Source organism: Nicotiana tomentosiformis, chromosome 4, assembly GCF_000390325.3.
Source record: "Nicotiana tomentosiformis chromosome 4, ASM39032v3, whole genome shotgun sequence".
In the NCBI taxonomy this organism is placed as follows: Eukaryota; Viridiplantae; Streptophyta; class Magnoliopsida; order Solanales; family Solanaceae; genus Nicotiana; species Nicotiana tomentosiformis.
In genome coordinates, this window is record NC_090815.1 from 127382994 (window position 1) to 127455082 (window position 72089).

At 34.1% G+C, this 72089-nt stretch overlaps 5 protein-coding genes across 12 annotated transcripts in view; 1 reads left to right on the top strand and 4 right to left on the bottom strand.

Annotated features, from left to right (window-relative positions):
- Window positions 1-14160: 14160 nt before the first annotated feature.
- Window positions 14161-20898, bottom strand: LOC104112902 (abscisic acid 8'-hydroxylase 2). Its single transcript, XM_009622944.4, has 10 exons — window positions 20541-20898; window positions 17234-17555; window positions 15929-16078; window positions 15668-15851; window positions 15500-15579; window positions 15218-15304; window positions 15011-15089; window positions 14822-14928; window positions 14559-14677; window positions 14161-14445 (listed from the first exon to the last, which is right to left on the bottom strand). The coding sequence occupies exons 1-10, from the start codon at window positions 20786-20788 to the stop codon at window positions 14316-14318; spliced, it is 1506 nt and encodes a 501-aa protein (XP_009621239.1). The 5' UTR covers window positions 20789-20898; the 3' UTR covers window positions 14161-14315.
- Window positions 20899-27478: 6580 nt separating this feature from the next.
- LOC104112903 (probable jasmonic acid carboxyl methyltransferase 2) lies at window positions 27479-37650 on the bottom strand. The gene is given in 7 exon segments (XM_009622945.4): window positions 27479-27910; window positions 31126-31188; window positions 31291-31345; window positions 31894-32297; window positions 33223-33498; window positions 36571-36975; window positions 37522-37650. Coding segments are annotated over 7 exon segments (1599 nt in total). The 5' UTR covers window positions 37597-37650; the 3' UTR covers window positions 27479-27589.
- A 21366-nt stretch (window positions 37651-59016) lies between these two features.
- Window positions 59017-65264, top strand: LOC104084611 (protein HYPER-SENSITIVITY-RELATED 4-like). 2 transcript variants are annotated; one of them, XM_070200233.1, is made up of 4 exons: window positions 59017-59458; window positions 60119-60755; window positions 61427-61836; window positions 64931-65264. In XM_070200233.1, the coding sequence occupies exons 1-3, from the start codon at window positions 59133-59135 to the stop codon at window positions 61799-61801; spliced, it is 1338 nt and encodes a 445-aa protein (XP_070056334.1). In that variant the 5' UTR covers window positions 59017-59132; the 3' UTR covers window positions 61802-61836; window positions 64931-65264. The 2 variants fall into 2 exon arrangements, with proteins under 2 accessions (XP_070056334.1, XP_009586810.1); XM_009588515.4 differs by lacking the exon at window positions 64931-65264 and having other exon boundaries at window positions 61427-61987.
- LOC104084613 (phosphatidylinositol/phosphatidylcholine transfer protein SFH12-like) lies at window positions 62309-66306 on the bottom strand. 5 transcript variants are annotated; one of them, XM_009588518.4, is made up of 12 exons: window positions 66142-66303; window positions 65976-66061; window positions 65114-65360; window positions 64984-65034; window positions 64748-64847; window positions 63759-64025; window positions 63584-63661; window positions 63383-63484; window positions 63112-63161; window positions 62920-63019; window positions 62762-62840; window positions 62309-62667 (listed from the first exon to the last, which is right to left on the bottom strand). In XM_009588518.4, the coding sequence occupies exons 2-12, from the start codon at window positions 65980-65982 to the stop codon at window positions 62660-62662; spliced, it is 1089 nt and encodes a 362-aa protein (XP_009586813.1). In that variant the 5' UTR covers window positions 65983-66061; window positions 66142-66303; the 3' UTR covers window positions 62309-62659. The 5 variants fall into 5 exon arrangements, 3 of the variants coding, with proteins under 3 accessions (XP_009586813.1, XP_009586812.1, XP_009586814.1); XM_009588517.4 differs by having other exon boundaries at window positions 62309-62663; window positions 66142-66301; XR_011415641.1 differs by having other exon boundaries at window positions 62309-62663; window positions 62762-63019; window positions 63140-63161; window positions 66142-66306.
- A 1310-nt stretch (window positions 66307-67616) lies between these two features.
- LOC104084610 (bifunctional nuclease 2-like) overlaps window positions 67617-72089 on the bottom strand; it is a 5198-nt gene continuing 725 nt past the window's right edge. Inside the window, exons 2-11 of one of the 3 annotated variants that reach the window (XM_009588512.4) lie at window positions 71535-71843; window positions 70877-71047; window positions 70725-70774; window positions 70567-70623; window positions 70426-70491; window positions 70245-70319; window positions 68897-69015; window positions 68455-68546; window positions 67966-68021; window positions 67617-67829 (exon numbers count right to left, since the gene is read on the bottom strand). In XM_009588512.4, the coding sequence (XP_009586807.1) occupies window positions 67969-68021; window positions 68455-68546; window positions 68897-69015; window positions 70245-70319; window positions 70426-70491; window positions 70567-70623; window positions 70725-70774; window positions 70877-71047; window positions 71535-71826 (975 nt within the window). In that variant the 5' untranslated portion in view covers window positions 71827-71843 and the 3' untranslated portion in view covers window positions 67617-67829; window positions 67966-67968. Of the gene's footprint in view, window positions 67870-67965; window positions 68022-68454; window positions 68547-68896; window positions 69016-70244; window positions 70320-70425; window positions 70492-70566; window positions 70624-70724; window positions 70775-70876; window positions 71048-71534; window positions 71844-72089 lie in introns of all 3 variants that reach the window. The other 2 variants (XM_009588514.4, XM_009588513.4) reach the window with 2 other exon arrangements.

Genomic DNA, 72089 nt, shown 5'->3' on the forward strand with positions numbered 1-72089 from the left:
GGGACCAATTAAGTACCGAACTCGAAGTCAATACCGAGCTCGATTTCAAATCAAACTTTGATGTGAGGCGGTGTTATCGAGCTTAAAAGTCAGAGACCAACCAATACCGAGCCAAAGTCAATACCGGGCCCCGAGCCAATATCGAGCTCTAAACCTGGAAATCGACCAATACCAAGTCCGATCAAGATCGAGCCAAGAGCCATTACAGCCGCACTAAGGGAGTGAATCTCGGCGGAAATTAGGAAAAAACTAATCTATCATGGGATCCCCACTATGTATTTTTAATTATATCTAAAGTAGGATCACTCCACTATAAGAGGGATAGTTATACATACACTCTTATATTCAGATATTACTATTGATAAAGAAATACAGTAAAGATTATCCTCTTGTGAGCTTTATACATTGATTCATCTTGCTAGTTCATAAAATCGCTTTCTAATTCAATATTGGTTCGTATTTCATTCTTTACAAGTAAATATTCGATATATTTCTACTTGCTTTCCGATTTGTGCCACGTTGTACCGCGTATCTTTAGAATTACGTATGAATTCAACTCTATCCATTTTTCGGCTAAACACAAATGTATAATTAAGCTGAAAATCTAGGAGGTATACATATAGTAATATACATATAATGGTCACGATCAATGGTCAGAGGCGGACCTACACCAGTCCTTGAGGGGTCACGTAAACCCGTTAACTTCGGCAAAAATTCTGTATATATATTATATGTATAGCTGTATATACTTTGGGGACCCCTTAAATATTTTTATTGGCCCCCTCATTAACGAAATTACGCCTGGAGCAATGGTCCGCCTCTGAGCATAAGCTCTGCTTCTTGTCATACGACGCGGGTTCGAAACCCGCCTTTTACTTTTCTTTTTTAAGCTTCTTTTACTTCTTATAACTGGAATTATATACTAGTACAATAGTACTATTTATTAGTCACTAGTCAACAGTTCACTAATTTATAATTTTTTATTTCACCTTTTCTCAATTCATTTATATTTTAAATTTTTAATAGTTATAAATAATAGTCAATACCCCAATCAAAAGCTCCAAATATCAATTCCCTAAAGACTAAACCCAAAAGTTGGAGCTTGTATTAGCGGGTCAATCGGTGAGTTTGATGAAATCAAAGCGTAAGCTCTTTTTACTTTATAGTAGTTTTTTGCTTAGCAAGTTTATATTATATAGTGGATTATGCTACTTATTTACTGGTCTATCCTAGAGTTTATATGTATTATTTTACTGGCTAATAAAGTTTTGGGTAATTCACTCTAATGATAATGGTGTCCCCGTCATACTCAAATCCCGGGTCCGCCTCTGTCAATGATTCATGTCATGAAGATTTATCAAACGTATGTATAATTCCTAAATATGTTTTTAATTCTTTGTGTGTCGTTCATTCGGTATTTTATATTTATTTTCTGAAAAGGAAAGGAGATATAAAACGAAAATAAAGATGAAGAAACTCGTGCTTTGTACTTTCTCCTTTTCTGAAAAAAATAAACCATACTTCTGTTTTGGTTTATTATTCTTCTTTTTTGGTGCACTGAACAATTAGAATAAGTAAATACAGAATTATAGTTTGGTAGTGGCAACAAAAATAAGTTCCTTTATTTTGGCTTAGAGGTTGTGAGATTGTGGTGAAGTTTATTTAATTTGTATTATTGCAAGTATTGGGGCCTAACCACAGTACAGCGGCTTCCTCTTATCCACTCTTGTTGGAAGCTTTGCAACATTAATTAAATTTTAAAAAAAAGGCATCAATCTTGACTCATATTTTATTTTCCTCTTCTTTTTAGGAAGAAAAGACAGCTATATAAGTCCTAATAAAGTCAATTTCAAGGGGTGAGACTCGTTGGACTTGAGATTAGGCAGAAGTAAAAGCAAAAGAGAGGAATTCTTAAGTCAGATTTGAACTATTTCAATTGTATTTAAAGTTATAAAATTACAACTATTAGACTGTAATTAGCTTTAATATATATTTTTTATTAATAATATACCTACTTCCTATCGAATTTCTTCTTGTTTCTTTTACTATTAAATATTCCATCAATTTCAATTTATGTGAACCTAGTGGACACAGAGATATGAGAAAGCAACTTTTGTCCATACACTTCCTCACACATTGTTTCAATCTAAGGGTCCAAATTATTCGCCGCTAATCCATAATGTCTCATACTTTAATCTAATAATCATTTTGATAATCAAAGTTGTTGACTTTATCCACTATTTTTCCTAATTCTTTCCTCTTCTTTATTTTTCTTCTTTTTTCTGGTGGTATTTTTGGTTGCAATCTTAAAGTGCGTGCTCCTAATTTTGTTTTCCAGTCAAATAATTGTGGCTAGCTAACACTCATCATTCTTATGTTCCAATTAAATATAAAGATGTTTGTCTGTCATATGCTACAATAATTTTTTTTGGTTATCCATTGAGTTTCAACAGCTTTCTTTGCTAATAATTCATTCAAAAAATCTCTCTATTTTTTTCATTTTTGGCAGGGAAGACTGAGGAGAAGTTTAAGGGATAATCTCTTCTACTCTCGAAAACAATTCAGGAAAAAAATGATTAAGTTTCTAAGACCGAAAAAAAAAAAAAAGGTCCAAAGCTTTATTTTTTTACGCCTCACTCAAATTTATATGCTTTACATAACCTAAAACGTATTCGGTGAAATCAAACTAATTAGAGATGGAATTAGGATTTGAATTTTATGGATTCTGAATTCTTCATCGAACTCATAACTCATCTTGGTTACTAGGTTTACAGTTAAATATTTATATAAATTTTATAATTTTTCTAATACAAATATTAGATTTAATCAAAGCTACCGGATTTGTTCGAACTCATAGTTAATCCTCTCCCTCCGCCCCTGAAACTGATCAATATGTTAGAGAGAAAAAAATACATATGTTAATAGTTGTTATTGAGAATTTCGTCAATTGATGTGGTCAAGACCTGAAGAAATTCCTTTAGATAACAGAAAAGAAATAAAACCAAAAAAAAAATTAGAAAACGAAGATTTAAAAAAGAAAGCAGCCAACACTTGAAAAACACAAGAAAGAAAGTTTGCACTAATCAGTACAATAATCTACACTATGAAAATGAATCAACGAACACAATTTAACAAATGTCACTATCTATGAACATAAATAATCCCCTTTTGGTTTGTTATTTCATTTCACTCAGCTGCTAGCTGGCTATAATCGTCGTTTAATGTTTGTCTCATAAAAGAAATCTAATACAAACCTTAATTTAGATTTTCTCTCTCTTTTGTTTTTGTTGTTTCAGATAAGCAGGGGCTAGTCAATATCCTATAGTCTTGAAAATAAAATACTCATTTCATAAATAATTATTAGAAGCCATTAGATTATGCTGTATCTTATCTTAAGTGACAATTTTTGAAAAAGGCAGTTTATATAATGGAAAAAGGGCAAGGTTTAGGAGCTTAGTCAACATCATGACCATAATAAAATGAGATTATTAATCCATGTTGTTACCTAAATTGCAACAAAAGTTCATAATTAGAAATGAAAAAACCATCCCCACTTTCGTTTCCACCTGCCGACTGCCCGAGTATTGGTACTTTTTAATTTTAAATAATAGATTTAGCTTTTTTTAATTAGCTTGAAGTCTTGAACGTATAATTTAATGCGTGTGTTAGATGGTAACGCTTTAGTTTTTTGTTCATTTTCATTCTTTGATGTTACACGTCTTTGAAATAATTAAGAATAAAAACAAGAAAAAAGAAAGAAAATTGACAAGATCGGAAGACTTTGATGACGAGTATTATATATTCTAATCTTAACTAGAAGGGCCATTAGGTAGGGGAGATTCTAGGGCGAAATCATGAGAGATTAATTAAGAAGAATTAATCTAAATAACTGCTTACCCAATCGCTTAAACTAAAAATAAACAGTGAAGGTATAATGTATGCATAATTTATGTATTATAATAAATATATAATTTATGTACATGACTAGAAAAAATAAATAATAAATATAATCGGCTATTTGTGTGAAGATCCCATTAATTAATCAGTATTTATATGTTTATGTGCTAAATTCATAAATTATCAAGAGTATTGGAGGAAGAACTAGATTTCTAATAAAGAAATGGACCCACTGTTTAGTCTCGGCTCAAATAATCTTTCGACGAATTACTGATCTATTTATTTATTAAATCAATTCATTTTGTCCGGTCCAAATACAACTTAACCTGCCCATTTGATACTCTTATTTTTACCATCCCCATTATTGAAAAAACGGAAAAAGGAAAAGGTATGACCAAAAAAAGAGAAAAAGAAAAAAGAAAAAACGAGGCTGAATATGAGGGGAGAAAAGGAAATAGGACAAAGAAAATGAAAAGAAAGAATCTATATATAATAAATTTAAGTGGAATATATTCCTTTTTAACTTAGATGCACCACATGTACCAAATTGTGCAAAGTCCTTGGTTGAAATTCTTCCACAAATACATACGATAACATGAAAGGGACAAAAACTAACTAGGGCATTATAACTTAGCATCAAAGGAAGGTGAAAGGGAGTCTCAGATTAACAGTAAAGTTATATCCGTATGACTTATATGTCACGAGTTCTAGAAGTATGTAGAAGTAGCCACGAATACTTGTATTAGGGTAAGTGTTTTACATCACAACCCTAGGGATACGACAATTTCCCGAACCCTGCATGAATACGAAATATTTTGTGCACCGAACCGCACCTTTGATCAAAGGAAAAAGATGATAGTGTTTGCAAAGGGAAAGTTAAAAATGATTCCGAAAATACACGTCAAATTATAAACATAAAAACTTATCTTTTTTGTTTTCATCTGAAAACCTAACTCATTAGTATAAATGCAATATTTCAACCTATATGTGATGTTCTTAATTAATAATGTGAAAGAAGGTATATACCTAGCCATATACTCTCTACATTTCAATAAATTAAACTTTGTTTGACGTCTGATCTTAAGAAAATTATGTTTAAAAGAAAATTGTTATACTGAGGTTAGCAGCTCGTACGTGTGTCTGCTAATAAATAATTCATTAGTGGATAAAATTTTCTTAGACCAATAAATAAAGCTATCAATTTTATCCAGATGGATGTGTTATAAATCTGTATTGCTGTAATAAACAATTAAATTTTTTGAAATATATAAACAAAACAGAAAGTTAGTAATACTTGTTTAACGAAATAAATTCTGGAAAAACAGTATAGAAATAAATCGAGCCCACTGAATACACAATGTGTCCTTAAGGAAATTATTCCCCTCAAGTACCCGAGGAACTGGAATATATCCTCCCAGGATAGAACGATTTAACTCACCGGAGTGTTGGTACCAAACGCCGGTGAATAGCGAGCCACTCGAAGGCTGTAAAACACACTGGATTTTTTGTGCAGAAGAAGAAGAAGAAGAAGCTTAGAAAATTTCGTAAGGAAAGATTCTGAGATTCAAACTCTATTTATAGAGTTGCTGGCATTGTTTCTGAAAAGGTTTGCAACCTTTCAGAAACAGTCATGGCTGTTGGAATAAGGTTGTTTGAAATATTGCGGGAAAATAGATTTAAAATAATTCAGGAAAGAAAACGGGCCTGACCGGATCGGGTCGCAGGTCATGAGTTATTCCGGATTGAATTTTTCAATCGATCTTTGACCGAAGCCGAAGCCGAGCGAGCGACGAGGACAACGGCGCGAGGCTTGCCTTCTTCTTAACTCTTTAAGAGCTAGAAGAAGAGCAATTATATATATACCCATCAAAGGCCTTTTCTTCCTCCAATATGGGACAATGTCCCTTTGCCAAGGAGGGAAACTCAAATATTTCATTTTTTCCTCCATTTTACATTCACCCTCTTTAAGCTACACAAGCTTAAAATCCCAACAATCCCCCACATGAATGGGGAATGGTTAAAAAATAAAGGAATACACGAACGCGTGTGTGTTTTACATGCAAGAATTAATTGCATCTGGATAAGTAGGTTTCCCTTTAAACTTTTCGTAGTGAACTTATATCGGATATACTCGGTCAATCGGTAGATTTGATATCTTTGAACCCTCGAGCTTTGTTGTATACCTAGACAACATAAGTCACACAATCAATCCTTAACCATCTATGGTTATCACGGTTGTGTTCGTTTCAGCTATGAACACCGCCTGGTTTCATAAGTGCTTAGAGAATGGGCCTTTACTTCCATTCCCCTTGAAGCGGCTTACACTTCACACTCACATAGGTGATTTCTAAACGTGTAATCCTATAGACACACTATCTGGTCATTTCCTACCAGACTTAGCAAATCATTAAAAAACCTTTAAGCTTTGTTGACTCATCAAAAAGCCTTAATGCTTTACCTCGATTTCTGAACATTGTCTTCATCATGAGAGAATGGGTTGAGTTATTTGACAATGTTGAACCGTCATTCATAACTTTGTTTGATCTCTTTGAACCTAGCTCGTGGGATCTCCAGTCTGCTAGGTAGAGTTACCGCCATGATGACTTGTCCTAGACCTTAACCCCATTCCCTTTGATTCCCCCGATGATCTTTCAACTGCCTCTCTAGATAGGTCTTTTGTAAGTGGATCCGATACGTTATCTCTTGACTTTACGTAGTCAATTGTGATAACACCACTAGAGAGTAGTTGTTTAATAGTATTGTGTCTCCGTCGTATATGACAAGATTTTCCGTTATACATAACCTTCCCCGCCCTGCCTATTGCCGCTTGACTATCACAATGTATACAAATAGGTGCCAAAGATTTGGGCCAAAATAGAATATCTTCCAAGAAATTTCAGAGCCATTCAGCTTCTTCACCGGCCTTATCTAAAGTTATGAATTCAGATTCCATTGTAGAACGGGCGATGCATGTTTGTTTGGATGATTTCCAAGACACTGTTCCACCCCCAATTGTGAAAACATATCCACTCGTGGATTTAACTTCAGATGATCCAGTGATCTAATTTGTATCACTATATCCCTCGATCACAGAGGGATATTTGTTATAATGCAAAGCGTAATTTTGGGTATGTTTGAGATACCCCAAAACTCGTTTCATTGCCATCCAATGTATGTGATTGGGATTACTTGTAAACCGACTCAGTTTACTAATAACACATGCTATATCTGGTCGCGTACAATTTATGATATACATCAAATCTAAACCATAAATCATTGATCAACATTAATCTATTAAGTTCATAAACATCAAATTTCAAACCAAGCGTCCGATTCAAGCCTAACCAATCTGGAATGAACCCAAATTTTGCATACAAGTTCAAAATGACATAACCTAATCCAACTCTCAGAATAATAATCCAAACCCGATAACATCAATATTAACTTTCCAAACCTATGAACTTTCCAAACCTTCAAATTGCCATCTTTCGCCAAATAGCGTCGAAACTTTTTAGAAATATCCAAATGCAAATCCGGGCATATGCCCAAGTTCAAAATCACCATACGAAGCTATTGGAATCATCAAAACACCATTCTGGAGTCTTCTATACAAAAGTCAAACTTCAGTCAACTCTTACCGCTTAAGGTTCTAAAACAAGAATTGTTCTTCCAAATCAATCCCGAGTCATCCAAAAACCGAATTTGACCACACACGCAAGTCATAATACATAATATGAAGTTTCTTGAGACCTTAAGCCACATAACAGAATGCTAATTCTCAAAATGACCGATTGATTCGTTAAAATAATAAGTCCAACCACACTAAAATTACTCAATTCCGATCTCAAATCGACCTTCAAATCCTCAAAATATAGTCTATGAAGTTTTCACAACTCTTCCCAATTTGTCCAACTCAAAACACCAATTAAATAGTAAAAACAATGACATATTTATACTCTTGCATAATCCAGTTGTGAGTCACTTTCACCTTCATTCTTTTGAAGTGCATAACTCACGTCAATTGGAGTCTTGGCAATTTTGAAATCCAAATACTTGAACTTGTCAAGTACCTTTTCAATGTAGTGAGACTGTGATAATGTTAGACCTTGTGGAGTCTTGTGAATTCTGATTCCTAAGATCACATCAGCAACTCCTAAGTCTTTCATATCGAATTTTGCTAGCCAACATGCGCTTAGTAGCATTTATATCTGCCATGTTTTTGCTCATTATCAACACGTCATCAACATATAAAAAAATAATGACTTCATGTCCTGAAGTGTTTTTAATGTAAACACATTTTCGCACTCGTTGATTTTAAACCCACTTGCCAACATTGTTTGGTCAAATTTGGCATGCCATTATTTGGGTGATTGTTTAAGTCCATAAAGCGACTTAACAAGTTTGCACACTTTCTTTTCTTTACCAGTTACCACAAAACTCTCAGGTTGTTCCATGTAAATCTCTTCCTCTAATTCTCCATTTTTGAAAGCTGTTTTAACATCCATTTGATGGATTTCAAGACCATACACGGCCGCTAGTGCCACTAACACCCTAATAGATGTTATCCTCGTTACTGGGGAATAAGTGTCAAAGTAATCAAGGCCTTCCTTTTGTCTATAACCTTTGACAGCAAGTCTTGCCTTATATTTGTCAATAGTGCCACCAGCTTTCACTTTTCGTTTAAAGATCCATTTCGAACCTAAAGGCTTATTTCCCGGAGGAAGATCTACCAGTTCCCATGTATGGTTATCCAAAATTGATTGAATCTCACTATTGACTGCCTCTTTCCAAAACGCTGAATCAGAAGATGACATAACTGCTTTAAAAGTTTGAGGCTCATTTTCAAGCAAGAATGTCACAAAATCTGGTCCAAAGGAAGTAGATGTTCTTTTACGTTTGCTATGCCTTGGATCTTCTATACTTGGAGTATTTTCCTTTGGTTCTTCCCGAGGTCGTTTAGGTCTTTCACTTAACGACTCACATTCAGTTTTATACGGATAGATGCTTTCAAAGAATTCAGTATTATCTGATTCCATTACCGTATTAATGTGAATTTCGGGATTATCGGATTTATGAACCAAAAACCGACATGCTTTACTGTTTGCAGCATATACAATAAAAACGCAATCAATAATTTTTGGTCCGATTTTAACCCTTTTAGGTAAAGGAACTTGTACCTTTGCTAGACACACCCACACTTTGAAATATTTCAAGTTTGATTTTCTTCCTTTTCATTTTTCATATGGAATAGATTGCGTTTTGCTGTGGGGTACTCTGTTGAGTATTCGGTTAGCTGTAAGGATAGCTTCGCCCCACAAACTCTGCGGTAATCCGGAACTTATTAATAAAGAATTCATCATTTCTTTTAATGTTCGATTTTTCCTTTCCACAATTCTATTGGATTGAGGTGTGTAAGGTGCAGTAGTTTGATGGATAATTCCATATTCCGAACATATTTCTGCAAACAGAGATTCATACTCTCCACCCCTATCACTTCTAACCATTTTAATCTTTTTATTCAATTGATTCTCCACTTTATTCTTGTATTGCTTAAATACTTCAATCGCTTCATCCTTACTATTAAGCAAATAAACATAACAATATTGAGTGCAATCGTCAATAAAAGTAATAAAATACTTTTTTTCACCTCGTGATGGTATCGACTTCATATCACAAACGTCAGTATGAATTAAGTCTAAAGGATTTGAATTCCTTTCAATAGACTTATAAGGATGTTTTACAAACTTAGACTCAACACATATTTGACATTTTAATTTATTACACTCGAATTTAGGCAATACTTCTAAATTAATTAACTTCCGCAAGGTTTTGTAATTGACATGTCCTAAACGAATATGCCATAAATCATTTGACTCCAATAAATAAGAAGAAGCTGAAATTTTATTCATACTGTCAACAACTATTACATTTAGTTTGAAGAGGCCCTCTGTGAGGTAGCCCTTTCCAACATACATTTCATTCTTGCTTACAACAACTTTATCATAAACAAATACACATTTGAATCCATTCTTAACAAGCAAAGAAGTAGAAACTAAATTCTTCCTAATAGTAGGAACATGAAGAACGGTGTTGAGCGTTAACACCTTGCCGGAAGTCATCTTCAGGAATATCTTCCCATAACCTTCAATCTTGGCTGTTGCAGTATTTCCCATGGAAAGCTCTTCTTCGGGACCAGCAGTAGAGTAAGTCGCAAATGCTTCCTTGACAGCACAAACATGTCGAGTGGCTCCAGAGTCAATCCACCACTCTTTCGGATTTCCAACTAGGTTACATTCCGAAAGCATTGCACACAGATCATCAATGTCATCATTCTTCTCCACTATGTTGGCATGTCCCTTCTTCTTATACTTTTTCGGGAGACGACAATCAGGGGTTTTGTGACCGGATTTTCCACAATTGTAGCAGCTGCCCTTGAATTTCTTTTTGTTCTGCTCCTTAGTCTGTCCAGAAGGCCTATTTCTCTTCTTATTTTTTGGAGCAGTCTCCTCAACGATATTAGCTCCCATGATCGTTGAATTTCCACGAGACTTCTTCTCGGCGGTTTTGTTGTCTTCCTCAATCTTGAGACGAATCACAAGATCTTCCAACTTCATTTCTTTGCGCTTGTACTTAAGATAGTTTTTAAAATCTCTCCACGAAGAAGGTAATTTTTCAATCATTGCAGCTACTTGAAATGCTTCATTTACGACCATACCTTCAGCAATAAGGTCATGAAAAATAAGTTGAAGCTACTGAACTTGGGTTCCAACAGTTTTGCTGTCTATCATTTTATAGTCTAGAAACTTGGCAACCACGAACTTTTTCAAGCATGCATCTTCAGTCTTGTACTTCTTCTCAAGGGCGTTCCATAATTCTTTCGAAGTAGTCATCGTACTGTACACGTTGTACAAGTCATCCTCTAAAGCGCTTAAGATATAGCCTTTGCAAAGAAAATCTGCCTGCTTCCACGCCTCAACAATCATGAATTTTTCGTTATCCGACATGTCCGCAACAGGAACTGGAGGTTCTTTACTAGTGAATTTCTGCATACCAAGTGTGGCAAGCCAGAAGAACACCCTTTGCTGCCATCCTTTGAAGTTGGCTCCGAAAAATTTCTCCGATTTTTCTGCCGATGGAACAACAGTCCGGCTTGAAGAAGCTATCGTCGTTGCCGCAACAGTCGCAGAAGAATTTTCGTTATCAATTGCCATTTCTCACTGTAAATAACAGAAGAATTCAATTAATGACAAAACCAGAACAGTAAACAATACTGTTATTAACAACAAAAAAATAGTATATATAATAAATAAAATCAAAGTTTTTTTATATACTGTTTCACAGAAAACGATGAAATTTTTATGTTCTTCAAATCGTTTTATGAATTTCAATACTTTGATGAAGTTTTTTATATCTTCAAATCAGAATAATAAAATTCAGAAGGAGTAGAAAACCACACAGGTTTTAATCTCCACAAACAACATACAGAATATAATAAAATAATTTCCTTAAGATTGTTATAAATCTGTATTGCTGTAATAAACAATTAAACTTTCTGAAATATATAAACAAAACAGAAAGTTAGTAATACTTGTTTAACGAAATAAATTTTGGAAAAACAGTATAGGAATAAATCGAGCCCACTGAATATACAGTGTATCCGTAAGGAAATTATTCCCCTCAAGTACCTGAGGTGCTGGAATATATCCTCCCAGGATAGAACGATTTAACTCACCGGAGTGTTGGTACTAAACGCCGGTGAACAGCAAGCCACTCGAAGGCTGTAAAACACACTGGATTTTTTGTGCAGAAGAAGAAGAAGAAGAAGCTCAGAAAATTTCGTAAGGAAAGATTCTGGGATTCAAACTCTATTTATAGAGTTGTTGGCATTGTTTCTGAAAAGGTTTGCAATCTTTCAGAAACAACCATGACTGTTGGAACAGGGTTGTTTGAAATATTGCGGAAAAATAGATTTAAAATAATTCGGGAAAGAAAACGGGCCTAATCGGACCGGATCACGGGTCATGGATTATTCCGGATTGAATTTTTCAATCGATCTTTGATCGAAGCCGAAGCCGAGCGAGCGACGACGGCGACGGCGCGATGCTTGTCTTCTTCTTAACTCTTTAAGAGCTAGAAGAAGAGCAATTATATATATACCTATTAAAAGCCTTTTCTTCCTCCAATATGGGACAATGTCCCTTTGCCAAGGAGGGAAACTCAAATATTTTATTTTTCCCTCCATTTCACATTCACCCTCTTTAAACTAAACAAACTTAAAATCCCAACAGCATGGACTATATACTTCTAATACGGACGTCCCTAATTGCTGGATTGCTCAATTATAGCATATAATGATTAAACCCATTATGGTTTAAATCCATTCTGGTATGTTGCTGGTTTTGGGGGTACATAGACTCTGTCAATAGGTGAGTTGGTCACTTGGTCCCAAATTAAAAAAACATAAAGAACTTTTGAACTTCCTCCTCCGTGCAAATAAGTTGTTTCACTTGAGTAAAACTCAAATCATGCACTTGGTTTAGATATAATTTACTAAAGTCAGAAAAAATACAGTTTAATATTTCGGAACGACCTGTATATAAGTGCCAAAAACAAAAACAAATAATGTTAAATATGCATTTCAAAACGTACCCTTAGGAATGGGATTACAAGGTGGAAATTCAAACCGTCACCAATCAGATAAAAGTTCGGGTAAGTAGCCAACGAAATGAGCTACTGAGATTCCCTAAAAGATAGTGCATTGTATTGTAAATAAAAGTCAATAAATTGTGGTGTTCGCTTGTCCAATTGCCCTTAGAACTGGGGCTTATCCAGTCCATAAATGGGAAGCTAGCTGTGCACAAGTTGTTGGGATTGGAGCTTTTCTCTTCATATCTATGCATATGCATGCAGTATATATCCTTATTTTATTGGATTTGACTCTCTCATAAGTTACAAAATTTATTTTATATCTTTTAGGACATATCAAAACAAGAAACAGACATGATTTGAACATCATTTCTAATCTTCATATATATATATATATATATCAGTCCTTGAAGCACATTGGCAAATTGCTACCTTAATTTCTGGTCATGTTTGTTCCAGATAGTTTCTCTTGTGACCTAGGCTTTTGCAAATTGCACTCTTGTTTGAGTAAACATATATTGTTTTATCAAATAAATGAATAGCTGTTGTTGGATTTCTTCTGTCAAGCATGCATTATCATTATGCTTATTATTTTATTGTCCATGAAAATGCATTTTTCGTTCGAATTTGGACTTTATGTTGATTGGTTATATTCTAAAAGGATATTTACTTGACGTAAATTGTAATTAAAGACAAAGCTTCAATCCTAATTATCTGTGTAAACAAGTTAAAATGCTCAATTAACTACTGATCTGTCATGAGCAGATTATCTCCGTACATAATGGTACATCATTCTCCATTTATCAAACGCCTCTTAGTTTTATAATATTGCTCAACCTTCATTAGTTTTTTCCCCTGAATTGCAATTAGATTGGGGGATAAAGGAAGAAGGGGTACGAAAAAAATTGAACTCACTCTTATAGTATGGGTGACTACCACCGGTACCATTATGGGGATGCTTCACAAGTATGTCGCTCAGACTCTTCAAAAAAATGTCAGTGGATGCGTATTCAATCCTCCAAAATTTGTGCAATTTTGGAGACTTCAACACAAATACGGCAGTATTTTGGAGAGTCCGTACAACACAGTTTACAAATAGATTGAAGTGATTCCATAGGGCACACAAGCCAGAAAACCCTACAAAATTGCATGCATGGATAGAATTCGTTGAATCAATGATGGGTTTAGCTTGCATCACTTACATTACATCTTTTGTATTATACTACGCTACTTTTGATATTACATCCTGTAAGATGATGCCATATATGATGTTAATATTAGCGGAAGCCAAAAGAATTCATGGATGCCAGCTTTTCCTAGCTAGTTTTCTCTGATGTCACAGACTTTTATTGAAAAATAAATGGTAGTAGAAGAACTCATATTTGAGTTGGGAAACAGTTGATAAATAAGTGCACTAGCCTAGCCCACTAGTAGTATCTTGTTCAAGCTCAATCTGTAGGAACTATTTAATATTTCTTTCCTTTATAATTCGTTTGAATCTTTTCCGAGTAAGAGGATCAAACTAACTAATATTTGAAGTGAATTCGGATTTCGGACATAAACTTTAAATGTTTGAAATAAAATTTACATATTTAAAAACTACATAAACAATTGTAATAAATCAACGGTTAACAACTTAAAATTTTTAGAGATTATTTACATAAAATATGATCAAACAATTACTTTTATCTACATCTTGTTGGACCCCTAGTGTTCTCTTTGTTGTTGCAAATATATCATAACTACTCTAAATAAATAATAACATTTTGGCTTTATGCTATTAATGCATTAGGGAACTCCCTCTCCTCCTCTAAACACGTAACACGTATGGGACAACCACTTTTTAGTCTTGAGAAAAGTGTCCATTTCTCAATGCTTTCATCAGAATCTATTACCATCCACCTGATACCCAAAAAATACATAAACATTAAACACATTTGTTAATTGTAATTGAATCTAACATAAGATAAAGATGATTAGTTTATAGTTTCAAAATTGATAAAGATAGGCCAAACCTGTAGGATGTGGTCAAACGATGGACAAAAACAAGCATCATTGCTCGAGCCAAATGCAGTCCAAGGCATGTTCTTCCTCCCATTCCAAATGCTAAAAAGCTATATGGTTTTGAATCAACCTGAATAATTCTTTATTCAGTGTTTACACCATACTATATTAGACCATAATTAATGATAAAAATGAGGTCATTGTGTTCAACTTTTTCCCCAATTCTATTGTGTTCCTTTGGTAAACTTATGTTTGATTGTAGAGAATTACTTACATCAAATCTTGAAGGAATGAATTTATTCGGATCATGGAATATCATTGCATCAAAATGTATTGATTTAGCATCCACGTTAATGTTCCATCCTTTTTTGATCGTAAATCCTAAATTCGCATAGAAATTAGAGGGATGTTAATATAATTTGCAGTTAAAATATTTTTCATAATTTTGTGTATAAAAGTAAACCTTCAATTTCACAATCATGGAGTGCCATTCTTGGAAACCAAGGCACAATTGAAGCCATTCGAAGTGATTCCTTAATAACCTGTTGGCACAAAGGTTTAATTATTACTATTTCGAAATGTATTGAGTGCACTGTAAGATTAAATAAAAAAAGGGGCTAAATCGAAAATAAGCATAAAGAAAAAAGTGAAATAAATAAATAAATAATACCTTAGATGCATATGGCATACAATTCAGGTCTTCTAGCGTGAGGTGTGCTTTGCTAGAAACCTTTTGCTGAAGGGCTTTTTGTTCAGCCTATTCCAATCAACTTTCTAATATTAGAATTTTGGCTGTGAATTACTTTCAAAACAATCAAGATATTACTTCATTTAAGTTGTCCTAAATAGTAGGTCTCACATGCTAATTAAGAAAGCGATCAAAGAAAAGGATATGATGAGAATCGAACCTTATAATTCTATCTCTAATTACTTAAAATGTTATTTGTTTTACCTGAAGTTGGTTAAGAGCATCGGGATTTTCATCCAAATACTTGATCATCCATGTAATCGCGCTAGCCGTGGTATCTTGACCTGCCCAAAAAGAAAAATATTTGAGAGTTTAACTAATAACATGATAAATAACTTATGTATAATCCAGGTATATTAAATTAAAACAAACCTGCAATAATCATGGTTAGTATATTATCTTTAATCTCCTGATTTGTTAACTGTGTGGCATTTTCTTGTTCACTCTCCTCACCATCCTTACTCAAAAGATGAGCTAGAAAATCATCAAACTTTTCTTTGGAGTTTCGTCTTTTCTCTATTATCTTGTCCAGCAACCTCATAATTCTTTTTCTGGCCTGCAATTAAATGTCTATGGGCTTTAATTGTTGAGTCCGAACTTTAATGGGCTTTCCATATTGGGCCGGTCAATTACCTGTAGGCCTTTGTAGAATCTGGTCCATGGTAGTTTTATTGGAAATGCTAGCATTGCTTCATAAATCAGCCCAACATCCTTGTGCAACGTCTCTAATTCCTCTTCTCCTTCCAAATTCATTAACATTTTGCAGATTGCTTCAAGGGTTATCTATAACACAAGAAGAAAATGCAATTATGTAAAACAAGGAAGCTCTGTGAACTATAGATTACGGGTTTGAGTCGTGGAAGACACCATTAATGTTTGCATTAGGATCGACTATCTATATCACATCTTTTATGGTGTGGCCCTTCCCCGAACCCTACATGAATGCGAGGTGTTTTGTGTATCGGGTTACCCTTTAATTAAGCGAGCTCTATGAACCAATCAGCTATCCTTAATCTAATGTAGGAGTGTCAAATGGATGGGTTGGGCAAAACTTACGCGGGTTAAATGGTTAAATTAATAAACGAGTTGAATCATAATCCCTCCCTGAATTTGCTTGGTTCAAGGAGGGTAGGTCAGTTGAACTTAATAAAGGGCCATAACTTGACCTTCCCAACTCAATATCATTTTTCATATGTTCATTTATCTTTTATAATTTATTTAATTACCAAATAAAATTGCCAAAGAAGTGTTCTTCTTCTTCTTCTTCTTCTTCTTCTTCTTCTTCTTCTTCTTCTTCTTCTTCTTCTTCTTCTTTTAATATATCATGACATTAATTAACTAATCAAAATCGATATCTTTTTTTTTGATAAATTTTCTTATGGGTCATTGGGCTGTATTGATTGCTCAAATTAGCCAAACCCTTAGACAGGCTAAATGGGGTTATGTTCAAATGTACTTAGCAATGAAAGGGGAAGTGCACAAACCGCCGTTTTAAGGGTTAGTATATAGGGATTAACCGATACTTATTTTGTTACGAATAATTGAACTAAAATCTTAATTTCAGGATAATTCAGGACATTTATATCCCAAAATATTGAACTGAAAAAATACAAGACACATTGGCTAATTCCTAAATAACAGCTCTTTAGAGTGGCTTCCTGGTGTCTTTTCTACAACAATGAATATATGTGCAATCTAATCCACCTGAATTTGGATGGGTTGAAAGAGTTATATTTAGAAGATGTAACCTAAATAGTTCACCCAACAGCTTAATTTAGGAATAGGCGGTGGAGGTGTAATATATATAATACTTGTATAATCATGTATAATTAGTACTATAGTCTAAAAAATTAAACAAAATCCGGCAAACTATTTGTTCAAAGATCCCATAAAAAAAAATACTAAAAGAAGTTGGAATAGACTAATAGGGAAACCAACCTTTAGAGCTTCATGGAGTATAATAACGTCGGATCTGTGTTGCCAAGTGCTAAGATTATTAACAGTCAATTCATCAAATTGTCTAACCATTGACGAAAGAGATGCAGTTGTAAACAAAGTACTAAGATGGCTTCGAATAAGTTTGTGCTGCTCATGTGAAGCACAAAGAAGGCTTTGGTCTCCCACAAGTTTTGCAATTGACTTTATGTATCTCTTTGTGAAATTCGCAGTCTCCTTACTTAGAATTTTCTTTGCTGCCTTTGTGCTTGAGATAAATACATGCGTCTGCCCAAATATATTTGTTTTGAAGCAATTCCCATACCTACAAATAAAGTACGGTCAAATCTATCTATAACAACACTTCACTATAAGTGTCAAGTTTCAAAAAGACCAATTTCACATATTATGTTATAATATATGTTTTCTATAACGTCACTTTTACTATAGTAACAAAAAAATATTAGAATAAATAAGACTGTTATAGAGAGCTTTGATTGTACACCGATGCTCTGAAATGTTAAACTTTGTCACACTCTAATAAATCTAGACAGATACACTAACTATACACAGAGTTCGGCCTACTCCAACTATTCTTATAGCCAGTTTGGTCAAACTGGAAAAAATCAGCTTATTTTGAGAATGTTTTTTTTTAAAGTGCTTTTTTAAAAAAGTACTTTCGAAGAAAAACAGTTTGTGTTTGGCTAATCAATTTGAAAAACACTTTTGAACAATAATTTGTGTTTGGCCAAACTTTTCAAAAAGTACTTTTATGTGTCAAATTACAAACAAGGACATGAAGAGATTTGCTTAATAGTTAATATTATATAAGTAGATAAATAATTATAAATTTTTATTATTAAAATTAATAATTAAGTTTTTTATTTTATTTAAGTAAAATATAAAAATAAAATTGAAAAGTACTTTATTCTTTCAAGATAATATAAATATATCAAAAATCATCCAACAAAAATGAAAGTTCATCCCAAAAGTCATTTTATATTACTTAATAGTTTAAATTAAGTAAGGTTATTTTGGTGTATATAATATTTTGCAAAGGGTATTTTTGGTAGGAAGTAAAGTCAAAACTGCTTCTGATTCTGGAGAGAAGCTACTTTTTTCTGCTTTTTCAAAATTGCTTCTGCTTCTAGCCAAAAGCACTTTTTTTCCAACAAAAAGCTTGGCCAAACACATCAAATTGATGAAAAAGGCACTTTTTTGAAAGAAAAAAAACGCTTTTGGCCTGCTGAGAAGCTTGGCCAAACAAGCTACTCCCTCCGTTTCAATTTAGATGAGGTAGTTTAACTCGGCACGGTGTTTAAGAATAGAAAAAAAGATTTTTGAAACTTGTGGTCTTAAAAACTTAAGGGGTAAAAACTTTGTGAGGCCATGACATTTGTGTGGTTATAAAAGCTTCTCATTAAGGGTAAAATAGGTAAAATAAAGAGTTTAAAATTGAATTATTTCTAAATTCAGAAATGTGTCATTTATTTTGGAACAGACTAAAAAGGAAAGTACCTCATCTAATTTGAAACGGAGGGAGTATTAAATTGTTAACCGGAAGCCTTTTCCAGAAAATAAATCATTTTTTGATGTTCAATTGCCAGGAAATATATAAATATTCAAACAAAAAGATAAAATAACATTCCTCAGTTTTAGGCAGAAGTCTTTTTCTTCAAAATTATCTCAATTTTTTTTACCTTATATCATTGCTTTAACCAACAATTGGACATTATTATCAATGTTTGATACTCAAAAATTTCAACAAAATATTATCCAGTTTGATAAAGTATTATCAATCTTTACTACATGTTCTTTCAGAAAATATTTTTCACTTTCTGAAAAGGTTTCTAAAAAACCTTTTCAGAAAGTGTTTTCCAGAAAATAAGTCATTCTCTTAGAAACAATTCCCGAAAAAATGACTTCCATCATGACAAATACATCTTTAATTGATTAAAGATGTATTTTCGTTATTGCTACGAAAAATGAGAAGAATTAACCCAAATAGTCGTTCACTTAATTTCTTAAACTAAATATTGTTGGCGGATGTATTATATATACAACTATGTATAGTTAATGTATGATTTATGTATACTGGTTAGGAAAAGTAAACATTGAATTTGGCTTGCTACAAATGGTCATATAAATACCGACTTTTTTTTCCAACAAAGTCATATAACTTTATTTTCTCACAAAAATCATATAACTATGACTTTTTTTCACCAAAGTCATGTAACTATGTTTTCTCACACAAAAATCAAATAACTTTTATTAATTCACACAAAAAATATTGTAATCGGTATAAATTTTCAGTAGTATTTTTTTTTTTGTATTATTATTTTTTATTTTCAGTTTGATAAATAATAATTCGCTTAAAATAGGGATGACCCAACTCGACCTGGCCCACCTTACCCTATATATATATATATATATATATATATATATATATATATATATATATATATATATATATAATGAATAGTAAATCCTTCCAAACATCATGCTTCTATCTTCTTCTTCTTCTTTTTTCAAGATATTTATTCAAATTGATATCATTTTTATTTCAAGTGCTCTCTAATTATACCTTTTATTTCTTTATTTTTTGTCAAAATCTCATGCATTCCGAACTAAATTTTTTACGGGGGAAGAATTTATTTTTAGTATTATTTTAACTTACGTATAGGGGTATTGGGTCAGGCTGGGTTGGATCATTCCTATATTAAAGAAAAAATATAAAATTAATCGGTCGGCCGAAACTAATTGCATTTGCTAGCCAATATATATAAAATGTGTATATTATATGAATATAATACACACACACACACACACACACACACACACACACACACACACACACACACATATATATATATATATATATATTATCGGCTTTTATTTTTGGGAGAGGCTAAAAATATACTCATATTTTTTCTATTTTAATTGGATAATTATTTATTAGACAGAAAATAAAAAATAAAAAAAAACTTAAAACAAGAAAATACTACCGATTTTTTTTCCGACCACTATGATTTTTGTGAGTTAGTGAAAATTTTATGATTTTTGTATGAGAAAACAAAATGATATGACTTTAGTGAAAAAAAGTCATAGTTATATGATTTTTGTGTGATAAAAAATAAAGTTACATGACTTTAGTGAAAAAAAGTCATAGTTTTATGACCATTTGTAAAATTTATCTCATATATATATATATATATATATATATATATATATCTATATATATCAGAGCTATCAAAACATATTACTCTATCTTATTCTCGCTAGTCATGATCTAATAATAAATTATTCTTACTTGAGTCGTCGAACTTTGACAAAATCATAGAAACCTTTATTGCTTTTAATGGCAGCCATGAAATTGATGGTTTCTCCGATGAACGGTAATCCTCGGTTGCCCGGCGGAACTTTCGCCGGAGTTTTTGCAGTAGTATTATGCCATAACATCTTTAAAGTTTGCACTAATAAGTATAGCAATCCCAAGTAGAGAACTATGTAACAAAACCAACAAAGTAAACGAGACGTGTGATGGAGAAGTAGCTCCATTTTTTCACCTAGAATTCTAAGTCCTAAATTTCTGCCTCACCTAAAAATGAGAGATGGTTTATCCCTTTGTTAAGTACGTAGTGCATGATCTAAGAGAAAGTTCTTAAAAAGTTTGAAAAGTGAGTTGAAAATTTGATGTAAAGCCAAATGAACGGTTGGAATGTTCATTTTTTTTAAATTTAGTGGACAAGTAATTATGGAATGTGTAAATGGATGTTTCCACTTAAGGGATTAAGTGCCCTTTGACAAGACACATTTTGGGTCTTCAAACTATCCCTATTTAGCCAACTACCTCAAGTCCACTATTGCTTAATTCTTGACTCTTGTTTAGCCAAGTTGTAAGATAATTAGTTATTGATCTGTTGCTTCTTCTTTTTCTTTTTTTCTTCTTTTTTTTTCCTTTTAATTTTGTTGGGTCCATATTTGAGAGGGCACTAGTTAATTACATCATTCGACATTCGTGCAGATTTAATTTGATCTTGCCCCATAGTGATTATTATTTCCCAACCCAAACGAAGACTAACGGGAAAAAAAAAAAATCAGCCTTAGCTCCATGTATTAATATATTATTTTCACGTTTGGCAGGAATACAAAGGCTATATTGGGCTTAACGACATCTTTGCCATCGAGCAATCCCGGGAAGAAGGAGTAAGGGACTTCCTCGCCCAATTCAACAGGGTAAGAATGACCTTACCAAATATATCCTAAGGGATGACCGTCACAGCCTTTTAGAACGGGTTGAGCAGAGAGGGTTCAACAAGATTATTTTTATTGTTCAGAGTCGTCACTTGAAATTGATTTTTGGGTGTTCCAAGTCATATTTTATTTGAATTTCTAGTCAAAGGAAGGTTGACTCTATTTTATTATTGGTCTGCGAAAACAAAGTCCGGGTAAGAAATTTTGCTGACCGGAGAGAAGGTGTAAGACATTCCCCGAATCCTGTGGTTCTAGCACGGTCACTTTTTTGACTAAAAGTGAATTAATTTTGTGTAAACTGTGATTTATAGGATTTTCATGTTTTATCTATCTGTTTTTATTTCTTGATTATTAGAATTATTGAAGGATGATTTGGACAATATTACGTTGTCATTGCCACGCTATGCAAGCGAATGCGTGATCGAAATAAAATTAATTAACTTATCATAATCGCGCCTCGTAAGCGAATCCAAAATCATGACAATCAATTATTTGTAGTATTTTTTTTAGATATTACTACATTTATGCTTGGAGAAATTAATTTTGAAATTTATTAAAAGTTATTACCGCGCTACGCAAACGAAACCACGATCATGGCAAGAGGATTAGAAATTAATTAACGCCATTGTATATGGTGTGAGATTAGTGTGTAGAAGATTGTGTCTTCTCAGTCATGGAGTGAAAGAAATGAGCTCTTTAAGTAGGAAAAATAAGTCATTTTACACAAATTTTGGTTCACCAAAAATCTGAACATTGAGAAGCTCATCAATCATTCTTTATTGTCTGAAAGAATATATACAAATCTTTTCGGGTAACTCACACATTTTTATTTACTTAAATATCATTCATTTTATTCTATTTATTATTATTTAATGATATCCCCTTCTTTTTTGGTCATGAAATATTATTAATGTTGTCAACATTCATTGTCATTCGGATAATATACATGTTATCTTATTATAAAACCAGTTAACATATTTTTTTGAAAATTAATATTGACTAAAATTGACTCTATTTTATTAGATCTAATTGATTAAATCCAAAATTAAATTTTGGTAGGAAGTACAAATGCAATATTCCTAGAAGACGACTATGGGCACTGTGGTTTAGAGTTTAATAAATAAATGACTGAATTATTTCCCTTTTTCTTTTATTCTTTTCGATTTCATTTCTACAAGGTGAAGTGGACGACAAACTAAATTGTCTTCCTTAGACATTAATAAGTGGTGGCGGTCCCGATTGAGAGCCATGTCCGCGCAAAATATAGAGTTAATTTAGTATATGAAAAATGGTCAAAAATGTCTGTCATGTAAAATAATTTAAATTTATCCTTTTTCTACCTATTGACAATTGCCATTGGCGTTAACTCTTGGATTAAAAATACTCCTCTTTTAATCGAATTCTGAAGTGACATATGTGGGTCCTTTAATGAAAAAGGTGGCGTTGATTTATTGGTCTACGTGGCTATTAGACCAACCCATAAATGATCCGGTCAATCCGGGTTAACCCAAAACAACTACAAGCTACATTTGAGTTCAGTAATGGTGGAGTTGATTTTACCAAGCTAAAAATAATTCGAGTTCAATAATTTTACCACTACACTTCGAACAGTAGATATATAGTACCGCTTTCTAACAATCTTATTTAGCACCCAACTAATTTTTAACTGTTCAAAGATTTTCAGCACTGTAAGCTTCGATTACGACAATGGAAGCTTAAAGTTCAATTCGAACAACAAGTGTTGAAAGAAATCAGATTGATAATGGCTTCCCTCAAGAATGAACTAACTTAAAAAAAATTCCACAAACTTAAAATTTGTTCGTACTTCGTTTCTTCGATGTCTGGATTCAGAAGACGTCTTCTTCGTGAAGCTGCGATATTTTGTTAAAAACTAGTGCAAACAAGCTCCAGTCATTTCCATATCTAGGTTCAACTAAGCTTCTTCATCCTATAAAATGGTGGAACCTTTGAAATCCAGCCCCAACAATAGCCAAACTCATATGTATGAACAAATAAATCCACATGGTCGGGTTATTTATCAGTTGGGTAATTTATGGGTTGGGTATAATAGCCACGTGGACCAATAAATTAGCGCCACCAATTTAATTAAAGGACCACATGGCCACATATGCCAATCTCATAATTCTGTTAATTCTGTTAAGGGAGGGGTACTTTTAATCCGAAAGTTAACGTTAAGGGCAATTGTGGCCCAATAGGTAGAAAGAGGGCAATTTAGACTATCTTCAATACGTTACGGGCATTTTTGACCCTTTTCTGTTTATTATAAGTAGATAATGAAGTAAGATATTAAAATAATAATAAAAGATTTTATTAGTTAATTAGGTTTAAATTTAGAAACTTGTGAAAGTGATATTATAATGGTGCTATTAGTAATTAGATAGTGTTACATTTAATCTTAATATGAAAAAGGAAGTACTAAGTTAATTCGGTTTCTTATGTACATAAGAATATCAAAAATATTTATGTCATCCAGCTTGGAGTGGGGTTTAAACGAAACCTGAAGGCTGGCATCGCCTATTATGTTTGCGCAAAATATAAGTAGCATAAATAACATAAGGGAATGTTGGAAATTAATCCAAGATTAATTATTATTCCTAAGTTGTCTAGGATTTGATATTTGGTAGTTTATTTAATTCATGTCTCATTAGGTTTTGTTTACCAATTTTATATTGGAATAGGTTTTTGATTTTGTAATATTATAAATAGGAGTACTACTACATATTTTCTATTGTGGAGAGGTAGCTATGATGTAGAGAGATTCAAGAGTTTATGAGTTATGAAAAAGCCTCCTACCACATTCTCTCCCTAGTTTAATAAATTTCTTCTATATTATCTTTGTTGGTTTTTTGCTTGTGCCTAAATTATTCTTGGGGTATTTCAATACTTCAAATTGGTATCATAGCATGTGTGAGATCATGTCAGAGTCGGTAAAAGATCAAAAACAAATATGGATACTCTCTTACTTGATTGTCCCGCTTTTGTGTTTGATGGCAAAAATAATTTTAAAACTTGATATCAACATATGAAGAATTGTTTAATGTTATTGGATTATGATGAAGGATTTGCGGAACCTGCAGAAAGCACAACATTGACGGGTGATGCAGCTATGCCATTGGAGAAGAAGATACATTTAGATTATAAGGCACGCTACTATCTCGCCATTATGGTCAAATTGTATGTATCTAAAAACTTTTTGCATGCAAAATCATCAAAGAAGGCTTGGACAATCTTGGTGAAGTCATATCGAAGAGTTGATGACTTAAAGAAGGAGAAACTACAAGAGTTTAGGAGTCAATTTGAGCTGCCTTATATGAGACCAACAAAGTCTGTCAAAGAATATTTTACAAGAATTGAAAATATAGTCAATGGTTTAAGGACCAATGGAGAAGTATTGGAAGATGTTAAAATTATTGAAAAAATATTGCAGTATCTCAGTTTAAAGTTTAACAATAAAAAAATTATTCTTGAAGCTACCAAAGATCTTAGCACTCTCAGACTTGGTGGTTTACAAGGGGAATTGGTGACATACGAGAGATCATTGAATCAACAGAAAGATGAGACATTAGATGATGCATCGCAAGAAAAAGATGATCAACCAAAAGAAAAAGAAGACATACCAGATCTGGCAGAAATAAATCAAGAAGGCAAAATTCAGAAATAGAGAAGAAAATAAGAAAAGGTACATGTAATTTTGTTGTGATAGAGATTCCATTGAAAGCGAAGAGAAGTCAAATAATATTTAAATTGATCTGCCAAGAATTTCTGTGATTGTTAAAAAGGACGATTTGGTTGAAAGAGATACCCGTCCAAAAGAGATTGGTGTTTACAAGAAAAATTATTTGATGGTATTGAAAATGAACCTAGTAACGAAAAAAGCAAGATGATTCATCAAGAGAAAATTTATGATAATCTATCCAATATTAAAGCAGAAATAATTTTGGATTCAGAACTACAACACATGATTATAGATATTGAAGATGTAATCAATTTCATATCATTGTTCGAAATTGCATGTTTTAAGGAGCATGACGAAATGTCTATTGGAGGCATTACTCTACAACCTGTAGAATATTCAATTGGAGTTGAATGGGTGTACAAGTTCAACCACAAGGCAACTAGAGAAGTAGATGATTTCAAAGTAAAGAAAAATTATATTGATGATATTTTGAAGGGATTTACCATGAGTAAAGACAAATCATACATGAACAATATTGAAGAGAAATTGAAGTTAACTAAAGATGATACTCGCGACTTTGTTGATGCAACATATTTTAGAAAATTAATAGAGAGCCTAAAGTATGTAACTTTTACAAGGCTTGATGTTACTCATGGCATGGTTAAGCCGGAAGATCTTGGGTTAAGGGAGGCTGTTGAAAATTAAACCAAGATTAATTATTATTCCTAAGTTGTCTAGGATTTGATATTTGATTGTTTATTTAATTTATGTCTAGTTAGGTTTTATTTACCAATGTTATATTTGAATATATTTTTGATTTTGTAGTATTATAAATAGGAGTACTACTATATATTTTCTATTGCGGAGAGGTAGCTATGATGTAGAGAGATTCAAGAGTTTATGAGTTGTGAAAAAACCTCCTACCACGTTCTCTCCCTAGTTTAATAAATTTCTTCTATATAGTCTTTGTTGATTTTTTTAGGATTTCTGGTTAATTGGCCTTAAAATGATTCTTGGTCACGGTGTACTATACCAGCTTATATGATGCCACCTTAAATTGAAGTTAACTAAAGATGATACTCGCGACTTTATTGATGCAACATATTTTAGAAAATTAATAGAGAGCCTAAAGTATGTACGTTCTACAAGGCTTGATGTTACTCATGGCATGCTCAAGTCGGAAGATCTTGGGTTAAGGGAGGCTGTTGAAAATTAAACCAAGATTAATTATTATTCCTAAGTTGTTTATGATTTGATATTTGGTAGTTTATTTAATTCATGTCTAGTTAGGTTTTATTTACCAATTTTATATTGGAATAGGTTTTTGGGTTTGTAGTATTATAAATAGGAGTATTACTATATATTTTTTATTGCGGAGAAGTAGCTATGATGTAGAGATATTCAAGAGTTTATGAGTTGTGAAAAAGCATCATACCACGTTCTCTCTCTAGTTTAATAAATTTCTTCTATATAGTCTTTGTTGATTTTTTTAGGATTTCTGGTTAATTGGCCTTAAAATGATTCTTGGTCATGGTGTACTATACCAGCTTATATGATGTCACCTTAAATTGAAGTTAACTAAAGATGATACTCGCGACTTTGTTGATGCAACATATTTTAGAAAATTAATAGAGAGCCTAAAGTATGTACGTTCTACAAGGCTTGATGTTACTCATGGCATGCTCAAGTCTGAAGATCTTGGTTTAAGGGAGGCTGTTGAAAATTAAACCAAGATTAATTATTATTCCTAAGTTGTTTATGATTTGATATTTGGTAGTTTATTTAATTCATGTCTAGTTAGGTTTTATTTACCAATTTTATATTGGAATAGGTTTTTGGGTTTGTAGTATTATAAATAGGGGTATTACTACATATTTTTTATTGTGGAGAAGTAGCTATGATGTAGAGATATTTAAGAGTTTATAAGTTGTGAAAAAGTATCATACCACGTTCTCTCTCTAGTTTAATAAATTTCTTCTATATAGTCTTTGTTAATTTTTTGTTTGTGCCTAAATTATTTTTGGGATATTTCAATCCTCGAGGGAAACATAAACATTGCTAAAGTTTGGACCCCCACAAAAAAAAAAAAGGAAAGAATGGAAAAAGCAGTCTGAGACCTGTGATAAATATGTGTATGAAAAATATATATTTTATATTTATTAGTTTTGTGTGAATATCAAAGAAGGATGAATTTTTATCATGTTTCAATAATGTACTACTTGATACATTTTGTTTCAATTGAAATTTGTGAAAGAAAAAAAAAAGAATAAGAAATGATTCAACCCCTTATTGACCTGTGGAGTTTACATATTGATCATTTTGTTTAGGCTACTCTAGAAGTCTAGAACATTATCCTTGCGTGTAAGAGAAACAACTAAATTGATGTAAACGGCTCTATTCTTGTAAATCTAATCATCCACAAGATCACTATACACTTTAAACAAGTCATCCATAATTTCATTTCCAAAATGAGATTCCACCATTGATTCAACCACAGCCCTAATTGTTTTAGCAACTTGTTGACCTCTTGATGCTGATTTCATACACAATTGGCCATTTTTGTCTTCGCTATCGCATAGTGTAGAATTCAAAAAAATGGTGGCGTACAACTCAACCTCAAAAGCCACGATTAATTGTAAATAAACCTTCTTAAATGAACCTTCTTTCTCTATCACTTCCTTAGGACATGGTGCATTAAAGGAGTCTACTTTCTCCCCTTCTACTAGGCCCTGTATGGAGGCGTATGTAGTGTTATAGTACCAGATTCAGAATTTGGTACTTTCAATAATGAGTATAAATTTAGTATAAAAATTTGGTTCTCTGTACCAAAACCAATAACATAAACGAGACGTGTGATTGAGTAGTAGCTGCATTTTTTCTCCTAGTTACATAATATATTATGAAGTACAAATACAATATCCCTAGAAGACGACTATGGGCACTGTGGTGAAGAGTTTAATGAATGAATGAATTATTTTCCTTTTTCTTTTATTCTTTCCGATCCCTTTCTAAAAGGGAAAGTGGACGACAAAATTAATTGTACTACTATTCTTTAGTAGACGTTATTAAGTGGTGGCGTGTACCGATAGAGAAAAATAAATATTGCCACCGGCTAGAGCCAAGTCCCCCCTCTCTCTCTCTATATATATATATATAAGTAGATAATGTAGCAAAATATTAAAATTATAATAAAAGATTTTATTACTTGATTAGATTTAAACTTAGAAACTTGTGAAAATGATATTAAAATGATATTTTAGCAAGATAGTCTTACATTTCATGATCTTAATATGAAAAAGGAAGTACTAATTTAATTCTGTCTAATGAACATAAGGATGTCCATAATATTTTTGTCATCCAGCGTGCAATCGGGGCTTTTGTATCTATACCCGATTTTGGGGTTACAATGAACCTATACCCACTTTACAAAAAGGTTTGCGAGCGTACTTAATTTACGATCAACTTCAGACTTATCGGGTCTGGAGTTAAAAAAAATTAGTCTGAAGTGAAAAAATTGCACTTCAAATGCACTTAAGGCCAAAATAGATCGGAAGTGCAACCAATGGTTTCATGCACTTAAGGCTAATAAGTTTGAAGTGAAAAATTACACTTCAGATGCACGTAAGGCCAATAAGTCTGAAGTGCAGCAAATATTTTCATACACTTAAGGCCAATAAGTTTGAAGTGAAAATTTACACTTCAGATGCACTTAAGGCCAAATAGGTCTGAAGTGTAACCAATGGTTTCATGCACTTAAGGCCAATAAGTCTGAAGTGAAAAATTGCACTTCAGATGCACTTAAGGCCAAAAGGTCTTAAGTGCAACAAACGTTTTGCTATACTTAAGGCCAATAAGTCTGAAGTGAAAAATTGCACTTCAGATGCACTTAAGACCATAAGGTCTGCAGTGCAACAAACGTTTTGCTACACTTAAGGCCAATAAGTCTGAAGTCAAAAATTACACTTCATATGCACTTAAGGCCAAAAGGTCTGAAGTGCAACCAACGTTTTTATGCACTTAAGACCAAATAGGCCTGAAGTACAAATTGCCCAAAAATAAAAATTTGTTCTTCGAATTATAACAATTCAATATACGATTTAATACCTAAATCTACTCCAATTGAGCTCAAATTTGAAACATAACCTCCAAATATCATCAGGAACAAACCACAATCATCAATTTGTCAAAACAACAATAAATCTAATGAACCCATTTTGTAATTAAGAAAAAGAAAAGAAAAAACCTTAAACAATAGTAAAAAAATAAAGTGTCATAACAGCTCACCATTGTAAAACATCATAAACTACATTAAAATATGTTCACAACCACCATATAAAATCATTATCACCCGAAGAAAAAGAAGAAGGAGAAGAAAAAGAAGAAGATGAAGAAGTAGTAGTAAAAGAAGAAGAAGAAGAAGAAGAAGAAGAAGAAGAAGAAGAAGAAGAAGGATGAGGAGAAGAAGAAGAAGAAGAAAACAAAGGAGGAGAAGGAGGGGGAGTTGTTTAAAAAGTGGGTACAAGTTAAGGAGGAGGAGAAGCAGAAGAAGGAGGAGAAGGAGAAGGAGGAGAAGAAGAAGAAGGAGGAGAAGAAGAAAATGAAGGAGGAGAAGGAGGAGGAGAAAGAGGCCTGGAGTTGTTTAAAAAGTGGGTACAAGTTAAAAAAAATTTTAAAAGTAGGTATATGTTAAATGGGGGTGACCAAATAGGGTGCCCTGTGTAATTTTTACAACGCAATCCGTAGGTTGGCATCGACCCAATATGTTTTCACAAAATATAAGTACTATAAATAAGAAGAATTTTCAGAAACCACTATTGTTTAGTGGCTATTAACTTTCTATAGCTACTATATACATAATTATTTTCTATAGCTATTATTTAGTTGTTACGCGAGTGTATTCGTTGTATTCGCGCTACAGTATTCGTGAATACAATAGCAGAATTCGCCTAAAGAATATGGGAGTCCAGTTGTGCGACTGTATTCGTTATATTCACGGTACTGTATTCATTAATACAATAGCGGAATTCGCCTAAAAATTAGGGGAGTCCAGCTATTTAATAACGAAAAGAGAATCAATTAGCGTGTATCACTCCTAATTTAACTCAACAAAATTAATTCTACCTAAATTTCGCTGCTACGCTACTATATTCGATGTATTCGCGCTACTGTATTCATGAATAAAGTAGTAGAGGAGTCCAGTTATGCGACTGTATTCGCTGTATTCGTGCTACTATATTCATGAATACAATAACAGAATTCACCTAAAGAATATGTGAGTCCAGCTGTTTAATAATAGAAAGAGGATCAATTAGCGTGTATCACTCATAATTTAACTCAACAAAATCAATTCTACATAAATTTTACTGCTATTGTACTGTATGTCATGTATTCGCGCGATTGTATTTATAAAAAATTGACATAATTAAGAAATAGGGTGTATACCGTTCTATTCAATCCGACTGTATACATTGTATTCAATTCACAGATATTCATTATTCACTATTATACATTGTATTCAATTCATCATATTCAATTCAACTTTATTCAAACAACAAAAAATCACAAAATACAGTAATATTCGGCTGTATTAAAAAAATACAGACCTTCGGAATACATAAATACAGGTGAAAAAATAATATATTTATACAAACATATATTGTATTTGAGTGTATTTGTATAGAATATAATGTATTTGTATCATTGTATGTGACTAAAAAGTAAAGAAGAGAAGAAAGTTCGTCGGAGATGGCTTTTTTTGGCCAAGAAAAATACTGTATACATTGTATTAAAACTGAAAATGGAGACGAACAAACACCCGACCCTCAAATCTTCTCCGGCGTAGCCATGGCCAGATCTGTTCGCCTAATAGGTTGAGCCAATAGTGGATGATGACGTCAACGATTCTGATGCCGACGATTAAAATTACGTGCTTTAGCGGGTATACCTCGTTCTTCGAAGTTGTTGAATCAGCCATTGAAAACGAAATTTGAAGTTTCTTTCTCAAAACCTAATAATGGCAAAAATTTTAAAAAAGAGTGAAGAGAGAAAAAGAAGAATGGCAGAGTAATTTAGCGTGAACCGGCCAAAAGCTTTATCAATTACCACAAACTTTTGGAGCAAAAATGTTGAAGATCAATTCTGAGAAATTTGTTCCTACAATCTTTCTATGAGAGGGAGATCGCGGAGAGAGAAAGAAGAAAATTCTTGTTGTGACTTGAGAGAGAACGGGTGTTAACTGAAAGAAAGAGAAAAAAAACATAAATAGCGTATCTCGCATTTATATGGTAGTGTATACAATAAATACCTATTTTGTTATAAAATATAAAAAGTAGCTATAGATATTAATATTTTAAAATAATTTTGGTGTACAATAAATAAAATGTAATAGTTTGATATAAGAGGTAAAATTTTCTATAAATAACAGAATGGAAACATAAAGATTGCTAAAGTTTGGACCAAAACAAACGAGGAAAGAAGGAAAAAGCCATTCAAGACACGGTAATAAATGTGCATAGGAAAGATACATATTTGATATTTATTGATTTAGTGTAAACATTAAGCGTGATAAGTTTTTATTGTGTTAGAATAACGCACTCGATACATTTTAATTCAGTTGAAATTCGTGAAAGAAAAAAAGAGAATAAGAAATGATCCAACCCCTTATTGACATGTGGAGTTTACATATTGATCATTTTGCTTGTGCTACTACTACAAGTCTAGAACATTATCCTTGCGTGTAAGAGAAACAGCTAAATTGATGTAAACGGCTCTATTCTTGTAAATGTAATCATCCACAAGATCACTATACACTTTAAACAAGTCTTCCATAATTTCATTTCCAAAATGAGATTCCACCATTGATTCAACCACAGCCCTAATTGTTTTAGCAACTTGTTGACCTCTTGATGCTGATTTCATACACAATTGGTCATTTTTGTCTTCGCTATCGCATGGTGTTGAATTTAAAGAAATACTGGCGTCTCACTCAACCTCAAAAGTCTGGAGACGATTAATCACAAAAGAATCTTCTTTTTCTACTGCGATTGTCACTTCCTCGGGGCATGGTGCATAGTATGGTGCATTAAAGGAGTCTACTTTCTCCTCTTCTACTAAACCCTGCATAGATGAATTACTATGTTTAGGGCAGAGAAATTTTGAGTGAGTGTGGGCTTCACTCAGAAGGGTGGTATGAATAAATATTAATATGGTCCCAAAGCTAACAATAACAAATTGGTGATAGTATTGGTATAGACTCCTAGTTATACCAAATCTAAAATTTTAAGTAGGTGTGCCACATAGTATTGAATATAAGACTTATTATGAGTAATTTTCCGGAAATTTGCTCTTTTAATCCCTCAAATATAGACAAATATTATTCTAGCCCTTATAATATCTAAGTAAGCACATTTAATCTTCAATTAGTTAAAATATGATATTTTTAACCCCCTGTCTTTGAATTTTCACAAATTTAATTAATTAATAACAGTTACACCATTTGTTATGTTAAGTTTTTATAATAACTCCATATTTGAGGGTAATACATTTCTTAAAAAAGTCTAAATACAACTTCTTTTACATAGATGGAACAAAAACACATTTTAATAGAGCTTAGTTCAACATATATCATAAGACCCGAAATCAGAATTTATCAATAACTTATGATAGCCGAGGGTCTACCAGAAACAATATTTCTGCCCTTTCAGAATATGAGTAAGATTTGCGTACACCCTACCCTCCCGACCCCATATGTGAATATTCATTGGGTTTATTATTATTGTTATTATACCAATAACTAATGGACCGACTGTGCTATTCTACCCTACCTTGACTTTTTTATTTATTTATTTAAAAAAGAACGTAAAATCTTAGTTAAAAGTTGTAGTCGCATCCTGGACAATATGAATAGTACATATGCGACACTGGCTTTAACTTTAGGAAAAATCGAAAAATCTGATCAAATTGAATTTTGACTTCTTCTTTTTTCAACAGAAATGAGTAACCAAATACAAAGAGATCATAAGATAGGTTTTAGGAGAATAACCTTAGATACCAAAATAGAAAGTGCTAGTGCAAGGAGCTCCCACTGGTAGTAACAACCATCTTCCGCCGTGGGATCAATAGAGCTCCTCCCCATGAGAGACAACAACATCCGCCCGCCGGCAACCATCTCCGGCGAACGTGATTGAAGGAATAAAAAGAAGTCTTTCTGAAACTGTGACATGTATTTATTGATTACTTCACTTGGACTAGTACTTGATATGTATAATTTCCCTTTGTTTAGGGTTGTCCTTGCATTGGTACCCAAACCAGGTGGAACCTGTTTGATGGTTTTTCACATTTAGAATAAATGAGTTTGACATGTGTAATTGAATTCGAGTGAAAATGCTACTGACCCAAAAAAAGGTACATAAAAATGGCGGAATACTCGTACCGTAAAGTCATTGAAAAAGGACAAGATTAAACATTTCATGACAAAAATGGTCATCTACCTACTAGTAGCCAGTAGGTAGAGTAGATCTCTATTACTCTCTTTTGTTTTTGCCTTTTTGGTGACATATAGGGTGTGTTTGGTAGGAATAACAATTTTTCCAAGGAAAATGTTTTTCCGAAAGTGAATGGTTTTATCACAAATTATTCCTTATTTGATTGGTGAGCGAAAAAAAAAATTTCGGAAAACATTTTCTAGTGTTTTGTTTAAAGAGCAGAAAATATTTTTTAGAAAAATAACTTTTTATGCTACTTTCCTTACTTCCCCCTTCCCCGAAATCCTCATGTTTCCTATATCCCAGCCCCCTCACCCCCAAACCCCAATGGTGGGGGCTGGGGATGTGGAATAGGGTGGGGAAAGTTGAAAAAGAGTTTTGAAAAACATTTTCACTTCTTTTGATAGGGAAAATATTTTACTTCAATGTGAGTAAAATGAGTTCATGATGAAAATGTTTTTCAAAACATTTAAGCCAGCCAAACATAGAAAAATTAAAAAATATTTTTCAGAAAATGTTTTCCTTCGTACCAAATACACCCATAGTGTAAAATTTAGTACTACAAAAATAACAACAAACTCAGTGTAATTTTATAAGTGGAGTGTGTGTATGCAGTTTTTACCCCTATCTTATAAAGATAAAAAGATTGTTCCATGATAGACTCTCGACTCAAGAAACAGTAAAATTAAAACAACCAAGCAACAAACAATAGTAACAACAATGTAATATGATAACCGACGTGAATGCAGCATTTATGTAATAATAAAGAACAGTGTAAAATTCAGTACGAGTCAAAAGTAACAGTTCATTTGCACCAATGTGCATAAACTTTTTCGTACTAGTTAACAATAACTCTATTGTTCAAAAGAAATCTTCTGTTTAAACTTTAACGTTGAAAGCATAATTTATTCCAATCCAAATTATCTAAAGCTAAGGCAGGTAGATGCATAATGTGTCCTCTTTTATCCAAGCGAAAAGTTTCAATCACATGAAAGTGTTTTTGGAAAATGTTTCCTTTTTGGGGAGGGGGGGGGGGAAGAATATTGAACGGAGAAAAATGACTTCAGCGAAAAATATTTTTCAAATTATTTAAGTAATTTTTTTTTCTTCGTACCAAAACACCCTTGGTAAGAAAAAAGATACATAGTATTAAAATAGGGTGCCTAAAATTATGGGTGTCAATAAATATTTAAAAATCAACTAAACCGACCGAAACGTATCGCACCGAACCGAACCGATTTTTAGGTTTCTTTTAATAAAACCGTAAATTTTTATATAAATCTATAATCGTACCGATAATTAGGGTAGGTTTTTTATTTTATGAAAATAAACCGAAAAAAATACCGAACCGTACCGAATAAATTTACATTGAAAAATATATTTATATATTAAGTTTAAAAATAATAAAGTATTAACATTTTTCTTGGGCCTTGAAATTATGAAAACGATTACAAGTCAACAAGTAATTAAACTTAAAATCCTTATTCCCAAACCTATTATACTACTATTGAAACTAAATTATTTCCAACATATTCACTAGCAAGACACAAGGTATTCTAGCAATTATGAGTAGCAAACTACAATGTATTAAATATTTTTTCTTTCGTATGATTTAAATTTATATTTTCGAATATTTAATCTTCTATAGACTTTATTTTTGAGTCCCAACTTACTTAATATCTTTCCACTCGTGTGATTTATATTTTCTTTGTCTTTGCATAGTTTCTTTTACGCTGTTGTAGAATAGTTGATGGATTTATACTCTCGCTATCTTTCATGTTTTCTTAATTCATCACTCTTTAAATAGTAAAAATATCTAGAGAGTTTTGCTAAGTTCTATAAAAGTATGTATGTTGTTGCATTCTACTTCTACTAGTGACTTTTAAGTGACATTTAAAAAAATACCAAAAATTAACCGAACCGTACCGATACCGAAGAAAAACCGACATTATCGATACGATTTCTAAAAGTCTAATTTTGATTATACATAATAAAATAACCAAAAAATTGATATGATATAAATTTTATAAAATAATCGACCGAGCTTAACCATTGACCCCTAGCTAAAATAACTGATTCGCATGAAAATGGTAGGGTAGATATAGTAGTTATGAAGTCAATTCCTTAGTTTGTCCTCGACCTATTGCAATTAATTAAAGTGCCCCTACTTCTTGTTTCATTTTGATTGTGAGAGAAAAACAAACATAGAAAACTGACAAGAAGATATATAGTGTTAAGAATAACTTATGTCCTGATAAGATATAGTTCTAGTTTTCAAATTTTTTTAATTTTTTAATTTTTTTTTATAAAATCGACCAACTTGATCGTTTTTTTGGCATAAAAATACGAAAAATTATTTTTGCATCTTGCGAAATTTAATTTTTAAGAAGTCGACCGAAATCGATTGATTTTTCATATAACAGACTAACTTCGGTCGGTAATTTTATACTTTTAATAATATTTTCGTGCGAAAATGCAACGAAAGAATATAAATAAAATAAAAAAAAGTCTTAGACCAAAATGTACCAATGGTCTAGTGGTAGAATACTATCCTGTCGGTTTTTTCGGTAAATTTTTACTTTTTCAGTCGTTTGTGAAATTTAATTGAACGATCGACATCGTTCGGAAATTGCGACCGACTTCGGTCGCTATTTATTACCGACAACCTAATTTTGACCGATAAAAGTCTGTCGAAATCGGTATTTCTAGTAGTGGGAGTAATCACTCAAACTACTATAAATTTTCAACGAAATTCGAACATAACAACTTCAAATTGAAATAAAACTTTCACATATTCGAAAACTACATTAAAACAGTATTATTCCAAGTCATAATAGTCATAGTTAAAGAAAAATCTGTTTAACAACTCGAATAGTAATAGTGTCAAATTGACAATTAATACTGACCTGCGAGAGCCAATGGAGACTAGAGGAAGAGTGAATAAAGTGCATGCTTTTTAGTGGAAAAAGCCTTCCATAAAATGAACCAGGCACCCCTGCAACATAGCAATTTTCTGAACCTTTCTCTTCTTTTACTTTGTGAAAGAATTCTGGCAAAGACCTAAATATGTCATTGAAATCATTCCCCGGAAGATCATTAAGATAAATTCTCAACTCCGGCAACGATCTGCCCGATTTTCGACACGTTGCGTCTATGATATTTATAACTTCTGTGACGACTATCAAAGCGTTCGGTCCCGAGGAGCAACCTAAATCAGCAATGCCAATGCTTTCTGCCATTTTTTTGTTCTTTCTCAAAATGCTTATCACTGCTTCTTTAAGCCTTGAATTTGTTGCTGATATTATCTTCCTCTACAAATTCATCAAACCAAATTTCAATAACACTGGTCTAATATTTCTTTTTTAAATGAAAATTCATGGGATGAAAACTAGAATTTGATTAGATTTTAAGAACCGGTTAAAAGAAGAATTTTCGGAAGAATATAGTTTTTCAGCTGGATCAGGACCTTGATAATCCAACTTTAGAGATAAAGATAATATATTATATAGCTTAGAAAGTAGGCCAAGTTGATAGCTTTTTCTTTCACTCTTGGGAAAATGGTCTTCTTTCCTAAATTACTTTCTTGAGTTTTTTTAAATATTTTCTTTGATACCTCTTTATTTGATTATTAGTTCTATTGATTCGATCCACAAATACCTTGATAAATCTTCATGTGGCCACCTTGATAGATATAGTGAGACAAACAACTATTGTGTCGCCCAAGGAAAACAATAATATAAGAAAAATCTTTTTTACCAGAAAATATAATTGATATACGAACTAAATTAAGGGAAGTATATATATCAGGAAAGTAAATATATTTCAGCTGTTTTAATCATTTGATGACGATATATAACCTGGATATTGGAGTTTTTGGCATAGCTATACTCTCCTTCTCCATTGTTCATGTGAAGTACCTGCATTACTTCCATCTTAATTTGCTCTTTAATTCTTTCTTTTTTCTCTCTTTTTTCTCTTTAAAGAGCAGCTTGTTGTGACCGAAAGAGCTGAAAATGTGCTAGTTTATATAGAAGCTTGACCAAGGCTACACCTTTTGCTACACTCAACTTCTTCGTACGCAATTAATTTGGATTATGTATTATGCGTTGACGTTGTTACTTGACTTTTACTGAAGGAACTAAATTATGTACACGGATGAAATTGTGTAAAACTTTTTTACTTTATCAGTATAGTTTAACTTATTATAGTAATTACGGTTATGAATTATTTTAGGAAGTTACAAATTAATGTTTATAATAAAATATTATTTTCATAATTATCTAATAAGTAATAGGTAATAGTGCATAAAACGTATACTCGTAACTTAAATACCGTTTTTATTGCATCATATTTTAATGAAAGAAAATTTTGGGGTTGTGCGGTTCGTGAATAGGATAGAAAGAAGAAGAGGGAATCGTCTTAAATCTTAGTAAATCTTAATTAATCAGCTATTTCCTTTTAGGAGAAGGCGCCCCCTTTTTCAAAGTTAAAGACTAGCTATTTTGCCTGTAGGAACCAAGTACGATGAAGTTTGCAGTCTTTAAATTAAGTTCAACTCTAATCTCAATTGTTGTTGTGATTTTTATAAGGGGATTTAAAATATAAAAAAGTAAATACATGAATAAATCAAGAGAAGTCAATATTTATTATATATTTATAAAAATAATTTTAACTGTATATAAACAGTGTAATTCTTTTGGTGAATGGGAACAAATAAAACCCCTTCCCCCACCGACTCCTTCCTTGCTCTCAAGTTGATCCCTTTAAGACAGTGATTTAGATTTACTCCCTCAGTTCACTTTTATTTGGTATGTATATTAAAAATAAATTTTTATTTTTACTTGTCACTTTACGCATATCAAGAGAAGACAATTTTTTTTTTCCCTGTTATACTCACCGTATTAATTACTCATTTTAAATCATTTTCTCAAATTCAATAAAATATACATCAATTAATATGGGTATCATGGTAAATTATACACTTAATTTATTATTTCTTAAGGGACGTTAAAAGTCAAAATATGTCAAATAAAAGTGAACGGAGGAAGTAACATCTTAAACTTTTGTGACGTCAAGGGCATGTTTGTTGAATGAAAAATGTTTTCTAAAAAAAATTAATTGGATTTGGCAATTCCACTATACTGTATTTGAATTACCGCATGAAAGATATTTTTTCCTTTCAAAATTTTCAACAAGTGATGAAGTAGTTGCGCAGGTCAGCTTATGAGACTGATAATATATTTCTTCAACTTTACGCTATCAATATAATTTAACCTATTATAACATATTAATTATTATTATTTATCTACTATAACAGATTAATTATTATAACAACATAAAATATGTATACCATTAATGTAGTTTAACTTACTAAAATAAATCAATTACTATTTTTATTATGTTAACAATTAATATTTATTATAAAATATTTAATTACAATTACCTTTTAGATAAATATAAAAATAATTTACATTATCAAGTTAATACATGGCCTGAATTTTCTCGGCCATGAACTAGGTTGTCCTATGCCTAGTACCAGAACTAGCTGGAAGTTTGGAGGAAAAAGATATTCACGTGAAAACCATTTTAAATGGATTAAACTCTTTTACAGGTCATTTGGTTTGAATACAGATTATGATGTGATAAGTTATGCTGCGATTAGTTATCCTGATATTATTTTTTATTAATTGTTTGGTATGTTATATTAAAAATAACATGCATTACATAATATCTAAGAAGAATAAGTTTGTTTACAAAAATACCCTCCATCTTATTTACCCTTCATCTTCTTGCTTCTTTATCAAGTTGACTCGTCAATTTTCAATTCTTACATCAACAAGTATTAATTAATTTTTTAAGGCGCTAGTTTTCAATTCTTTGAAATATATTTACTGATTTCTTCTTCTAAATCTTCTTGCTGATATCAGACAATAGTTGATGATCCATAAGAAAACTTAATTTTGCCATAATAAAAATGAATAGAATTAATATACAAAAAAATTCAATTAGAAAATAGAATTTATGAGCAAAAGTTTATAATTTTCAAGCACATAAAGAGAAACAAATGAACCCAACGAATATTTGGAAAGAAGACCTCGGGGCTATTTTTGTGAATTTTATTATTTTGTCCTAGGATAATACTCCCAGCACTAATTATCCCGTCCCCTACAAGGTATAAGTTATCCCGGTACTAAATTTAATCCAGAGATAACTTATCCCAGGTTTGGTAACCAAACAAGGTATAAGGTGGCATTAAATTTTTATCCCAACACTATTTTTACTTATCCCTTATACCAAACGACCCCTTGGAGTTTTAGTAAAGTACCAACGGTAAGAGAAAATAATTTCTTGAAAGGCAAAACGGCCTCGTAGCCACTTAAACTTGTATCTGTTTGTCAACCCGGTATACAAACTTGTATAATTTCCATTTGAACACTTCAATTCCGATATTTGTTAACTAATAAACCACTTTGATCGTTGACCATGCCTATGTGGAGGCAACATAGCTGACATGGCCAAATTGTGTGCAAACCACGCTCAAAAAGCGTGTGAATGTAATACTTTGATAGAAAAAGTATTAAAAAATATATAATTAATGAAAAGATAACAAAACAAAATAAAAAACGCACTTCCTCCCACCCCCTTCGCCCCCTCTCTCATCCCCATTTCTTTAGTTCCATATCCAGTCCTCCCAACTGTCCAATTCCATGTCATCTCCCATCCCCTTTCCATTTCTTTTAATTATCAATCTTTTCTTGAAACGGATTAGGGCATCTATATTGTTCGATCCAATCTAGTCATTGCTCTTTTCTTTTTCTTTTTCTTTCTTTAAATTTTTGTGGCAGGGGATATTTAGTTGAGTTATTTATGGTTTGAACTATGCCAGTGGGCTTGGTGGGAAGGAGGTTTGACGGATATGGTGATTAATATGGTTGAAATCAAATGCGTTAGGGGTTTCGGGCGAAAATGGTGGCTGAAAATTAACAAAATGAGTAGGTAGGCACCAAGAGTGAACTATTCGTCGCGGATTAGAGACATTTACCCGTAAGTTCTCCGGCCAACTCAAGTTTTTCGATGGTCTGTGAGTTTCTCGGATTTTGGGCTTTGGTCGGAGGCTTTTTCCGGCAATAGCTTCTTTTACTGATTTGGGGTGGGGTGGGGTGGAGGGAGTTCACTAGAGAAGAGAAGTGCAAATGAAATAAAATTTTAATAAATTAATAGAAATGGGACCCACAAATAATAAGAGTGCATTACTCAAATGGTCACTCAATTATCCCAAATTATCTCCTAAAGTCACTTTTCTTTCGTTTGTAACAACAAAGTCACTTAACTATGCATATGACACTCAGAAGGTCACTCAAATAGATTTTCCAAATTTTTGATTGTCAAATACCTATTTTACGCTCTAAATTATCAATTTTTTTAACTTTTTAAATAGTACAAGTTTTTTCTCTTATTAATCTACATTGTCGACTTACCTATAGAAAAATATATTTTATTTATAAAATAAAAAATAAAAAATTAGTTTTCAGCTCATATAATGACGGAATAATAATATAATTGAGCATAATTTTCAACCATATATGATGTATATTATAAAAATACTTTTATTTAAATAATTATTTTTATATTACGTGACATGTATATATATATATATATATATATATATATATATATATATATATATATATATATATATATATATATATTACAACCTTTATTTTTTTTCATTCTCAATTGTATAAATAAATTTTTTAATTTTTGTTGTTAATACTAAAATTATTACGAACAAATTATTCTAATTAATATTTTTTACTATGCTCATTATTTTGTTGTTCCAGCATTATATATGCTTAAATAATTTTTATTTTTAAATTTATAAATAAAATTTATTTATTATATAGGTAAGTCCATAATATAAATTAAAAAGGAGAAAATCATAATATTAAAAAGTTAAAAAAATAAAGAAGAAGATAAATATTTATAATTTAGAGGGTAAAATAGGTATTTGATAATCCAAAATTTGGAAAATCTAGTTGAGTGACCTTCTGAGTGCTATATGCATAGTTAAGTGACTTTTTTGTTACAAAAAAAAGAAAAGTGACTTTAGCGGATAATTTGGGATAGTTGAGTGACCATTTGAGTAATGGACTCCAAATAACACATGTCAAGTAATTAATAGTCTAGCATATGATGTGTTTTACATGTCATCGCAATTGATATACACGCTCGGTTGGATGTATTTATTGGTACTCATGTCAAGTTGGAGTGCTCAAATGGAAATGGTGTAAGTCTGTCTACCGGATTAACAAACGGGTATAAATTTAAGTGACCACGAGGGCATTTTGCCTTGTTAAAAAGTAGAGGAGAAAATAAGAGAGGACATGAAAGGTATAGAATTTGTGAGCTAGTTGCGGCTCTGAGTTTATGAGAAAGAAATTAAACTCTTAATACATAAGCTAAATGTAGAGAGAAAAAATAAATAGTATTACCTAATATTTAATGTGATTAGTGGCGGAGCGAGAAATTTGTGCAAAATGATCAAAAACATTGACAAAATATCATAGTTTGTATTTGGAGTAACTAGAACCACCTTTACCACTGCCTGGAACCTTGTTTGTTGAGCAGATTCAACATATTTTATATACTAAACAAATTATTTTGCCTTATTTTCATATAAAATTTTCCGCGAAGGGAACTCAAAATTGACCCAATTTCTTCTCACCCAGATCTGGTCATGTCAACGGGAAAAGGAGAATGTTAAAAGTTAATTAGCTTTCAAGTTAATTTTAAAACTAGTTTTTAATCACGTGCGTTGCACGTGTATCCCATATCAATCGGTACGAGAAATAAGATGGAACAATTAGAATTTACGTTTTTCCCTCCCGTGATACTTATATTGTGAAATTTCACATAATTGTATCCCACACAAGGAATGATGGCATGAATAGATCTGCAGTTTGTGAGCAAAATGAGTTTCAACAACCAATATTTTACAATAATTACAAAGTCAGTTATTAGTACGATTTTATCAATGTTAGCCAAGATAAACATACCAAGACTAAACATTGCGTTTAGTCCAAGATCATCACCAGAGAGAGTGGATATTCACGATATGACTAAAATTTCGTGCATCTCAATATCCCCCCTAAATATTCAGAGAAAATATAAAACACAAAAAACATAATGTCACGACCCAAAACTAACCCTAACATGATGGTGCCTATCGTGGAACTAGGCAAGCCGACTCATTTCCAAAACAAACCGATATTTCATTTCAAAGATAATTCCAAGGTTATTTAAAATAAAACCTCCATTTAAAAGAGTTCAAATCAAGAAAAAAACAGAATTTGCGGAAAAGAAAAGCCCGACATCGGGGTGTCACTAGTCATGAGCATCTACTATAATCTGTCTAACAATATCAAGGCTAACTTAGCCTGGAAAATAGCTAAATACAACTAGAGGAAGATAAGAGGGAGAAGAGCAGGGGCTGCGATCGCCAAACAGCTACCTTACTATCTCCGAGAAAACCTGCAACCAGAACACTCAATAACTGCTACCGTGTCCAGCTTCACCTGAATCTGCACACACGGTGCAGGGAGTAATGTGAGTACGCCAAATCAGTAAGTAACAACAATAAATAAAGACTGAGCAGTAGTGACGAGCAATAAAGAATATAACGTTCATATCATGAAATCTCAGTAAAGTACAATATGCTTAAAAATCAGTGTTTGAATCAAATCGTCTCGTTTAAACCCGATTCCAGTAAAAATCATTTAAAGATATTTTTCCAATAATTTTTCAAACAAAGGCTCAGCAAATGTGAGTAAAAATGATGAAATCATAAACAGCCCCTCGGTAAAACCTCACAATCACTCTTGCCACTCGGGCATACCTCACAATCACTCTTGCCACTCGGGCATACCTCACAATCACTCTTTCCACTCGGGCATACCTCACAATCACTCTTGCTACTCGGGCATACCTCAGAATCACTTAGCACTCGTCACTCGGCACTCGTACTCAGTAGGTACCTGCGCTCACTGGGGGTGTGTACAGACTCCGGAGGGAATCCTTCATCCCAAGCGCTATAATCTGCACGGACAACTCACGTGCGATAATAATAAAGTATGTTACAGGCGGGCAGCCCCGATCCACACTCATCCTCACAAATCAGGCCCTCGGCCGCACTCAGTCATAAATATTTCAAGTCACTCGGGCATTTCAGTAAAACAGGGCATTCGGCCCAAATATTTATGTGCATAAAATAGAGTCATAAAACTAAGTTATACGGTAAACAAGGATAAACATGACTGAGCATAGATTTTTCAATCGAAAACAATGAGAGGATGGTAAGAAACAGCCCATAAGGGTCCAAACAACATTGGCGCTAGGCCCAAACATGGCATTCAGCCCAATTTACAGGAATTCTTTCTAAAACATATGAGTATCAAATGGTTTCAACAAGTATGCAACTTTACAGTTGCTACGGGACGTACCAAGTCACAAATCCCTAACAGTGCACGCCCATACGCCCGTCACCTCGCATGTGCGTCACTTCAAAATAGTAGAATGATACAAAAATCCGGGATTTCATACCCTCAGGACTAGATTTACAATCGTTACTTACCTCAAACCGGTCAAATCTCAACCTCGCAATGCTCTTGCCTCTAGATTCGGCCTCTATATGCTCCAACTCTATTCACAATTAGTATAATACCATCAATATACGCTAATGGAATGAATTCCACAAGAAAAGCTTCAAATTTAGACCAAAATCCAAAATTGGCTCAAAATCGCCTGTGGGACCCCATCTCGGAACCCGACAAAAGTTACAAAATCTGAAATCTCTTTCAACCACGAGTCCACCCATACCAATTTTACCAAAATCCGACCTCAACTCGACCCTCAAATGTATAAATCTTATTTCCAAATTTCTAAGTTCCAATCTCCGATTTACACTTCAAAAATCATGTAATCTAGTCGGATTATTCGATGATAATTTAATATTATGGAGTAGAAATGATAACAAGGGACTTACCTCAAGTTTTCCTTGAAAATATACCAAAAACCGGCTCTCCTCAAGCTCCAATTTGTTAAAAATGGCGAATGGGACGAAGTCCCTATTTTTATAGTTCTGCCCAGACATCCTCGGTCTTCGATCGAGGTCCTCGATCCTGGCCCTCGATCCTGGGCCTCGATCCTGGGCCTCTATCCTGATTCTCGGTCCTAGGCCTTAGATCATGCCTTCTACCGTGACCCTCGACCCTGGGCTCGATCATATCTTCGATCGTGGCCCTCAATTCTGGGCTCGATCATGTCTTCGATCGTGCCCCTCGATTCTGGGTTCGATCATGTCTTCGATCGTGCCCCTCGATTCTGGGCTCGATCATGTCTTCGATCGTGCCCCTCAATTCCGGGCTCGATCATGTCTTCGATCGTGCCCCTCGATTCTAGGCCTAATCATGTCTTCGATCGTGCCCCTCGATTCCGGGCTCGATCGCTGGCAGAAGAAATTTCTAGCAGAAGGAAATTGCAGCAACTGTTGTAGTTCAATTTTTGATCCGTTAACCATCCGAAACTCACCCGAGGCCCTCGGGACCTCAACCAAATATACCAACAAATTCTAAAACATCATACGAACTTAGTCGAATCCTCAAATCACCTCAAACAACGCTAAAACCATGAATTATACCCCAATTCAAGCCTAATGAACTTTGAAATTTTTAATTTCGACAAACAACTCTGGAACCTATTAAATCACATCCGATTGACCTCAAATTTTACACATAAGTCCTAAATGACACAATAGAGGTATTCTAATTTTCAGAATCGGATTCCGACTCCGATATCAAAAAGTCAACCCCCCGGTCAAACTTCTAAAAAATAAAACTTTCGACATTTCAAGCCTAATTCCTCTACGGACTTCCAAATAATATTCCAGACACGCTCCTAAGCCCAAAATCACCATACGGAACTATTGGAATCATCAAAATTCAAATCCGAGGTCATTTACGCATAGGTTTATATCCGGTCCACTTTTCTAACTTAAAATTTTCAATTATGAGACTAAGTGTCTCATTTCGCTCTGAGTTCCTTCCAGACCCGAACCAACTAACCTGATATAACATAATATAGTTGAATAACACAAAAAGAAGTAAAAATGGGGAAAACGGGGCTATAACTCTCGAAACGACCGGGAAGGTCGTTACATCCTCCCCCACTTAAACATACGTTCATCCTCGAACGTGCTGAGAGTTGTTCCAAAAGCCAAGAAATGGCTGTGTAACTTTCCCATGCACATACCCGGGGGTGATCCCACGTCACCATATCCCATACACGGCCAATAGCACAACATAACTGAAATTCCTCAATTCAACCTAGCCCACAAGCCTTCAAATCAAATTTTTCCGACATCCGAAATTTCTTATAAGATTAGAAGTTAGCATCTACATACCGTATAAGTCTGAACAAGCTGTACAAAAAGCCGTAACCATAACTCAAATGCTCAAATTCAAATACCGCATTGCTCGAATGCTCGAAGCAATGATTTCAAACCACAGTACCGACTCAAATCAACTAGTGCTGGTAATAAACCTCATATCAGACAAAATCTCATTCTAAAACCTTCGTACACTGCCGATGATGAAAGAAACATACCGAATTTCATAACCATTCATTAGACCAACAGGTCATGGAGCTCCCGTTCCTTCTACAAGAACTATAGCAAATTTCAAAGCTGACTTCCGATATTATCCTCCCAATTATACCACAATAAAATTTGATAGCATCCATTCTAGTCCTAATGACCTCGTCTCATCCAACACAACCACTCTAGTGACATGACACATCAATACAATCTAAAGACACAACCCGTGCAATCCGTGCACCAGATAGCAACATTCCAAATGCACCCAATTGTAACAATGACCTAAACAGGAAAACCTTTTCGCAAGCTCGATGAGTACCCCCCTGACGCAATGCTAAAAACCCATCACACACCGCAGAACCATAACACATGAATCTTATGCGAGGGATCATATTTCCACATAACTCTGCTGCAATACGCGACCCTATCCAAATACTGGTCCATATGAAACACCTCAAACCACCCTGCTAACATCAATAACCATGCGCAATTCGACATCAAGTACCCAAAGTGCATTACCATAACCACGGAGAAGCAAACGACACCATGCCACATAAAACTCGAAAGAACATAACCAATATATCATCAACCAAGCAATATCCAATACTATTCTCGCTCAAATTCCGTTATAAGGCCACAATAGAACCGCACCATATGTACATATAACCAACGAATCACAACTCCTCGTAGCATAGAAGAGTAACTCACAGATCATTTCAGAACATGAATAAGCTTCACATCAACCAAATGGCACATCCTTCAACAATAGTATATGGAGCAGATCAATCCGGCTCGGTGTAGAATACACATCCTAATTGGGCCTACCAATGGGCCCCAAATCAACTATGGTCAGCCACCAATAGATAAACAACCTCCGAAAGTCCACAATGACGGAATCAAAATACTTTCTATCATCTGGATAGTTCCGGCCACAACTTCACAGTCCACAACCATGAAACAATCTGCTCCTCAGAACTCCCAATCTCCAATTCCATAGAAAACATGAATCACCATATTTGATTCCACCTCCTCCGCCCGAATGCCTAACACATCTCTCATACACAATCAACCTACGAGAAATACTTAAAAAAAAAATTCTTCAGTGCCACCTCGCAAAAATTTGAATATCAACAGTCGATCAACCAGGAGAGTGCCGCAATACCAGCGTAGTACCCATAAATCAAAACACACTGCCCCTTCTCAAATGTACACTCTCATCAAGCAATACCAGATAGTAATATCATTTACCTAGTTATCGAAAACCGTTCATGTTGCCTAAGAATTTATGTCCTTCCTTTCAAAACTGAAGTGTGACCTGGTACATGTAAATCCTATTCCCGCACAACACACCACATCTATTATGCCATCATGTGACAAGCATAAGAATTCCATTATCAACTCTGAGTCACTAGCGATTTACATACCTTATTAGTCAGAAACCTCTTCCTTGCTTCTTTCTAGGAGGAAACCATAACACACAACACCCTCCGTACATCGGTAGAAATTATCTGGTTCAAACCATGGTAGAACCCATCATGAACACTTTGAAATCCATTTGCACCTAACCAAGCTATCTGAACCGAATTTCTCTAACTTCACCAAGCCACACAGGTTGCCAAATCCGGGAGCATTGCCACGAAACACCTGTAGATACTAGCCACATCATAAATACATAAATAACCGATCATACCCATTACTGTGCTAACCCAACCTACTACCGAGTTGTCCTATTTCTCCAAGTTCTTTCTAAATTGCCTTCAAATTGCTACTTTTTCCTTGTTAGAACACTACTATCCTTAACTAAAACTTACCCCACGAACTCTAGCATAGAATCACGCTTCCCTAAGGCATATAAGCCGCCGAATTCCCTTTTTATATATTCCAAAGTTTCCACAACAAAATAAAATGCTTACTCCGAAGAGACTTTATGTGAACCTAAAATTGTTTCCTTCACCTTCTTGATACTGAAATGCATAATTCACAATGATATAAGATGCCACGAGTCTCAACACCGTTCAATGCAACTCCCAGTTTTCTAGCCATATTTATAAATCTTGAATCCATTGTAACCATTCTCGAATTAACCGGCCAAACGGACCGAAACGACCTGTGCCCCATTAGCACACCAACACCCAAGGGAATAAAGAGTAACCCACACTCCTACGCAACCGAGCAAATTCTCGCTCCATGCACGCTACATTCTCTGTGAATACCCACTCAATTATTTTATGGTCCTCCTATAACCATAAGATGTAATACAACTTGTGTCCAAAAATTCCTTTACCCGAGTCATCCTCGATCTCGACCTCTGCAAGTCATAACTGATTCACCGGCATACCCCGAACCGAAACTAATACGACCCATAACCGTACAATCAACTCGTCGATAGCAGACTCCCCCACTTAGCCTTAAGCTGTAATTATATAAAATTAGAACCCGTAAGGATTTCTCCTTCTCAATTACCAAGGTCTCGCACCATTAACCTGCCAGACTTCTCGAAGTCTTTTATTAAGCCTTTTATGAACATTCTGCATCTCCAGCCAAAATCACACACGCGACCTCCTACCGGCTAGTAAGTAATATTCCTCGCAAAAGCTTCATCAACATCACGCCACCGCTAGCTGCACACAGGAGATAACCCACATGTGGTATTCCTTACCAACATCTTGCAATGACACTGCACTGGGTGCAATAACCACTAAATCTGTAAATTCTCCTAAATTCATGATCGCCCACCATTTGTATAAGTCTGCACTTTCCCTATTAACATCAATTGTATGTCAACAATACCTTCTGAACTCAAGTCATATTGCACCTGACACGATAATCAGATCTTCATGCCTCTATTCATTTCAAACACACTCCTTTCTGCTATTTTCAATTTTCCTTTGTACATTAACCATCACTCCAAATAGAGTCTGCAGGCCGATTCACATACTAACACGATTCCAAACCATTCTACACTTTCTCAAGGCGCACGACTACCCCACTAGTGAATTCATATGCTAATCTGCCACTCTTACTTCGGTTAAATCATCTCCTTTAAGAAACTTCTCAACCTCTACTTCTCCTACTTGACCTGCTAGTACTTCAACCACCGCGAAATATTTCCCGTCGTGTCTTTCCTCATACTTTGCTACCCAACTGCTGCATCAAATCGAAATGTATCTCTGTTGCACTTGAACCAATAAAATGTTACCGACTCTAAGTCTCTTCGAAAACCATCTTTCTCGAGCCATCAACATCAAAAATACCCATTCGCAACCATAATTACTACACAATCACTTACTCTTCTTGAGTCCAAACTCATTGACAAGACATGAGAATTTAATTTGCCCCAAAAATTTAACAACGTGAAAGATCCTTCAAAACATTCACGCACGAGACCGTACGTCACATCAAAACGAAAATCAAGCGCCCAATGGCCTTCCTTTACATTTCAAGAAAGCACTTCTCGTCACATTCAAATCGTCTTAACATATCCCGCAGTTACATCATACTCATCACAAAGCCATTCCACCGCTCATTGAGCCACGAATGACACTCATAGGGGCATTACCGGACATATGAGTCCAAATGTACAGGTTACAACTGAAGCTACCGAGCCAAAACTACAGTTTAAACCTGGCCTCAAGTCCTCCAGACTAGCCCATCACCAAAACACATAATACACACCTCGAACCTCGTTTATAGAATCATAAGCCGGCGATGCACAACTGATACTGAGCGCTCATGTGCGCATACGAGATGCGTGGAAGGAATTCAAAGAGTTATGTCTAAAGCTGAATAAATTTCGCACGATAGAATACAACAAAGTGAAATTTTCCTAAGAGTTCTGCAGCCCCTCGAAGATAAGTACAGACGTCTCCGTACCGATCCGCAAAACTCTACTAAACCCGCTCATGACTCGTGAGACCTATGTAACCTAGGCTCTGATACCAATCTGTCATGACCCAAAACTAACCCTGTCGTGATGGCGCCTATCGTGGAACTAGGCAAGCCGACTCATTTCCAAAACAAACCGATATTTCATTTTAAACATAATTCCAAGGTTATTTAAAATAAAACCTCCATTTAAAAGAGTTCAAATCAAGAAAAAAACAGAATTTGCGGAAAAGAAAAGCCCGACATCGGGGTGTCACTAGTCATGAGCATCTACTATAATTTGTCTAACAATATCAAGGCTAACTTAGCCTGGAAAATAGCTAAATACAACTAGAGGAAGATAAGAGGGAGAAGAGCAGGGGCTGCGATCGCCAAACAGCTACCTTACTATCTCCGAGAAAACCTGCAACCAGAACACTCAATAACTGCTACCGTGTCCAGCTTCACCTGAATCTGCACACACGGTGCAGGGAGTAATGTGAGTACGCCAAATCAGTAAGTAACAACAATAAATAAAGACTGAGCAGTAGTGACGAGCAATAAAGAATATAACGTTCATATCATGAAATCTCAGTAAAGTACAACATGCTTAAAAATCAGTGTTTGAATCAAATCGTCTCGTTTAAACCCGATTCCAGTAAAAATCATTTAAAGATATTTTTCCAATAATTTTTCAAACAAAGGCTCAGCAAATATGAGTAAAAATGATAAAATCATAAACAGCCCCTCGGGCAAACCTCACAATCACTCTTGCCACTAGGGCATAACTCACAATCACTCTTGCCACTCGGGCATAACTCACAATCACTCTTGCCACTCGGGCATACCTCACAATCACTCTTGCGACTCGGGCATACCTCGCAATCACTCAGCACTCGAAACTCGGCACTCGCACTCAGTAGGTACCTGCGCTCACTGGGGGTGTGTACAGACTCCGAAGGGGATCCTTCATCCCAAGCGCTATAATCTGTACGGACAACTCACATGCGATAATAATAAAGTATGCTGCAGGCGGGTAGCCCCGATCCACACTCATCCTCACAAATCAGGCCCTTGGCCGCACTCAGTCATAAATATTTCAAGCCACTCGGGCATTTCAGTAAAACAGGGCATTCAGCCCAAAATATTTGTATGCATAAAATAGAGTCATAAAATTGAGCTATGCGGTAAACAAGGACAAACATGACTGAGCATAGATTTTTCAATCGAAAACAATGAGAGGATGGTAAGAAACAACCCATAAGGGTCCAAACAACATTGGCGCTAGGCCCAAACATGGCATTCAGCCCAATTTACATGAATTCTTTCTAAAACATATGAGTATCAAATGGTTTCAACAAGTATGAAACTTTACAGTTGCTACGGGACGGACCAAGTCATAAATTTCCAACAGTGCACGTCCACACGCCCGTCACCTAGCATGTGCGTCACTTCAAAATAGCAGAATGATACAAAAATCCGGGGTTTCATACCCTGAGGACTAGATTTACAATCATTACTTACCTCAAACCGGTCAAATCTCAACCTCGCAATGCTCTTGCCTCTGGATTCGGCCTCCATATACTCCAAATCTATTCACAATCAGTATAATACCATCAATATACGCTAATGGAATGAATTCCACAAGAAAAGCTTCAAATTTAGACCAAAACCCGAAATTGGCTCAAAATCGCCTGCGGGGCCCACATCTCGGAACCCGACAAAAGTTATAAAATCTGAAAGCTCTTTCAACCACGAGTCTATCCATACCAATTTTACCAAAATCCGACCTCAACTCAACCCTCAAATGTATAAATCTTATTTCTAAATTTCTAAGTTCCAATCTCCGATTTACACCTCAAAAATCATGTAATCTAGTCGGATTATTCGATGATAATTCAATATTATGGAGTAGAAATGATAACAAGGGACTTACCTCAAGTTTTTCTTGAAAATATACCAAAAACCGGCTCTCCTCAAGCTCCAATTTGTTAAAAATGGTGAAGGGGACGAAGTCCCTTTTTTATAGTTCTGCCCAGACATCCTCGGTCTTCGATCGAGGTCCTCGATCCTGGACCTCGATCCTGGCCCTCGATCCTGATTCTCGGTCCTAGGCCTTCGATCATGCCTTCGATCCTGGCCTTCGACCGTGACCCTCGACCCTGGGCTCGATCATATCTTCGATCGTGGCCCTCAATTCTAGGCTCGATCATGTCTTCGATCATGCCCCTCGATTCTGGGTTCGATCATGTCTTCGATCGTGCCCCTCGATTCTGGGCTCGATCATGTCTTCGATCGTGCCCCTCGATTCCGGGCTCGATCATGTCTTCGATCGTGCCCCTCGATTCTGGGCTCAATCATGTCTTCGATCGTGCCCCTCGATTCCGGGCTCGATTGCTGGCAAAAGAAATTTCCAGCAGAAGGAAATTGCAGCAGCTGTTGTAGTTCAATTTTTGATCCGTTAACCATCCGAAACTCACCCGAGGCCCTCGGGACCTCAACCAAATATACCAACAAATCCTAAAACATCATACGAACTTAGTCGAATCCTCAAATCACCTCAAACAACGCTAAAACCATGAATTATACCCCAATTCAAGCCTAATGAACTTTGAAATTTCTAATTTCGACAAACAACTCCGGAACCTATCAAATCACGTCCGATTGACCTCAAATTTTGCACACGAGTCCTAAATGAGACAATAGAGGTATTCTAATTTTCAGAATCGGATTCCGACTCCGATATCAAAAAGTCAACCCCCCGGTCAAACTTCTCAAAAATAAAACTTTCGGCATTTCAAGCCTAATTCCTCTACGGACTTCCAAATAATATTCCAGACATGCTCCTAAGCCCAAAACCACCATACGGAGCTATTGGAATCATCAAAATTTAAATCCGAGGTCGTTTACAAAATAGGTTCATATCTGATCCACTTTTCTAACTTAAAATTTTCAATTATGAGACTAAGTGTCTCATTTCGCTCTGAGTTCCTTCCAGACCCGAACCAACTAACCCGATATAACATAATATAGTTGAATAATTCAAAAAGAAGTAAAAATAGGAAAAACGGGGCTATAACTCTCGAAACGACCGGGAAGGTCGTTACACATAGCAAAAGAAGTACAACAAACCTACAAACAATACAGACGTTTGAAGATTTCATTTTTATGTTTTGGATTTTAGATGCACTAAAAATACTTTGTATTTCACATAAAATAATATTGACGATCGTTCAATTTTTCACACTTTCGTAATTTTATCTTTGTTCCTTACATACACATTAGTTACCACTTGCAAATGTTAGAGTACTATGGATAATAACTTGAAGCAGAAATTTGATGGGTTATGAAAGCTAATTAAGAAAATTAAGGAGGAGGAACAGTGGGCTAATTAAGAGATAGTATTAATGAAGTAACTGTTGATATATTAGGCAACAGAAAGAAGAAAAGAAAGTGACCGTTGAGTTCTTCATAATAATATTGCATATGTGATAATAAATAAATAAATCATTAAGTAGAGGGTAATTTGGTCATTCAAATTTTGACAAATTTTGAAGGACATTTTAGTTAAATAATTTAACCTAAAAATTTTTACACTTATAATATAATATAGTATGGTGATTATCTTTTTAGATTTAGAACGGAGAAAAAGGAAATAGTGCCAGCATATTGAGGCCATAAAGAGGTAGTATAATTTTGTATAATTCGACTATATATGCATAGTTCAAATAAAAATCAATTCATACGTAGATGTATCAATCTACATATATACATGAAATAGTAAGGGACCTTCCTAGTTTAGGGATACTAGGGACGGTTCAACTTTTCGTAAAATCTCAGTTAAAAAATGAATAGCACATTTTAATGCAAACTGATGCGAAATAATCAAGTGGAGGGAGTTGGGACATTGTCCTTCACATAATCTTTGGACAACAACAACAATAACAACAAAAAACAACGCAGTATAATTTCACAAGTGGGATTTGGGGAGGGTAGTGTGTACGCAAACCTTACCCCTACCCTGGGGCCTGGGGTAGAGAGCCTGTTTCCGATAGACCCTCGGCTCCCTCTCTCCAAGAACTCTCCACCTTGCTCTTAGGTGACTCGAACTCACAACTTTTTGGTTGGAAGTGGAGAGCTTTAACCACTAAAGCAATCACTCTTGGATAAGCCGTTTATATATATATATATATATATATATATATACCTACAGAAATAACCAGACAACTAATGGTCAACATGTCTGTCTGGCCCAAAATTATCTTACAGCTTGCCATAGCACTTAATATCGAAGGAACACGTGTGAGTTTGCTGCAACACTAGGCTCCATTGAATTTGTAATTTACACGTCAAGCATGGTTAAAGGCTATTATGATCAATAATAATCCACATAAATTTGTCATTCCACACACTCTCTTCTGTACATATTTCTATTAGAATGATTATTATGGGAGCCCCACTTAAATAGCTACTATTAATGATTATCATCTCACATCCAACCCTCCCTCAAACGGCTATCCTAATTAAACATTGCACTAACTATATAATTTTAAAGTGTGTTACACATTCTTTTCTCTTGATTTAATGTTTAGAAGCAAGTAAATACTTTTTGCCTTAACATTTTATTTTAAAAATAAGAACAAATTGAATAATTAACTATTATAACCAAGCAGAATATAAATTATTTACAAAATTTCTTTTCTTTAATAGTCTATTTTAAAAATAAGAAGAAACTGAATTATGAACTATTATAACCAAGCAGAATACAAAATTATTTATAAAATTTTTTTTACTTAATAATCTATTTTAAAAATAAGAACAAACTAAATAATTAACTATTATAACCAGGCAGAATACAATATTATTTACAAAAGGCTAATCTGTAAATATTACTATGCTATTTCAAACCAAAACCAAATAGATGAAATATTTATTATATTTTTACTCTTTTTTTCTTTGATGTTTAATTCGAACAAATTAATTTTAAAATTAGATGACTAACTCGGAAATGCAATAATTTTTATCGAATAAAGATGCTTAAGAAGTTCTTATTTTTAAATATATTATTTAAATGAATATGAATGGTTTTACAAAACAATTGGAGTAATACAATTAAGGAAATATTTTTGTAATTACGTGTTGGGCTCATGCTCAGCATGGGCCATCCCTCGTCTAGTACATATATAGACACACACCATATGAAGCTCGATATTATCATAGGAGTAGTTTTTAAAAACGATTTGGTTTTATCAAATTCTGAATTTAATCTATTTATGGTAGTTTCCTGATGTTTATAAACGTCAGTATCAGAATAAGAAGTTATAAAGTTGTAGAAATTTACGAAAATATTTGAAATTCGACACTTCCATTATATATTAGAAAATATTCTCATGCAATTGTTCTTTTTGGTGAAAAAGATCTGTGTCTTTCTGACTTTCTATCACATGAAATTGTGTTTTGGGTGCCTCATGTTGAAATTCTTATGTCATAGTCCAGCGGCTGATTTATATTCCAATATATTAGGTGCGTGAACTCATGATCTCTCCGTTAAATTATTATTTTATGTATATATATATATATATATATTTTAGAATATATCTAATATATTATCTGCTAAGAACGAGGCTATTCTAACAACGTGTTTCACATTAGGTTCGACATCTTATTTCTCTCAATCGATACGCCACGTTGATTTAAATTATGTTGTTTTTATTTTCAAGACAATACATTCTCAAGTTGATTCAAATAAAAAATATCAGGTTCTTTTGGTGAAAGAGATGTGTCTTTTCTTGCACACCCCATCGCATGAAATAGACTTTTTGGAATATGTCCATCGTACTATTCCTAGATACTCCTTGGCTTAATAACGAGGCAATTCCAATTTCCAACAATGTATTTCACATTAGGATTGAAGTTTCATATCTCTCAAACAAAACGTACGTTAATTTGAATTATCTTGCTTTCATTTTCAAGATAGCACATACTCAAGTTGATCAAATATCATGTATAGCATTTTTTCTATTTGCACAAACTTCTACAGAAAAAATGACGAGCTTAGAACCACAAGTTGGAAACACGTCACATCCAAAATATCTACAACATTTAATAGAAATTTGATTTTTCGATCAGCCAATATATTCGATGAAGAGATATTATAATCCACATATCCCTTTTTTCTTTCACGATAGTATTTTTTTTCCCTAACTAGAAATGATAGCTTCAGTATGCTACCTGGGATGGCTATGGTCTATTTCCTCCCCTCGTTCATTTTTTTCACCCCCTCAATTCAATTCGATTTTGTATTATTCTGGCTAATTTTGTATTTGGCCTTTCTTGAACTTAAATCACAGGCCAAGCCCAGTAAAGAAAAATTAAAAGCCCAACAACATAAAAGGTACCCAAGCCCATAAAGAAACATATAATAGGAATCTTACAGAAATGTCTCAAATAAATCCTAAGTTATCAACATCTAGCCATTAATTATATACTTATCAAAACTAGCAATCACATACAAAAATTGAAAACTCAAATAAATAAGGATTCTTTTTCCCCAAGAATCACACGCAAAAATCTCCTTTTATATTTTTAAGCGTGATAAGCAACAATAGATGCAAGCCAAAAAGGAAATTTTATGGACGAGGTAGCAAACAAGGTGATGAAATTTTAAAAAAACATATAGACGAGTCAATATTCAAAATTTGAGGAAGGTTGGATATAATTTGGACTTATTTGGCATCAAAATTCGTAGTTAAAATCCACTTGAAAAGTTGGAGTGCACCCTTTAGCCGATTCAAGCGGAAGAAAAAAAATATTTTGAGATCGAATTTCAAATAGCATTTTTAGCTCCTAATTAAAGAATCGATGCTTTCTAATCCTCATTATAAAAAGCATCCGGTGTGACCCAAAAAGTTCATAAAAATTGCATTGGTCGGTCAAACGCAAACCTGCTCACTACAAGTTGAAGTGACTTTAGCTAATAGTCTTAACACTTATTCGCTAGGAATTTTGGCACGTTAAGTTATAGGATGCGTAAAGTTTTTCTCATAAAACAGTTGAAGACTTTGCAAATTGGAAGTCGAAAAGAAAAAGAAACATCTTTTAGCATGTGATTCTACTTTGATAGTCAACAAGCATCCGGCAATATTTTAAGTTGATTTTAAGGAATAACGTCTTTTAATTACTGTACAGTTGTTATAAACTATATTTGATATCTTTCGAGTTTATGAAATTTTCTGAAGTAGAAAAGAAAATTTACTGTTGAATTGAACCCATTGTATAGACATGAAATGCTTTCAAATTATATATATAACAACTTGTCACATACAATGATGAAGACGTGTACCGTTTTCATGAAGATTTGCTATTCAAATGTTGAAACAGAGTGCTATATCATCTACAAAATCCAATCTCACTTAATAACATCTAATTTAACGTCAATATTTCGCTCCACTTTCTATTTTCACTGATACAATAAATAAACTCCTTTGTTCATAATGACTTTTGAACTAAATTTGTGAAAAATTACAATCTACTTGATATTTTTCTTGAGCCATAAAATAAGTGTGACGAATCACTCTCTGGTATAATGAGATGGTTGAAATTTTTCGTTCATTCATTAGTGATGCAAGATTTAAGCTTTTGTGAACGAAGAATTTTTCGAAGATCATGTTCTGAATATGAACTTATATAAACCGAGAGTCTAAAAAAATGTAACAATATATTTTGATCAACTTTATCAAATAACTTGCCTTACTTTACACATTACTTATCTCTCTCCTTTTTTTTGTATGTGTGGAATGTTACTTGTTATAGTCTTTTACACTACAATGTGTCAAAACTCAAAAAGTAAATTGTATCCCATTAATAGAAGAGAAATCAAGGTTAGCTAAACAGATGAGTTCTTTAATTTCTTATAGTGGAGAACATCCCGAATTTATGTGCTTTTTTATTCGTCCTAATATTCATTTTATTCTTCTCTTTGATTCTTCCGCGAACAACTGTGATTTTGTTGTAGTAAACTGTTAAATGAATGAAAATGTGTTTTTTTTTAACTGTAGATGAAAAGAGAAGATTCTAATATATGTAAGAATATGGAATTTCACCTTTTTCTTTTCGAAGGTACGTGAATATTGTTGTAGCTGGGATTTGAACTTAGCTATCCCTTTTGGGGACCAGACAAAGAGAAAATCTTATATAAAATAAATAAGAGACTGGAAATGTAAAATTTGCCTTGCTCGGACTTAAACAAGTTAATGGTGTAGTGTCAAATAAGAGTAGTAGATTATATACTCTTATTTCTGAACAAAGAGATAGTGAAAGGTTATTTACAGAAATAGGATATTTGGGTGCCGCTATTTAAAGTTTGACCCCGGTAAGAAAAGTCTTGGATAAAGACCTCGCGTCAGATTTTGAAAGTATGCTCATGTCAATTGCCAGCTTCTTAAGGTGATCAAAATCCTGGCTATCGCCATAAATATGCTTATGGTGATTGCAAGGATTTCTGGCCAAAATTCTAGTAATTATCAACATTTGCCACAAATTCTAGTAATCATCAGAATTCCTGGTGTTCCAAAATTTCGATGAACGTGCTTTAAATTCTGGCATGAGGCTATATTCCCTTTAACTTTTTTTAACATGGTCAAAATATAAATAGTAATTTTAAAATGGTCCATCCAGTGTAATTTGCACCACCGAAAGTAAAGGAACTAAAAATTATTCATATGGGCCTCAAAATCAATCCATCTAGCACCTTTCATTTTTGGGCCTCCAATTTCACTACACACGGCCCAAGAGTTTTCTAGACATCTTCGAATTTCTTCCACGAATGTCTTACAGTTTTCTTGCCCGCCAAGACATAATCCTATGTAAAACACTTTAACTCCACCCCCTCCCCAAACTCCCGCAGTTTTCCAACATCAGCAGAAGATCTTAGCAGAAAACAAAGTTAAAACAAATATGGAGTTGTTCGAATCCATGCCATCTTCTAAAGCAATTTTGACGGCGGCAACTTCTCTTACAGCTTCTGTAATTCTCTTCAGATCAATAGCTAGCGATCTTGTACCTGAAACACTTCAGCACTTCTTCTCTTCACGCTTTCAAAAAATATCAAACCGCCTTTCCTCACAGCTGATAGTTGTCATAGAAGAATCTGAAGGTCTCACTTCGAACCAGATGTTCGACGCCGCCAACGTTTATTTGGGTACAAAGGTTTCTCCTTGGACACAGAGGATCAAAGTCAATAAGCCCGACAAAGATGAAGAGCTCGCCGTCACTGTCGACAGGTTAACCTCGACTTGAACTATATGTAGTTTAACAAATAACAATTGAACAAGCATTATAGATTTGTGCTAAGTTCGTACAACTGTAAAAAGATGATAGTGAGTGCAGTAAATTTTAAAATTTAACTTATATACACCAATGATATAATCGTGCTTACATATATGCTTTAATTATTGTTAGTTGGTGGGATATATATTCTCTTTAGCTGAATTATACTCATTATTTTGATTGATGAGCAATTGATGGAATGACTAACGGAGTTATCTGTATATATTAATCTCTTACAACAGATTATTTACTTTATTTTTCCTGCTATCATACTAAATTTGTTACGTAGAAATCAGTGGCACAGCTGAGTGGAGGTAATCTTTGAAAAATTATACTGTGCATATAGGGTAAAAGATATTTTTTTGATTATACATAGACGGTTGAATCTCCTGATATAAGGAAAAAGTCTTGTGAAGCGGCAAAAGGGGATAAAAAAATGCCTTAGCTCACTGGTTTAAATCCCTGATGTGACATTCTGTATGTTTCTGAATCTCTTTTTGTATAAATTCTTGGCACCACAAATACTAAGAAAGGTTACTCTTTATTGTAGGTAACTTAACCTGACAAAGGTACTTAAATTTTAAACGTACTGATTTAAAATCTTGGATCCGCAGGTACCAAGAAGTAACAGATTGTTATGAAAATGTGAATTTCACCTGGATTTTGAAGTCCAGGGGAATTAAACAGAGTGACAAGAGCTCCAATCCCAAGACAGAGCTTCGATATTTTGAGTTGAGTTTTCACAAGAAGAAAAAAGAGATGGTTTTAAAATCTTATTTACCATATATATTATTAAGTAGGGCCAAAGAGATTAAGGAAGAGAAAAAAGCAGTGCGGTTACATACGGTGGATTATAATGGGACTGATTATTGGAGTTCCGTGGTATTAAATCATCCTGCGACTTTTGATACAATGGCAATGGAACCAGAAATGAAGAAGGAGCTGATTGAGGATCTTGACATGTTTGTGAGTAGAAAAGATTACTATAGGAGAGTTGGCAAAGCTTGGAAACGCGGCTACTTGCTATATGGACCACCTGGTACAGGGAAATCGAGCTTAGTTGCAGCGATGGCTAATTACCTTAAGTTTGACGTTTATGACTTGGACTTGAGAGAGGTGCAGTGCAATTCGGATTTGAGAAGGTTGTTGATTGGTTCAGCAAATCGATCCATACTTGTGATAGAAGACATTGATTGCAATGTGGGGTTGCAGAATAGAGAAAATGAGAATGACACAAGTGAAGATGACAAGGTATTGTAATGCATTTATTTGACACAGTTTCAGTTTACAATGAACTATTCAATTCCTCTTAACCACACTGCATATAACTATAAGAATAGAGAAAATGGTCGGAGCACTCCTCCACGGCTATGTTGCTCGGACTCTTCAAAATTTCTCCAGATGTGTATCGGATCCTCCAAAAGTAGTGCATTTTTGGAGGATCCGACACGAATTTTAGAGAGTCCGCGCAACGTAGCTCCATGGTACGAGGTATCTTAAGTCTTCCATCTGTTATACTATGGGGCCATTCATTACTTGATGTTAGCAAATCGTCTAGTAATTTCTCTTGACTCTGATAAAACTCGATTCTGGACCCTAACTGAAGTTTGACGGAGGATAATTCTAAACCGTAATCAGAAGTAGAGGGGTATATTTAGACCTTTTTTATGATGTATTTTGACACGAGAAATCCACTCATTTCATACTATAACTCTGTTAAAGTTAAGGACAAATACGAGATGATTTGCTAACGATAAGGGTATGAATGACCCCAAAGTATAATATAGGGTAAAATTAAAATATTGCATATAGTAAAGGAGTAAGCTTGATCCTTTTCCTTAAGAAATATCATTTGGTATCACTAGATATTGTGATAGTGTTATACTTTGACCATTGTTTTGCTAAAATTTCTACGAATGCAGATCACATTGTCTGGGCTGCTGAACTTTATTGATGGGTTGTGGTCGAGTTGTGGAGATGAGCGAATCATAGTGTTTACAACAAACCACAAGGACCGACTTGATCCAGCATTGTTGAGACCTGGCCGTATGGATGTGGACATTGAAATGTCCTACTGCACTTTCAGTGGTTTCAGGATACTGGCAGCTAATTACCTAAAGATTGAGGAGCACAGCAAGTTTAGGGTAATTGAGTTTCTGCTCCTGAAAGTTAAAGCAACTCCAGCTGAAGTTGCAGGAGAGCTGATGAAGAGCAACAACACTGAAATTGCACTAGAAAACCTCATCAAATACCTTTCAAAACAAAATGCATCGCTGACTGAAACAGATGGACATTAGGGACTACGGCGGAGGACAAATAAATTCGGCATAGGGTGAGATATTCTTTGATCTTTTAAAGAGCAAGATTTTTATAGTTCATTAGCTTTTGTTAAACCTGGTAACATATTACGCTGATTCTTTGATTCTATTCATCATTGGACCTCCATCTATTTATAAGTTTGGCGTGTTGCTTTACAAAATCTACTTAAGTTAGTTGTGTCATTACATGGTTAGAAATATTTCTTTTCTGCCTTTCCTAGAATATTTTGCAGATGCAGAACTGAAGTACAGTCCATCAAATTACTTAACGCAACATACTAACAGGTATTTGCATGAATATAATTGTATTTAGTTATGTGGTGAGGTGGTTCCATTACGCCGCAAGTTCCGGTTTCTAACGTTGCAACATGACTCAGTTCTGATAATTCTATTTGGATACTTGTAAGTATATCTCTAGATCAATTCAAAATTTTGGCATATCTTAGCAAGGGATGTACTACTGAGAATGAAAAAATAACCACAACAACCACCAAAATGACAATAATTTATCAGCTTTCATTTTCTATACAAAGAGTAATATCCTTGAAGAAAAAGATGTAATGAGAGACTTCATTTCCGATAATGTCATATTTTCAATAGAAATTCTAAGATGAAAGATGATTTATAGTGATTGTTACAAATGATAATGGTTAATCAGAGTCAGCTCTACCATTCCCAAATTTCATAAACTTGTGCAGTAAGTATCCTTGGACTCGTGAATTTGGGAATGCTTACTGCACAGTGAAACTGGACAGTGACATAAATATGAAGAAACATTGCTAGACGTACCTTCTTCACATTCAAATCCTGTTTCAGCAGTAAATGTCTCACAGCAACTTACCTGTCTTAGGGAACAAGCACTTGAGAAGCTAATTTTTACTAATTTAAACAAAGAAAAACATTCTACCATAGGAAAAGAAACAATCAAATGGAACATACCATCTGTGGCTGGTTTTCTCCTACTGGTCGGCGTTGCCTCTATGTTCTCTAAACACTCTGCTTCCTCTCCAAAACTCATCTTCATGTAGAAAGAATAAGTTGACATACAATAACATAGCGATTTATGCAAAGAAAAGCTACTAATAATCCACATTCACCATTGATGTCTTGAGTCTTCTCCACGGCCCTTTATCTGACCTTAAACAACCACCATCATTCTCACACGTGCAGCTTCCACCTAGAAAATCTGGCAACTCACTGCTAATCACATAGTTTTTGACAAGATGGTTAATCGTCTAAGGAACACTATAACAGCTAGGATAGAGAAAAAAAGAATTTGAGATAATTACCATTCATTGATGATTTCGAGCAGTTTACCTTTATAATTGTTGCCAAGAACCTACAAATTTGAAAAGTTATAATTCTTGATATGTCCAATTGACTCATATATATCCCTCCATCTCAATCTAAGACCAATTCTGAAGTAGATTACAGGCATCGATAAATCTCTTTCTTCATTATAAGACTTAAAGATTCAGAAGCTTCTTAAACTAATGATTACCAACAGATGATAGAACTTAATAATATAAGCCTGGTCAAAGGGAAGAAAGCATGCCATACATGAATCTTGGAAGTGGTCTCAGGGTCAAGAAAAGGCTTGAGTATATTCCAGATAAGCCTAAATCCAGGTCCAGCATTTATGACAAACATTTCGCCAAGTGTCTGCAAAATTATTTTGTCAAGGTTAGATATTAGTTAGCAGTTTACATGACAGTAAAAGTCATTGATTGATAATGACTTAGATATTAGTTCGCGAATTACTTCAGGGTAAAAGTCATTATCAATCTTCTGCAGCTGCATAATGACTTCTCGTACAGGTTTTGAGAAATTCCTCAAACGCTACAATATAGAAAACAAATTATGAAACTGAACTATAAGAAGCACATTGTTGAAAATCCACCAGAAAAGACTAATAAATTAATGAATAGGAATATACCACTCCTTCAACATCCAAAATGGTAACACTTCTGTCTATATGTCTTTCTGCAGCTACAGTGCATGCAGGAAACCTGCAGGCAATAGACTTCTCGAACTCTTGAACATGGTATTTAACATATCGATCCAAAGTAGTCACTTCCAATAGCTTTTCCACATTCATTAGCCCCAATCTTTCAATATAAACTGGTCTTCCTTCCTTATCCGTGCCATGATAACCCTGAGGGTAGTTTTGAAGGACTTCATCCCTTTCATGGAAGTCAAAATCCTGAGGAAAATATTGTATACGATCAAGCAACTAGAAATAGTGACTAGCATCGATGTTTTAGCATTAACAAGTGCAGACAGCAAGTTCAAACCATTCTAACTTCAGGAATGTTGTTTCTTAGTGTTGCCAGAGCTAAAACAATAACAGATTTCTCGATAATTGTAGCTCAAGCCATGAGATTGTCTCTTTTCTTATGTCTTTTCATTAGTATTCAAGTTATTCATCCTCCTTTTTCTGTCCTGTTTAAACAATATCATTTTTTGAACATATAAAAAATATGAACTACTATGTTAATTAAAGATTTTAAACCATAATGTGGGCCGGATTATTCAGAAAAACACTTTCAAATGCATAAGAAGACTAGACATGTTGTCAACCTCGAGAAAATCCAGTATAGAACAAGCTAATAAGAAAATTCGAGAAAAAACTTATGGCATTTTAAAAGTAACATAGGCATAAAAAAGAAGGAAGTGGGAATATATAATCGATATGATTGTACTGATAAGATAAAAATATGATTGTATTGATAAAGGAAAAACATGTTTGTGCAAGGTTAAGAGAGAATTTCTGTATCTTGAAACCTCAAATTGGTGAATGACTTGTAATACCATAGTTACAACCTCAAAGAGTTGCTATCCCAAAACTCACATGACATTCTCAAGAAATATGGGCATTACGGGGGAAAAAGATAGAGCAGTAGCAGCTGAAAAAAGTATATCTACTTTGATAATAGAGTCAGTTCCAAAATCTCTCCTCCATTGAAGCATATCTGTCCACATGCGCTTAGCCTTCTCCATGTCAAACTTTCTAGCTTTTAGAAATCTGATCAAATATTGAACAGCTGAAAGTTAAGTTCATTTGTCTTCTATCTTTACATGAAATTTATGAACTCGTGCATAATACAGGTTACACTAGGTGATTTCTTCCCATCTATCCAAGCCTTGGTGGATAGAGTTACCTGTTGCTGGTGGGAGGTGTCAGGAAATAATCGAGGTGCGCGCAAGCTGACCTGGACACCACGATTATCAAAAAAAGAAATACAGGTTACAACACTTTGATCGCATGTGGTTAACAATTGGCAAGTGCACCTTAACAATTTGAGATTATCATCATGCATAGCAGGAATCAGGTTCTCCATGATCAGCACTTGTCGAAAAGCATTTACAAACTTCAACTCCTCACTGCCCAGAAATTTCTCTGTGGTAGAAGTAATTCCAATATCATTTCGTATCCTGATTATCTTCTCACGGGACAGCTTTCTCTCTTGTGTCTTAGATATACCAAGTTCATTCTTCGTTCCCTCGACGACTTCAGAATGTAATCGATCTTCACCACCTGTGCAAGTGCAAATATACAGGGTTAACCATATGAGTACTAAATCTTCAAGTAACAATGCTTCTTGATCGTATCAAAGTAAGTATAATACAGTGGAGTGAATAAAATATATAAAAGTTAAACATAACTCAATGACCAAAAAGGCAAAATCTGAGTATGATACAGGCAAAAAAACGACGAACTTACAAGCATCTTGTACACAACAAATAGCTAAAACACCAAAAGTTCAATCTTTCAATAGTCAAAGCCTGGGAGGAATTTTTCAAACGAATGCCTGATATTCTATCAAACGTCAATCAATCAACTAAGCCTCAATCCTAAATTAGTTGGTGTAGGCAATATCCATCCTACAAATCATAGTCTGACTAATTAACCTGGTATCAACCTACCAAAATCATGTTTTTCATCGGCTATATGGATCCTCCTTCCCAGTATTAGAATAGACTATATGTTTTGCAAACTCAACCAAATGACGAGCATAGAAACTTTGATCACATAAGATTGCGAATATATCGTGTTAACCAAAGAAATAAAGAGAAATTTTCAAACTCATAATAGAAAAATAAAAAAGAAAAAAAAGAGACACTTCCTACATCATTGATCAACCGCAGGTACCTGACATTTCCGAGGACTAAAAAACCTTGAAGTTAATCTAAATAGACTAAACTTATCGAAACCTTGTAAAAGTCAATCTCTTTACCCTGCAATAAAGGTTAAACATTAATTAAGCAATCGGAAATGTCGAAATGGGATTAACTAGTTTAACTTCATTCAAACTCACATGGAAACATATTTGGACTTTGGCTATGTCAAAGTCGAAGTGAAGAGAATAGGGGAGTTTCGTGAAGCAGTTAAGCGTTCCGTCTACTTTTTGATAGCGGTTGGTTTTGTGGGACCCCTACTTGCTATATGGGACCCTTTCTCTTAGTGGCGGGAATATGCCATTTATCGCTTTTGTATCTATATTTTATGCTCCAATCTTCTCCTTCATACAAAAAAAAAAAGATAAAAATTTAACAGCAGCTTTGCTCAATAGTCTTGTTTGAGGTGGTGTAAAAAACATTTACAAAATTAATTATTAGAAGTTTTTTTGACACATATTAATCACTAATCTGATAAAGATTTAGTTTAAGAAAAGTTTTACATAAAGTTTATATAATTTAAATCCTCATTTTAATATCTTATTACCAAATTAAGTTTATAATTTAATACTAAAGTTAAGAAAACTCACATATTTCTTTTTTCCTTCTCTACTTCAAAAACAGTTCCAGTAGATAATTATATGGTGGGCATTCAAGTTCTTTTATGGTATTTCATTTTTTTCCTCAGTTCCCGATTGTGTGAATTTACAGACCAAATGAGATTAGATTACATTCGTGGAGTCTTTCCTTATTTAGATTTCGTTTTTGGATTTGTTTTGCCGTTGTCCTTAATTGGTTAATCGTTTTCAAATACAAAACTGTGTTCTGGATTGTGATTTTCTGATCAGTTACTGTCCCGCGGGACAAACTCTTTCTAGTCCTGATGAGACCGAAAACGACGCCAAGAAATTACGTATGAATAAAACTAAAGGCAAAGAACTATACTTTTCAGTAAATTTTATTACTACAATTACGTGCAAATTTTCCGATTAACTTGGTGAGAAATGCAGATACCAGTTGAAATGGGAATATACATATACCCACTAAGTGGCATCAACTGAACTTGTATTTTATTTCGTTGCTACGATTCCTGGTATATTTAGCATCTTCTCTCTTCTGTATTAGAATTTAGAAACCGTCGCTGTCAATACAACAGTGTACCTAACGTTTTTCTTTTTAATATCTCGAGCGATGTTTGATACTCGCTTTAAGTTATTTAAACTTAATAAATTCAACTAAACTCATAATTTTCTAAATATTTTTAATTTCTACACGGAGTACAGATATTGCATCTGCCTATTATACAGTACATCATATGTCGCTTTACTTGTTAAAAAGAGTACACTAAGCTGATTTCTCATAAGAGATCAATTAATTAAAACTTGATCGATTGAAGAGCTTAAATTTGAGCACCCCAGATGCCAGATGTCTACATACTTCTTCACATAGTTAAGAGCAAAATTCAACTAGACAACATTAACGGTCACATATTACAAGTTAAATTATACTAATAATATGCCTATTGAGCTGCCATTTTGTAACTACAAGGCCACACACGATGATATGCCATTTCTATAGACCTTAACAATTTGTAGGCGATGAAAGGCATGCAAGATAAACATGAAACTGAATGAAGTTCATGTCCAAGCACCAAAGTTTACCGGTCTGTTTTACATTAACATTATTACAGTCTATACAGATATTCACAAGTTTTTTTACATATTAACGGAGAGCTACAATTGATCTTTGAAGATGCTGACCACATTGGCTCTGATGAATGGCTCCTATATACACAGTAGTCCTTTGCTCAGACAACTTTAAAGCACATCTATGAAACAAACTTCTAATCAAAATCAACCGTCGTGCTCCTCCAGTTGTTTAAATTCAAATACATGTCAAAGGAAAGCAATGCAAAAAGCTTCGCAGATATTTGTAGGACTGAGGAAAATGATTGGACAATGTACCTGTTATATCCAGTTTCGCTTGGACCGCAGTTGAGTAAGCTTGTCCCTCCAGAGAGCTGTAGTTACCAATATACAAGTGAGAATAAAACATATGACCAGGGATATAAACTGGCAAAACAACAAAGAAAGGACAACACGGATTAGGAAAAAAAAAAACGGAAAAAAAAGGCTAGCTAGGGAAGGGCCTGTCAGGAAAACCCAGTGTAGAAAGAAGGCTTGTCAATTCTAGCTGATAAGGTTACACTTCCAGAAAAAAAAAAAAAAAAAAAAAAAAAAGGAACTCAAGTAAAATTAAAAGTTGATGCTTCAGCTTAGAAGAAAACGACCCTTCTTCTGCAGGTTCTCATTGATGTAATTTTCTGGACCCATATAGCAATAAATGACAGACAAAAGGATTTTCCACAGCATGGAAAGGAAGAGGTTCACAAAGCACACACAGTAGCAGAAAAACCATTCCGCGCAAAATCTGAACATGTTAACAAAGAGTACCTGCATCTCTATATCGTTCTTCAACTGCTGCAATCAGCATGTTCCGCACAAGAATAAACTCCTTTGTTTCAATGCATGGCCGGCCAGAAGGTCTGACCCACAAAACAAGTTGATTATGTATTTGATTGTTAAAACAAGTTAAGATTATATTTGTCACAACAGAATAAGTGGGTAACATGGTCAATGAGGATACATATAGCCGGCTACAACTTGTCTGGGAATGACGTTTAGTTGTTATAGAATAAGGTATTGTTAAGAATTTCAGCTAGTTTCAAATTTCGAACTACTACAATTTTCTCTCTCAATCAGGAAATAATGCTGTGTGTCATTTTTCATTAAAATATATACCATGTAAGAAAATTGGGCAATTTATTGAACTGCTTTTTCTGACAAAAACAAGATGTGGACAAAGTTTCACAAGGATTTTCTAAAAGAGCTTTACCTGTCAAGCTCAGTGAACAATAAACCATCCGAACCAGTAGTGTGCACTGCTGACTTCGGAGTTTCAACTATTCTCATACCATCACTGTAAGCCAAGTACTTGTTGACTTGTATTGGCACCTAGAACAATTAGAGAACAGAAGCTTTATTATGTTAGCATTCACTTGGCACAAGGGTAAGATAAAGTTGGATTACAATACCATCAGATTACAAGCGAGCAAATAGGACTATAGTGATGGGGACTAGACGAAAATGTGGATGGCCTCAGACACAGTTTCTACACTGTGCTCGATCCATTGATAGGTTTGGGATTAAATTTGGGATTGACTATAGTTGCATCCTTCAATTTGTCGTACTTGGTATGTAGGATGAAAGTGAGTGGGAATGAGTAGTGCTGGGAGGTATATGCCCAGATACGAAAAATGGTGGTTACAGTCAATTGAAAATTGGTTTATAATCCCTATAAGGGAGGAGCAATTGTAATCCTCTCTTCTCCATCATATATCGGGCACAATACAAACCCTTAGAAGTCATTTGGTTTACAGAGAGAGTATTGTGCAGTTGTAATCTCAAGATATTATAGTGACCAGATTATTAGTGGAGGGATCATGGACTAGATTGTACTTGTATCACTCGGTAGTGGGTGAATATAAGGTAAGACATATCATTGAATATGTTGGCAACAGGCTAATATTCTGAACATCATATCTAATCAGGTTATTATACAAAAGAATTCATCAATTTTTGTTTAGAAGTTAAGCATTACAGAGCACTTAAAAAAAAGAAAAATAGAGAAAGGTTGCATAAACGGAAACGGAGGGTGGGAGGAAGTAATCAGCAAATTGAATCCAAGTTCAGTTGATGGATAATAATTGTATACCTTGACTACACAAAAAATGCCACTTAAAATTGAACGTTACTAATTTGAGCTTGGTTAATATGCAAAAGCTAAAGATGCGAGCAACACTGCCACCACGTTTCATGTTATAAAAAAAATGGAGCTTGTCGGAGATCAAGAAACATAGAGAATAAAGTTATTCTCCCAAATTTTATTTGTAATTCTTGGATAAAATAGCAGGAATTAAAGCATCAGATTCACATTACGTTTTGCTTTTCTATCAAACACCATAATCCACACCCCAAAAGGAGGACTAATAAAGAAAGCAGAGGATAAATCTTGAAATGGATGAACTGAGAATGAGCAGAAAACACAGGAGGAAGAGGAAAACTATCTAATGATTACAAAATTCTCTCTCAAGAGATTGTTTCAACATGTGGGTAAAATTCAAAATAATAAGGTACTATCATTAGCTCATGTATAAAACAGAAGTTGGAGACTAGTTATTCACCTTGCTTCTCACAGCAATGTTGATTGCATCAGAAGGACGAAGATCAAAGCTAATACACTCAGCATCATTATCTGACTGTAATGACAACCACACCAAAGGTGGTTAAGTTGTATCACCACATAAAGTGTACTGAAACTTGCGAATGTGATCAGTCAGAGCATAGTAACAGCATTTTACACACCTTTGTCAGGTATAACTGAGCATAATATGCCTCATGCACTCTCTTGGTAACTCGAACAAGTTTAACCTTCCAACAGGAAAACTGTCAGATTAAGCCTAAAAGCTAACGCAATTACTGGTAAAGCACAAATAACAAGCTTACTATGTAACCCATCTTCTCAACCATTTCCTTCACAACTTGATACATTGTTGGTCTGGCCTGAAACAGAGGCAATGTTTTTCTTCTTCAGTAACGGGAATAGAACAATGCTGCTAATTTTGGCAGGATGGATTTACCAGAACCTATATAAGGAAACTTACAATTTGGACATTGCGCACAGCTGCCATGAGCAGCGCACTTGGCATCTCCACTGTCATATAAACAGACACAGAAAAGATACAGCCTTATATTTTAATTATGCGTCTAAGAAACAATCTAGTCATTTAAACAAATGAACGAAATATCTACGTACAAACAATAATAGGGAGAAGAAGTCCTGTCCCATCTTCCATTCTTAAAACAATCGCTGGATGTGGAGCATAATCAGGTAGATGACCTCCTTGTGGATTATTATGGACACATTTCAAATGCCTGCCATCTCTCATCTTGATCATGAAACCATCCGGTCCACTTCGCACTTCAACTACACAGAAGAATAGGAAAGTTACATCACCCAAACAAAGGTTGCTACACTTTTATTTCTTTTTGTTTGGGCAAGTAGCATATCCACTTATTTTTTTTATTTTTTTTTTGACATATGAACTTAAAGAGGTTCTCATCCCTCAGTTTTTGAGGGATAAGATTGCCTTCAACTAAGGCGAAACAACAGATACCAAGGAGTAAGGTCTGCAACCAGACTCCAAAATTTGACACGTGAAGAGATGCAGAAAAAAAGATAGGAAAAATAATGGGAACATCATCACACTGTTTGGCAGAATCATCTCAATACTAAATTAGAAGGTTACACTTTATATGTAGTATCATTATTATTTGGTACAATGAATCCCAGCATGATCATAAGTGTATTTATTATTTGGTACAATGACTCCCAGCATGATCAATTGTTTTTTCTAATAAAGAACAAAGTATGACAATAAAGAATATAGCAGTTGAGAACAAAGATATCGTACCAGCTTCTACCACGCTAGAGTTCACATAATCTGCATCGTTTTCATTGGAATTTTCTGCCGTGCTACCATTTCCATTTGATGATGAACTAAAACTGCATCCAATCACCTTGCTTACTCGTGATCGTGGTTGACGAGCCACATTAACCCGGAAGCTAGAGATCCCATTGAGCCCCCAGAACCCACTCTTCAAAATTTTAGTCCTCACTACAGAAGATTTGACAGGAACAGCAAACTGACTTGTTTGCTTTCCACGAACCACAGGACAAATAACAGGCCCTTGTAGAGAGCTCATTCTGCCTACTCCGCAATCTACTTAGACAACAATAGATCAAAACCAAGGACATCATTTTTCCAACAAGATAACAATAGATTACAACTAGGGCTCAATCTCAAACTAGTACGGGTCACTTGTATGAATTCTCTATATCGATTCTATTCTATTTGGTCCTATTTCATTCCAATACCCAAAAATTTGTCGTCTAAAACAATGTTCTTTTTCTTTTTTATTTATTAAAAAGATTATGGTAAGTAATCTTTTAAGAGAAATGCAGATCT

Excerpts from the sequence above, each read along its gene's own strand:
- LOC104112902 (XM_009622944.4), bottom strand. The coding sequence starts at position 20,788 with ATGGAGCTACTTCTCCATCACACGTCTCGTTTACTTTGTTGGTTTTGT. Across the intron at positions 15,090-15,217 it reads GTATGCCATATGCATCTAAG|GTTATTAAGGAATCACTTCG; the intron begins GTATTATTTATT and ends TTGTGCCAACAG. Across the intron at positions 14,446-14,558 it reads CGTTTGACCACATCCTACAG|GTGGATGGTAATAGATTCTG; the intron begins GTTTGGCCTATC and ends TTTGGGTATCAG.
- LOC104084611 (XM_070200233.1), top strand. The coding sequence starts at position 59,133 with ATGGAGTTGTTCGAATCCATGCCATCTTCTAAAGCAATTTTGACGGCG. Across the intron at positions 59,459-60,118 it reads CTCGCCGTCACTGTCGACAG|GTACCAAGAAGTAACAGATT; the intron begins GTTAACCTCGAC and ends TTGGATCCGCAG. Across the intron at positions 60,756-61,426 it reads ACACAAGTGAAGATGACAAG|ATCACATTGTCTGGGCTGCT; the intron begins GTATTGTAATGC and ends CTACGAATGCAG.
- LOC104084613 (XM_009588517.4), bottom strand. Across the intron at positions 63,662-63,758 it reads TTTTGGATGTTGAAGGAGTG|CGTTTGAGGAATTTCTCAAA; the intron begins GTATATTCCTAT and ends TCTATATTGTAG. Across the intron at positions 63,020-63,111 it reads CTCGAAATCATCAATGAATG|TGAGTTGCCAGATTTTCTAG; the intron begins GTAATTATCTCA and ends TGTGATTAGCAG.